Below are 62,527 nucleotides of genomic sequence, written 5' to 3' on the forward strand. Positions count from 1 at the left end.
TACAATTTCATTTTCTTTCAATTTTTAAAAGTAAAGTCATACAACTTGTCACTATGAAATCAAAGGAGAGTGGCTATTTCTAAGGGATGCTTCTGGGTTCCGGTGAGTACCAAAGGTTGTTACAAGAACATTTCTCTGCACTCTAGAGAAATGTAATATTTTGAAAAACTTACAGGGACTAATTTAACATTATGTTCTGTAACGCAGTTAGATATTCAGTTAGAATTTAAAACGAAGCTATTCAAATTCATTTAGATTTTGTATTATAGGTGGGTTTAGTTATATTAGAATGGAAAAGTATAGGTAAACAACGAAAATATTAAACAATGTAAATAATAGATATATCAGATGTTCATTTTATTAGTGTACGGATGGTTATTTTAATATTAAAATTTAGAGGGTTAATTTGGAAGTGTAGTGTGTTTTTATTTGATTGGTGGTTGTTCATATTGTTCAACAAAATCATTGTTCCCCTAGCATTCCCCTATTAGAATATCCAATATGAAGACTCTCCAGTCTCCAATGAAAAAAGTGGATGATGTGGACAATAGTTTATTCATTATACATATGTGAGAGTTCAGGAAAAACTATAGAAGAAACAAGTAAAGTGATAGCTTTTAATAATCATGTTTACAACCATGATTTATTTGAAACATTTGATCATCTAATATGTGAAAGCTTTGTTGGTGTTTTTTCTTTCATTCTTTATTTTATTTTATTGGGTGTGGGTCATTGGGGGATTGGATATTTATCTCTTTTTTTCTTTTATGTTGGAGTTTTTTATTGTGTCGTTGCTGAGGTGAAAATTTGTTGCAGTGAGTTGATGAGTATTCAAGTTAAGCACATAGATGAAGTTCTTGCTTTACTGCATTCAATGAAGAGGTTCCTTGATCTGTCGATGGTTCCTGGCTTGACAATAAAGAGGAAGAGTTGAACTTTGGCCTTTTGGAGAGACAAAAGAAAATGGAACTGTAAATACAAAAAGAAAGGAAAAGGAAAAGAGAATTAAGATGTGTGTTCATCATATGTCTCAAAAATTTGAGGAGGTTAATAATCCCAGCAATATAATAAAACTCATGTAGGAATTTGTCATACATTGTCAAATAATTAGGGTGCTGAAGCTCTTCATGACATGTTAATTAATATAAAACTTACTCATTTAACATATCTAATAGCAACATTATTTTTTCTCCTTATAGTATGTCAGATTTTTTTACTATGTTTTTTACAATCTATATTATGATGTTAAAGTGAGTTGTCTCTTAAATGCAGCTTAAAAAAGATGTAGATATGTTTTGCATTGACACCATTAGCAGAAAACAAAAAATACCTATTCTAATAAATTGTTAATTATGATTATGATGTAAAATTCTTTGTTTTATATTCTGCTACTACTACTTGATTTATCAAGCACATGAAGATGCAACAATGTAGACGACTCTAAATCGCACTTGATCTCGAGAGTTAGTTATTCTCATTTTGATTAAAAGTGTTATAAGATTTTTCATTTTTGCTAGATACATTTGAATGCTTTCTATGTTCCAACTGTTTATATAGATGTAAGATTGAGCAAGATAGATTAAGTATCTCCTGTGATTCGCATGGACAATGCATTCGAAACACATAAATTTAGAATAAATCAATGTAAGAATTCATGTAATTATATAAATTAACATTAAATTTAATATCATGTAATTATATAATATTTATAGCATTTTGAGGAAAATGAGATGTAAACGTTCAAAATTTATTGGTGTTTTTAATGTTTGTGGTTATATAAGTGTTTTTTTCTATTATTATCTATTGGTGTTAAACATGTATGATTTTTAAACTCAAAATTATTCAAATACAAATAAATTATGTAGTATCTTTTTTAGGTTCAATTTTTTAGTTATGGAACCCGTTAGTGTGCTTTCTCCGGATATGGAAATAGGGAGTGATAGACGAGAAGGTGGGACAACTTTATGTCATTTTTAGGTGAAAAAATTCGGAGGGTCCGAGTTATTTGTTAAGCAAAAATAAACAAACAAGTCGGAGGGTACGACTTGTTGATGCTGGAATTTGAATTTTAACAATGCAAAACGGACCGTGCATTTTTGTATATATATATATATATATATATATATATATATATATATATATATATATATATATATATATATATATATATATATATATATATATATATAAAGCTGAAAATGAAATCGTAGAGTCCAAGTTCCTTTATTAAATATTAATTTGAATCTGCCAATGGTAAACGGTAGATCCGATTTAGGATTATTGAAAATATAAAAGTGTGCAACTCGTTCAACAGTCTTAGGTCTCGTATTCGTATTCTTCTTCAAACTTGCTCGTCTTCTTCTTCTAGTTCTCTGCATTTATATTTTTGAATATATACCCATTTTAGTCAATTTTAAACTGGACACTTTAGTCCCCAACTAAAATTAATTACTCGATTGGTCCCTAACAATTAATTCTGTCAGTCACTTAAGTCCTTTACTCCGTTAATTCTAACAGAGGACAAAATAGTTCCTGACAATTCTAACAGGGGACAAAATGGTCCCTGATTTCTTCTGTTCGTAAACGACACTCTTCTCTCCCAATTTTCATCATATCTTGTATAACACTAATAGTCTAACACTATAACTTCAAACTACACAATGCACACTCTATAAATTTAATGTTCACAAGAAAAAAAATTATCAACTTATTCTCAACCAATTCATACTCACGAAACTAATGCCTATGTCTCTCAACTAGTTGTCGTCTTCGATGGATCCATGAATCTAGACAGTAAGCCTGATTTGTTAAGACTCGTCGTCGTCGTTGCCATTTCCCTCCTCCTCTGCCTTAACATCTCCATGACCACATTGTCCACTACTTCGATCGCTTTCTTCACCTTCTTCTCCGAACCAATGTTCAGTAATCGCTTCAGTTTCCATACGAGCGGCAATGGCGATATTGCTAGTTGTAATAGCTTAAATGCGAGGTCGAAGCTGTCTGCCAATTTGGACTCCGAAAAAGAAGAAATGAAGCATTCTATATCAATTTCAAATGAGAATTTGCATATGATGTGGAAGGAGAATCTTCTCTTGATATTCTAATGTCCAATAATCTATATTGCTTGCCGGAGAGTGGAGAAAGGCGTGCCCTTGGAGTAGTTGTGAAACTTAGTCTTGAGGATGTCGTGGACGTTGTCGGGGTTGGAGGTGATATTATCAAAGACGTGAAAGTAGATGGTTTTGGTGGGTGAAATGCAGAGGAGGTAGATGTACTAGTCACAAAGATTTAGAAAGTGTGTGGTCCATGACATATTGAGGTAGGTGCGACACGTGTGATAATTACACCATGGCTTAATCTTGGAGCTAAAGAGGAGGAAGGAAAAGATGGAAAAGAAGATTGTGAAGGTGAAGAAGGAGAGTATAAATGTTAGGATTATGTGAGATATGATAAAAATTGGGAAAGAATAGTGTCGTTTTTTGAATAAAGGGGTCAGAGATTATTTTGTCCCTTGTTAGAGTTGTCAGAGATCATTTTGTCCCATGTTAGAGTTTTCAGGGACCATTTTGTCTTCCGTTAGAGTTGACGGAGCTAAGGACCTAAGTGACTGACGGAATTAATTGTTAGGGACGAATCGAGTAATTAATTTTAGTTAGGGACTAAAATGTCTGGTTTGAAATTCTTTGAGGACCAAAATGGGTATATACTCTATATTTTTCTCCTTCATGGTATGTAACTCAAAAATTGTTAGTGTAGTTTCTGTTATTATTTAGTAGAGTGAGAGAAATTGATGATAGAGTACTTTTGAAAGTGTATTATTTTGGATGATAGAGTACAAAAATAATACACATTTCTATTCAGCTTCTAACAATAACAACAACAATAATAAACTTCTTAACAATAATAATTTTAATTATAAAATATTAAAAAATTTAAAAAAAAAAACATACATCCGGTAAAAATGATAATAATTGCTAAATTCAATTTCTAACCACAACAATAATAATTAACCACCTAACAATAATATCTAGAATTACGAAATATAAAAAAATTAAAAAATTTAAAAAAAACTTACATATTTTGGATGACTGAGATCATGTATAACATGAAGTTCAGGACGATTAACATCTCTATTTTTTTTTCTTTGACATCTTCAGCTTGCTATCACCATGCAAGTTTGGAGGGTGGAGAAAGGAGGAAGACGAACTGGTAATGGGTGTTGTTTGGTGAAAAGAGTAAAATGAAAACGGATGGTGAGTGTGGGAGATTAATGTTGGGTAGGACACCATTGAGGGGAGCCAGCTGAGCGTGACAAGTGGCAAGCGAAGCACAAGTCGGAGGGTTTGTTTTCTCACCTACAACACAGACCATCCGAATAACATCATACAAGACACACCGATTTGTGGTTTACCTGACACCACACTCAGCACCCCCTTTTTCCATAACAGAGTCTAACACATACTATACTTTCATATGAAAATTAAAAAACGTCTTTTTTACCTATCCATTTCTTTTATTTTTTAACTCATTGTGTTATTCAATCATATTAATGTAGCATTGTGTATTAGACATTCCAAACGTACCATGGGTTATTCTTTAGAAAATATATATAATGTTTAATAAATTATTTTTTTATATAAAAAAATATAATATTTGCTATAATGTATAATTAAAACTAAATAATTAATTACATTCAACTTGACTTATAAATTCTTTTTTTAGTATAATATGCTCATTGAATCATAAAGGAGGTTGTCAAAAAACAAGCAAGACTATTTAATTTTATTAGATTTATTAAGTAGTAAGATTTTAGACATATAATACTTTAATTATTTTTTTGTAAAATATGTATTGTGTAAATTTATAATATGCTATACTAATGGGGTATATATATATATATATATATATATATATATATATATATGAATGCAATTTATTTTTATTTAGGCACCTCGTGATCATATTATGTATTATATCATGTATTTTTTTACCTAATTTTTATCAGATGATTATGATATGATATTAACCATGTGATCATTCAAGTTTTTTTAATAGTTGTTAATGAATATTTAACAAGTTGGAGATGTTTGTATATTCAAAGTTATATTAACACATCCATTTAAGTTGAAGGTGGACATATTCAAGTATGTGTGAGTTTAGATGTTTTTTATTCATGTACTTTTTATCTAATTTTTTTCTTATATAATAAACATGAAAAATTCTTTTTTGTTATATAATATGACATAAAAAAATACTTTTTAACATTAGTAATTAACATATAAAAAATAATTTCAATTTTTCATTCAATGAAAAAAAATCTGCGTATGTTAATTTAATTTGATTAATGGTTGACATTATGTTATATGCATATATAATATATTTTTTTATTCCTGTACTGAATGTACAATTAATATATTTTTTGACCGTACTAAATATTTTCCATGCATCGCATAGGTCATTTACTAGTAAAATATTAAAATCTAGTTCGAATTTAATTAAATTAAAGTAATCCGATCTCATGTACGGCCCTTATTGGAAACCACAGTCCAAGGTAACGTGGGAACATAATAACAAACGAGTTTTGTTAGAATAGCAAAGAGGCAACTAATTAAAGAATTAATTTATTATAAAAAAACTTTTTTTTTAAAGTTAAAAGTCAAATTCGAATCCCAATTTTTAAGTGAGTATAAAAAGATTATATCATTTAAGTTATAGTTTGTTGACAAATTTTTTTTTATTATTTTAATTTTAAAATTTTAAAATTAAAAATTAAAACAAATTAGTTTAAATTGACTTATATTATAATTGACTCCCTTAACTTTTTCACAACGAACATAGAGTTGTGAAAAACTAAAAATTGCATCTCCAAAAGAAAGAAATAAAAAATAAATAAAAAATTGATCTGCCCTTCATCAGAAATTAATTTAAGAAAGGACAAAAAATAGTATTATTTAATAATATTATATTATGATATATTATACAAAAATATGAATCTACAAATAAATAAATCTGCAAAACGTAACCTGTGTTTCACAATAAAAAAACTGTAAAACACAATTTGTACTTGACATTTTTTTTTAAAAAAAGAAAAAACTAACTTCAAAACGCAACCTGCATTTTGACATGTGGGTGGTTACATGGCCAAAACGTGGCTCGTTTGACCAGAAAAAAAACAAATTGCAATGGCAGGTGCGAAAAATAACATGTAACCTGTATTTTGCAGGTGCATCACTCCACAAGTAAATGCATGTGCGACACCTGTTTTTGAGTTGAATGCTTTTCTCTTTGACTTGATTTTTATATTGTTCTCAAGCTGCATTTTGAAGTTAAACAAAAGAGAGAGTAAAGCTTCGTGAGTGAGAGGTTAAACAACCGTGTTTGTCAACTTTAATTACATTCATTTTTTTAATTTAGTTAAAATAATTCATAATTTTACATTAACTGCAGAGTATATTATTAAATACTTAGATAATCTTAAATATGTAAATTTTTTTTAATTTTTTATTAGTATATTGAGCTATATTTTGTTAATGTTATATCATTATTGTTATTATTAGGGATAAGTATGATTTTGGTCCCTAATGTAGAGGCCAAAAATTTATTTCGTCCCGTCCTTTTTTTCACTATAAAATGGTCTCCATGATTTCAGTTTGTTTTAAAACCGTCCTCTGGACCAAAATACCCTTATCCCTTTCCTTCTTTCCCAAAATCCCAAAAGCACAAGCAGAAACACCAGAAGCACAAGCAGAAGCACTAGCAGAAACAACAACAGTTATCAATTAAACAAAGCAGCAGCAGGACAACAACAACAACAACAACAACAACAACGAAACACCAATGAAACAACAATGGAATCAAGTAGAAACAGAAGAAGTAAGAGCAGAAATAGAACAACAACAACAACAAAAATAATGTAACAATATAATCAATCAAGCAACCAGAAACAACAATAATAAAAAATCAACAACATAGTTAAAGCAAAAGCAGAATGGAAGAAGAAGAAGAAGTGGCGGGCGGGCAGTGGGGGATCAGAGACGGCAGGACGGCGGTGCGGTGGTGCGGTGGTGCGCCGGTGCGGTGGTGAAGAAGAAGCGGTTGGGCAGTGACGGAATCACAGACGGTAGGGCGGTAATACGATGGTGCGGTGGTGCGGCGGTAAGAAGAAGAATAAGAAGCGGCGGGCGGCGGTGTGGCGGTGGGGGCGGCGGTAAGAAGAAAAAGAAGAAGAAGAAGAAGCGGTGCGGCGGTCGGGGCAGCGGTAAGAAAAAGAAGAAGAAGAAGAAGAAGAAGAACCGGCGGGCAGCGGCGGTGGGGCGGAGGGAAGAAGAAGAAGAAGAAGCGGCAGGTGGCGGTGCGGCGGCATGGCATCCCCCTTCTCTCCCCCCTCCACCCTCCCCTCCTTTCTCGGCCCCCCTCCCCCCTTTTTTTCTCTCCCCCCAGTCCCCACCCACCCCGCTTCTCTTATCCCTTTCTTTCTTTTTTTTTTATTTTATTTTATATTTATTTTATTTTAAAATTTTTTTAATAAGGGGTAATTTGGTAATAAAAGAAATAAAATTGGTAAAAAGGACGATTTTAAAACAAACTGAAACCTTAGGGACCATTTTATAGCAAAAAAAAGGTCAAGAATGAAATAAATTTTTGGCCTCTACGTTAGGGACCAAAATCATACTTATCCCTTATTATTATTATAATTATTATTATAATTGTTATTACTGGTGTTATTATTACTGGTCTTATTATTATATTATTATTATTCTTATTATTATTAGTCTGGATAGGATCTTCGAAAATGTGGAGACCCAGCGGTATTGACTGTCTCTTTTTTGCTAGAATGTCCACCACTGAATTTGCTTCGCGAAGAACGTGGTTCCAATGCATTTGCTGGATGCGATTTGATAAGATTCGGATTTCATCTAAAAGCGATGCACAAGGGTGAAGGGCAAAGCATCCATGATGAAGTTGATAGCAGCAAGAGAATCCGATTCTATGATAGCTTGGTTCCAGTTGTGAGTGATGGCTAGTAAGAGTCCTTTAATGACCCCCTGTAATTCTGCATACATAATAGAACAATTTTCAATGTTATATGTGAACGCCTTTAGAAACCAACCTAAATGATTTCGGACAATTTCACCACAAGTAGCATTGTTGTTGATGAAAGAGTAGAAACCATTAACATTAATCTTGATTATACTCTCAGGAGGGGGTACCAACGAACAAGACACGCTGTGGAATTAGTGACTTGCTTTGGTATGATGAGATTGTGTAAGGCTCCTTTAATCTCAGAGCTCCTCACTTTAATGGACTCTGCCATGGTTGCTAAGTGAGTGACAATTCCTTCAAAGATTAACTTATTGTGGAAGTACCATAAGGAGGAAATCGCAACCCCAAAGGTGCAAGGCCAATCATTCGTCTTAGAGAGATTGTGAATGAAACAATTGTGTCTGCCAAGATTGTAAAACTCTTTCACTTGGTCTTTGGGTTGAAGAGATTGCCATACAAGAGAGGCAAAGGAGCAGAGCACATATAGACTTGTTTCCTAATCTATGTGACATCTTGGACACTGATTAATGTGTGTTAAGTATCTTCTTTTTCTCTCTATGTTCGTCAAGATAGCAGCATACGCCACCAATCAGATGAAAGATTTAATCCTTTCAGGTCCCTTCCAACTCCTTGCAAGCTTGAATACTTGATCATGTGACGCCTGGTCATTTTGAAGGGTGTGGTAGGCTATTTTTAAGCTAAATGATCCGTCCGAAGAGGGAGTCCAGGCTACATAATCCGCCTCTCTCCAAGGGGATGGTGGAACAAGGCTCATTATCTTGCTAATCATATCATCCACAACCACTCCTTTACTCTAGTAACGTCCCAGCCTCCTGAAACCGAGAGGACATCAATTAGAAATATATTTAAATCGACTTCACTAATTACCTGTGATGTCTGTTGGCTCAATCTCCCGATATTTGGGACCCAGTTATGTGACCAGAACTTAATTTAAGAGCCATCACCAATTCTCCACACAATATTCTTTTTCATATCTTCCACAGCCACTACAAGAAAAACACCCATTCAAGTACACTTGAAAAGTGTAGCCAAAAGTGAAAAAATGATGCCTTAGGCTACGGCTACGCTTTCTGGGGTGATTCCTATTCGGCCGTTGCCTATTCTCAAAGGCTACGCTTTTCTGCACCAAGGGCTACGCTGTTGGCGTTTGGGAATAGGGTGCACTTTTCAAGTGATGCTGTCCAGGACCAAAGGCTACGCTTTTCAACTTCCATTTTTACCAGAATAGGCTACGCTTTTCAGTGCTACTGCATCACCTATAAAGCGTAGCCACATTGTATACCATAGCTACTCTATATAAGTGTAGCATTAGGTCCCTCATTTTTTTTATTTTCTGTATAACCATAGCTACTCTATATAAGTGTAGACTTAGGTTTCTCATTGTTTTTTTATTATATATATATATATATATATATATATATATATATATATATTTTCTAGTAATTTTTTGTACATAATATTTAGTAATATGATTACATATATAATTCTGTATTTTTAATTAAATGAGTTAAATATTATAAAATAAAAATAAATACATAATTATACTAAATAATTTCTTTAAATAATAAAAATTATCTGTAAATAAAATATATTTATAATAATTCAAAAGTATTAATATTCATACATCTCACACTAAATTAAACATAGCCATATCAAAATAGGCATGAGACCACTTAGAATTTACTACTAATACTCTACGGAAAACTAAAATATTATATTCTATATAAGTATCATCTAATAAAAGTAATTAGTCTACCATACATGTATCTATTCTCAACATTACTCCATCTTAACCCATAAACCACAATGATAAACAGCTTAATCTTCATTATCATCCTCAATATTATCCTGCATAATTATATAGAAAAGTAATTAGAAAAATATTTATAATGACATTCACAATTATAAAAATTAAAAAATCAAACTGAAAAATAATTAGAAATCAAATTGAAAATAGTTGTATAAATTATCAAAACTATGTCAACTTAAAAAATAAAGTTAGCACAATTCTTGGTGCTACTTCAGTTAGCACAAAACTAGAATTACAACAACCAGAATTGCACAAATAATTTTCAGCTATAACAATACAACTTCAAGTGTTAAAGTGTCAATAAAGCCAATAACATATGATTTTCAGCCATAGCAATTAACTTAACCATATGCAAATATAAGAGGTATAACATATTATACATATACCTAATATATTATACATATAAAAAAAGGGGCAAAAGAAATCCTAATATATTATTATTTATTTTAAATAGGAATACTAAAGTGTACTTTGGTTTTGGTTTTGCAACTGCATTCTAAGAATTTAATTTTATATGATTTTTTAAAAATCGGCTACTGATTTAGTACACTACTTCAGAAAAACAGCAAGCAATAACCAACTTAGAAAAATTATATAAAATCCATCTTTGGTTGGATTCTCCTAAAGTGTGGTGTGGTTGAACCAGACTTACCCGTCTTTCACCCAGTTTAAGTCCCAGAGCATTTTCACTTCTCTAGAAAAAGAAATGCCTCTCGAAATATGGTTTTGTTTGAGTAAAGTATTGTTTTTGTCCCCAACGTTTGGGGTAAGTCCTATAATTGTTCCTAACATTTCATTCATCCTATTTACATCCACAACGTTCTAAAATTGATTCAATATTACCCTCCCGTTAAATCCACTGACGGAACATTAACGGAGATGCCTACGTGGACCAGACACGTTGGTAAGCCCACTCGTGTGTAGTGACACGAGTTTTTTTTTTGCGCGTAATGTTTGCTTAACCTTACGAAACGCTTGCAAACAGAGGAGAGCAACAAAAAATATAACACTTCACATTCCACCCACACTCCATAAACCCTATCGAGTTTTGATCGCAGGTTCTTCGTCCTCGATTACTAAGGAAGAAGACGGATTGAAGCGGCTTGGTGTGGTCTATATTTCCTACAGAGAACAGCATTGCCCCGTGTTGGTGGTACCAAGAACTTGGAAACGGCACATAGTGAAAAGGTATGTTGAATCTATGTTTGATTTTCGTTTAATGGGAATAGTTCATGCAAGTAAAGATGAGTATGCATAGGGTTTCTATGATTGTTATGTTGTTGCTGTTAGGGTTTAGGGTTGTTGATGTAAGTGCAATATTTTGATTTAGACTTTCTGGCCTTGACATTGATCACCGTGGTTTTATGATGTTTGAAACTTGTAATAGGAAAAGTAGCAGAAGAGATCGAGTGACTTTAGTGTAAAAATTTATCACCAGGGGAGGTTTCGGCTTCAAGGAGGTGCTGTTAGGTATTTGGGTGGGGAGACATCCATTGTAGACTACTGTAACGAGGATGAATGAAGTTTGATTGAGGTGTATGAGATAGTGAGTAGACAGGGATATTTGAAGAAGGATATCGCTGCGATATGGTATAAAGCTGTGAATACTGGGTTAGAGGAAGGATTGAGCATGCTTAAAACTGATAAAGATGCCATGGATATGGCAAGAATTGGGGTGAAAGATGATATGGTTGAGGTTTATGTTGTTCATAAGACAAGTGAAGTGGGAGAAGATGTGCAACCTGGGCAAATTACTACTCCTGTCGTTGGAAGTGATGAGGCTGGGCCTGGCCCAATTGTTGTGTATGAAAGCCCTGGTGTTGGGCTTGGGTCAAAGCCAGCTACTGATGGGCCCACTGAAAAGGATGAGGTTGGGTCCATGAGTAACGGATCATGTGAGGATGGTAGGGGTTCTGATGCTGTTGAAGAAGAGGATGAGGGGAGTGAGACCTCTGATGATGATGACTATGTACCTAGGGGGAGTGAAAGTTCATGGAGCTCTGAGTCAATTGCTAGGAATGCATCAGATCACAGTCTTGATTTTGGTGACAGTGATGATGATAGGGAGGGAGCTGAAGGATTAGTTGATGTGAACATCACGGAAGAGGGGCAAAAAGAGTCTATACCTAGTCAGTCCCAGGGTCAATTTTCACAGCCAGTTGCACCAAATGTTGGTAAGAAAAAAATCGTAGGGAGATTTGGGGATGAGGATACAGGTTACAACAGTGAGGATTTTCTAGATATTCCGTTGAGTGAAGATGAAGAGGACATGGGAAAGAGGTTTCCGATTCACAGGCCCTTGAAGAACATGAGTGAATACAAGTGGGAAGTGGGAACCTTGTATATGTCAAGGGAGGAGTTCAAAGACTGTGCGACTGCATATGCTGTCAGTAGTGGAAGGGGTCTTAGATTCTCTAAGGTGGTCTGAGGAGGGTTAAAGTGGAGTGTGTGGAGGGTTGTGAGTGGTACGCATACTGTGGAAAATTGAAGCATGAGCGAAGTTGGCAGTTGAAGAGTTGCAATAACAAGCACAACTGCTCCAGGGAGTTGAAGATTGTTATCATGCACGCCAAATGGCTGAGTAAAGTTTTTCTGAATAAAATTGCTGAGAACCCGAAGATTAAGTTAACCACACTAATGAGGAAAGCATACACAAAGTGGAATGTGGAGTTGGCCAAATCTAAGGCTTCTAGGGTCAGACAGTTTGCTCTGGATGAGTTGTAGGGAATATACATAGAGCAGTATAGAAGGTTGTATGACTACTGCCATGAGTTGCTGAAGACTAACCCTGGGTTTTCAGTGCATTTGAAAGTCCAGAGGCCTCCGGAGTTTGCTTCTGAACAACCAGTGCCAGGGGTAGATTTAAGACCCAGATTCGAGAGGGTCTATGTGATGTTAGATTCCTGTAGGAGGAGTTTCATGGCTTGTAGGCCGATGATTGGGCTGGACGGATGCTTCCTGAAAACACCTATGGAGGCTGGCTCCTAACTGCAATGGGTTGGGACCCAAACGATCAAATCTTGTCGATAGCATACGCAGTTCTCGAAGCTAAAACCAAGGACTCATGGACATGGTTTCTCCAGCATCTGTATGATGACCTGGGAGTTGACAAGATTAGGACCTGCACCTTCATGTCTGACTAACAGAAGGTACTATTCTTTTCTCTACCCCTTACTATACAACTGTTGTAGTAAGCATTTGAATAATGCATACTCATTCTTTTTTTGTGGATGCAACAAGGTTTAGTGCCAACTTTTGAGGAGCTTCTGCCTGGTGTTGACCATAGATTTTGTGTTAGACACCTGTATGCAAATTTCAAGAAGAGATATCCAGGGATCCAGTTGAAGCTAATGATGTGGAATGCTGCCAAGGCTACTTATTATCAAGAATAGGAAAGGAGGATGAGTGAGATATAGAAGGTGGATCAAGGAGAATACAACTATCTAATGGAGATACCGACAAAGTACTGGTGTCGTCACAGGTTTGTGTGTAGACCTAGGTGTGACACTTTAGTTAACAATATGTGTGAAGTGTTTAATTCTGTTCTGGTTGAGGCTAGGGAGAAGCCAATAGTGACTATGCTAGAGGATATTCAGATTTATATAATGAAACGTTGTGCTGACAATAGGGATAGGATAATGCCTTACAATAGAGATGTGTTACCGCGAATTATAATTAAAGTAGAAAAACAGGCAGAACTAAGTGGGAATTGGGTGAGTGTGTATGCTGGACGTGATAGATATGAGGTGGTTAGCATTCAGGGGGGAAGAAAAAATTTGTGGTGGATCTTAGGAATCAAGAGTGCTCGTGTAGGAAGTTCCAACTGTCTGGCATTCCCTGTGCACATGCGATGACTTGTGTAAGGAAAATGTGCTTCAACGTTGATATCTATGTATCTGACTACTATAAGAAGGCTGCATACATCTCCTGCTACCAACATGTTGTGTTCCCTGTTAATGGACCAAACCTTTGGGACAGAACTCAATTCGAGGATATGTTGCCTCCCACTTATAGAAAATCCATTGGGAGGCCAAAGAAGAAGAGGACACGAGCTGCTGATGAGCAATCAAATAGGACTGGCCTGTCTCGTGAAGGACAGCAACAAAAGTGTTCTTATTGTTTATGCTCTGGTCATAACAAAAGGAGTTGTCCAAAGAAGCGCAAAGTCACTCCAAGTCCTGCTATAAGTATATGTCATTTATTATTTCTTGGTGTGCTTACTGGTGTCTTCATCATTTTGGTAACTCAATTATTTGTTGCTCTGTCTTGTGTATAGGTTGACAATGCTGGTAATTCTGCTTTAAAGGGGAGGTCACAGAGAGGGGTCAGAAAAAGTGTGAGACTCTCTGCCAAGACACCTTCTAGTAAGGCTACTGAAAGTGGAAATAGGAAGCAGAAGGGAAACAACAACAAATCACCCTCACACTCAAAGAGAAAGTCAGGTGTCAGCTCACAGCAATCACAAGCTGCAGCGAAAAGGGCTAAAGTTGATCATTCACAAACTGCTTCTGCACCAGCCCCAACAACTGCAAGGGTTCTGCCCACTCCAGTAAAGAGGGTCAGCCAGTCCAACCTTAGGTTCATGGCCAGGACTCCACCAAGAGCATGGAAGAATTTTGAGTGATTTACTGTCACTTGTGAATTTATATGACTAGTGATACCTTTTGTATTTTGCATTTTGTATTCTATTAGAAACTATGGTTGTTGGTTTCACTTTTTGTATCTGGAGGTGCTGCTACATCAAAAACAATGTTTAGCATCTAGGTTGACTTATATTTCTAGTTTTTGGATATCTACATGACATCTATGTTGGTTAACTTCTGAACTATCGCCTATATAGGCCTAATGTTGAGGTTAATCCTTTATGTTATTCCTGTGTCACTGACTCATTTAATCAAGGTTGCAAATAGTTACTTCAATGATGTTCCATGACAATGTAAACTGAACAGATAAAATTGGGTAACAATGAAGTTTCATTCAAAATCATTCAATCAACATCTTACATTTGATCCAACCCAATCCCTACAGCCACACTCCAGAATACAGACAACATATTGCCAACAAGCCTACACTAGCACCTATGTTCTGCAACCTTAATGCAGAAAAAACCTCCCATTTCTTGTCAGTGACAATTTTTCACACAATAAAATCATAGCACATGTCCTTCCAACCAGAGCTACTGCTACTGCCATTGTCAACATCCTCTCAAGTGTTGTCACTTTACCCTTCAAGCCTGTGATTTTCCTTTTCAATCGAGCAACTTCTTGCTCCTTTTCTGACTCTGCCCATACAAAGTACCCACACTCTTCTCCAATCTAGGCCAAAACCGAAAGAAAATTCAAATCAGATAACCAAGTAACAGCTAAACCCAACAATTATATTTTCTACTTACCCCATAGTTAACACAGCCCCAAAACCTCCTTCTGGGATTTTCTGCCATTGATGAAGTCACAAGCACTGGCCTCTCTCCATAGTAACAAGTTGTTCTCCGTCGTCTCCCTTGGCTGCTGTTTCGATACGAAGCACTGCAACTACGCTCCGCCTGGGAGGCCTGCGAAGCCATGGACTCACCCACGACTGCAACAGAGATGGCGATGGTGAGAAGAAGAAGGGACAAGAGGTGCATTCTCAAATTAGGGTTCACCCATTTAAATTATTATTTCTTTTTTTTTGTTTCTCAGTAACGGTCACTAGGAAAAACATTTGCCACAGTGGACAAAATTAGCCACGTAGGCATCTCCGTTAGTGTTCCATCAATGGATTTAATGGGAGGGTAACATTGAATCAGTTTTGGAACGTTGTGGATATAAATAGGACGAATGAAACGTTAGGGACAATTATAGGACTTACCCCAAACGTTGGGGACAAAAACAATACTTTACTCGGTTTTGTTTTAAGGAAAGGGTGCTGTCGCAGCAGTGAACAGCCCTGCTTCCAGAAGACACAACTTTCTCTATAAAATTCAAATTGTCCTTAAATTTGGACATAAAATACTAGACATCCTAATATTTTATTCCTCTTTAGTTTCACCTCCAAAGAGTTTCAGAGTATTGAGATATGTGGTTTTGAAGTTGCTGTTCCAGAATTCACACAGCATTGTTTCTGCAGAAAATGACCATTTTCTAAAAATCATATCCCCCAAACCACACATCAGAAAATTCTGAAATTTTAGGGGAATAATCTAAACATCTTAAGGTTTCATAGAAAAATAATTTCACTCATTTTGAGTGGCTAGATTGCTCCCAGTTTTGTTCACAAATTGCTGTCCGAAACTGCATATTCTGCAACATGTAACCTCGGGTTTTGAGAGGCCAAAAATTGATTCCTAGCTTTTCACTCACTCTAACGTTGCATTCTAACTTTCTTTTACCTATTGTAACTTGTTGGAAAGATTAAATCAGCCCCAAGTGCTCAGGATTAATAGCAGAGCGTTGATGGTGTATCATTGCATTGTGCATCAGCTATTTACCAAGTGGCGAATCCTTGAGAGCTACGATGAGACATGGTAGCTTAGGCTGTGTTTGGTTTATGTCTTAAAATTATGAAGACATAGACACAAATACATAAGAGTACATAGACACAAGAAGACATTAATTTTGTATTCTGTTTGATAATTAAGACATGGACAGAACACACCATTCACAATTTTATTAAAAAGTCAATTTTACCCCATTCATTCCAGTATCACCATCACCACTTCTGGCTTTTCATACCCCTTCAAAATCATCACAATTTACCATGGCATCATCATCTTCAAGACCAATACAGATTTTTTCTAATTTTTGGTAATTCTTCATCCAAAATAAAATCAACCTCGTAAACATAAAGAATTTACCCAAAATTGCTAAAAATTAGCATAACAAACACAAATCTCTATCAATCCAAATACAGAATAAGTTATCACCTCATCCATGGCAAAGAACACCACAAATAAAATTTAATCCGAAATTTAATATTCATAAAATAAACAAAAATGCTTCAATAACATTCTAATTGAATAATACAAACATTCAAATATTTTATTAAAAAAGTTTTAAAACAAATACAAATTGAATATGAGAGTAGAATAAGGTAACAGAGTAAATGAAAAAAAAGAAAGAAGTGGAGAAGAATGAAAAGAAGATGAAAATGAGGAAAGATGAAAGGACAGGACCAAAAAAGAAAGAAGTGGAGAAGAATGAAAAGAAGATGAAGAGAAGAAGAACAAAATACGAATGGGGGAGAGCATCTTCATTGTTACACAGTCGTTGTTGATGCTGATCGAAGGGTGAGGCAGAGAGACTTTCTTATTTGCGGTGACGCCACCTGCAAGGAGAAAACAGAAGACAAACAGTGCCGCCAAAGAGAGGATGGAAGCGACGCCATTGAAACCCAAATCGGGCAATAACAATGGAGGCTGAGAGAGGAAACGAAGAATGGTTGAAGAAAAAAAAATTAGGTTGAAGGGATAAAATGGTAAAAATTTTCCGTGTCTCAACTTAAAAATAAGTGTCTCAGCTAATTGAAAAGACACAAAATACATGTTTTTTGTGGGTATCTCTGTGTCACCGTGTCTTTTTTAATTTGTGTCTCACGTGCCAAACAAAGAACACGTCCCACCGTGTCTCTGTCTTTGGCATACACAGACATCAACCAAACGGTGCCTTAACTATATCAATTTTTCACATCTATTTTGAAGTTAATTTCCATGTTGTCTATAAGTCTCACTTTCCCAAACCATGCTACAACACACAAGACAACAGGGCTGCCATTGATAAATTCCACTTTCTCCAAATTCTCTTTATCAACAATCTGCAGAAAAGATGCATATATCTAGTTAGCATGCATCTAAGTCAATGTCTTTTCACTATTCTCTATATTTCTTGGGACAAAAGTGTCTTTTCAATGTTCTTAATTGATTGTTTGGAAGCCACAGTGTACACTACCCCCAAAGAAACTTTGGCATTACGATAGTGGTTGGGCAATGTATGGACAGAGACAGAGATAGTGAAGACCCCCAGAAAAAAACAATTTTTGTATCCTATTTAGTATTTGGTAGTAGTGAGGGACAGCGAAAGAAAACAAAAGAGACTTTTGCAACAGTGTCCAATGTCTCTATTTTAGAAGATACAGAAAATAATAGACTATTTTAAAACAGCAAGGCAAAATCCCAAAAGTTGAAATGTGATTACACCAACGGCATGACTCTAGAAAATTGATGATGGATCTTGCTGCTAACTGAAATAGGTGCATAAAAAACAGCATTTTGAGTTGCATAGGTATTCTTTCAGTTTGCGTTACTCCCTCTATATATGTGTACCGCAAAGACAATTTTGTTCCACTACATGCATATGAGAAATATATAATCCAAGTATGAAATGTCTCAAAAAGTTATTTATATTCAAAATTTGTCCAACATTGTTATTTATAATAATATTTATAACCATAATCATGTTAAATCGTCCAATGAACTCCCAGGACCACCCATAGAAAGAATAAGGACAACAGCAATAAAAGCAAATCCAATTTCCCTGACCAATTATACAACTTGGATATCTTTAGCAATAATCATATTGCACATCACTTGTAAATATCTAATAATATATTAACCGAGACTGAATGTTTTTGAAGTTGAATATGTAATTAAACTATAGAGAGATCTCATTAAATAATCCAAATTAATTGAACACAAGAACTCACCTCAGCATAATCAATCTGTCGACCAGCCTTAGTAAGTAATACATTGGACCACTAAGTTTCTCAACTTCTCACAATGCACCTGACCATCTGCTGCTGCTGATTTAGCTTTTAACAAAGATTTATTTATGGATAGTGCCTGCAACAGATGGAACGGGAAAAAAAGTTTTGTTAGTTTTAGTTATAAAGACTTTATAGGCTCAGCGTTACAATTATCATTACTATCATAACAAGTGCTTCATATTAAATACCATGACTACTATGAACTAATTAAAATATACATATCTGAATAAAATAAAATCATAGATTTTGCCTGTCTTTCGTAGAAAGGCGCACATTACGCGAACTCATTGCCAAGCCATCATTCTCACGTGTGATTTCAGAACCAACAATTTTAATGTTAAAATCATGTCCCTTGACCATTTCCTCATCACGTCCTTGTTAGAGATCACCAGTGGCTCTTTGGATGCCATTCAGATGGCTGTTTGGAATTGCTAATTATCTCAGTTAAGCGGAACTGCTCTGCTAGCTGGAACTCCAGCTCCCTAGTGGGCGTCACCACCAACGCGAACACACCGAACGGGTGCTCCGACAGGCGGTAGAGGATCGGGAGGGCGAAAGCGGCGGTCTTACCGCTGCCAGTTTCATCGATGCCGAGCACGTGGCGGCCCTCCAGCACTCGCGGGATGCAGCGAGACTGAACACGCGGGGACGCTTCAAACAGGACAAGAGAGCAAACATTGGTGAACAAGGGGATCGAGAGCCCTCGAGAACGACGAACCATGAAGCTAGCTGAGCATATCCCCTTTCAAAGGTTTGAATCATTGCGTCTTCTGTCAACTTGTGGAATAATGTCATTGCGACATTTGTATTTTGCTCTAGAACTCTTGTCCATAAGAAATTTTTGCTTTCAATAAGTTCCCAACCAACTTTCCTCATATACGCGTGGTTTAGGTCCTTTGCATGTCGTAGTCCTAGACTTCCCAACTATTTTGCTTTAGTTAAGGTGTTCCAATTCAGCAAATGCATTTTTTTTGTGTAGTCTGTCTCGCCGGGTCAATAGCATTACAAGTAGATATAGGTAATATAGCAGATTGCATAGTATATGTAGGAATAGAAGATAGAGTTGGTTTTACTAGAGTAGTTTTCCATGCGAGAGAAATGGAAGACGCTGTTGAGCCTTGCATTTAGCTTGCTTTCGATATCTTTGTATATATTTTTGGTGACCCTAAAATGTATGATAATAATGTGAAAACATAATAATGAACGAGTTTCGTTAGAATAGCAGAGAGCCAATTAATTAAAAATAGATTTATTATCAAAAAAATATTTTTTTAAAAAGTTAAATATAAAGAGACTATGTCATTTAAATTATTGGTTGTTAGTAAAAAATTTTTTTATAATTTTAATTTTTAAAATTTTAAAATTTAAAATTTAAAATTAAAAAAATTAGTTTAAATTAACTTATATTATAATTGATTTTCTAAACTTTTTCATAATGAACAAAAACTGAAAATTGCCTCTCCAAAAGAAAGAAATAAAAAATAAATAAAAAATTGATCCACCTTTCACCAAAAATTAATTTAAGAAAGGACAAAAAATGGTATTATTCAATAATATTGTATTATGATATATTATACAAAAATGTGAATCTACAAATAAACAAACCTACAAAATGTAACCTGTGTTTGATAATAAAAAACTGCAAAATGCAATTGTACTTGACATTTAAAAAAAAGAAAAAGAAAAAAATAGCTCCAAAATACAACCTACATTCTACATGTGGGTCGTTATATGGCCGAAACGTAGTCCGTTTGATAAAAAAAAAAAAAAACAAGTTATAATAGCAGATACGAAAAATAAAGTATAACCTGCATTTTGCATGTGCATACTCTACAAGTAAATGCATGTGTAACACGTGTTTCTGAGTTGAATGTTTGACTTGGTTTTTATATTGTGCTTGGTTTTTATATTGTGCCGGAGCTGCATTCTAAATATGTTAATGAGACATACATCACATCAATCTGTAAAATTTTTAATCCTATTGAAATTGATGCATCTATGATACCATTATAGAATAAAAAATAGGATAAATTATTAGTTATAATTGAGTAAAACTAAAATTAAAATAATTTCACTCATAAAAATATACATTAATTTAATATTTATTAAAATATTTAATTATTTTTTAAATTTTTATAATTTTATTAAATTTATAATTAAGTTATTATAATTTTTTAATTAAATTTTTATATTATTTTTAATTTTATAATTAAATTTTTGCTAATATAAAAATATTAGAATTATAATAGAATAATTTTTTAAAAAAGTAAAAATATCTATAATTAAAAATTTAATTATGTTTTTGAACACATATTTTAAAAAAAAATATTCTATTAATTTTTATATTTTTGACACAAAAATTATAAAAGAAATAATTAGTATTACATAAATTAATAAATCTTTCCTAAATAATATATTTTAATAAATAAAATATTTAATTTATTTATTTAAAAAAGTGTTCCAGAATTTGTATTATTATGATACACTATTATTTTAATTAAAAAATAAAATTCATTAAAAGTTATATTAATATAATAAAATTATTAAAATAATATAATAAATAATTTTTTATTAAAAACTTTCTGCATATAGACGTGATAGTTAGCTTTTTCTTAGACATATTTTAAAATTTGAGATTTCTTTGTTATAATTTCATATTTTTTTCGTTTAAAAATAATTGGTCTTAGATTAAAAATTTTACTGACTGACATGATGTATGTCTCACTGACTTGTTTAAAATATTTTTTAATTTAATTTTTTTATTATTTTTTATTTTAAAAAAAATTGTCTTCAATCTTTAGTGACTAACATGTAAGATCAGTATATCATGTTTGTTTTTAGGAAAAGTACCATAAAACTTTACTTTTGAAATTAAACAAGAGAGAGAAACTTCGTGAATAAGAGATTAAACAACCGTATTCATCAACTTTACCTATATTTATTTTTTGAGAAAATTTTACTCTCTTTACGAGATGCTAAAATGACACTCCTTTTTCTTTTATTTATAGAAAAAAAATTCTATGATACTTACACTCAAAATCATCATGTGATGCTGATAATACGTGGTACATTATAAGATTGTCATATGTGTGAAAATTGTGCTACTTCTAGTAAGCCGTTTATAGCGGCAATGTGATGAAAGGCCAGGAAATCCTGTTTTCGTTATTTTGATGGTAATTAATTAAGTATAATTAATTGTTGTCTAATAAAAGTGGATTGAGCTGTAAAAAATACCGTACGAATTGGGACTTGTTTTTTGATGGGAGATACATTAGATAATTTGCATAAAATTATAAGTTGGCCTTTGAATTACCATGATGACCAAGAAAAAAAACTTAACATAGTACTAATATAATGGGTAATAGATTCTCTAAAATCCTTTTTCTTTAATTCTTAATATATATGTTTAATTATTTCTTATTATGTGAGTATCCAACCGAAAACTATATAACAATAATATTAATATAGAGATTGTTATTATCATGGAAAGAGATCAAGTAACATAGTTACTAAGAAGACATGGTTACTAAATTTTTATTATGAGTTGACAAAAGTTAACCACAAAAATTTAACATTTTCACATTTGAACATTCTTAATGCATGGATATACTTATAAAAACTTTTTTTTGCAGTGAATGAAATAGTCGAACACTTTATTATTGCAACAGGTTGAAAAGGAAGTCAATGTGATTGGGGTCACACACCACAACATATGTTAACCTTAATGTTCGTAACTTTAAATCCCTGTTTTGTGTATAATCCATCATATTTTTTTTAGTTTTATGCATGGAGGATATTTATTTGTAGGATTATGTTAAGTGTATATTAAAATTAATCACCAATACAAAATATATATTATGGTATAAATACACGTTGAAAATAAATATGTCAAAATTAATATTTTTTCACATTGAAATTCAATTTTTGTAAGTCAAAATTAGTATAATTTAATTAAAAATTCATATTTTATGTTTTACATTTTTTACTTAATTAATAATTTATAAGTCAAAATTAATATAGTGTGAGTTAAATGTCAGTATTTTGTATTTTGCAATTTTACTAAGCCAAATTTGTCTCTCATACTCTCATCAATATGACAAAAATAAATGTTGCTTTGAATGTTCTTTCAATTAGATATGAAGACGAAGGTAGAATGTCCTTATTAAAAACAAATGGCCAATAAAGCTTATTCTACTTTGATGAAAACATTAAAAACTTCCAAGTTACAATTTTACATCGACTACCCAATATGCTACCACCAAAAAAGCCTCAATTTCTACAGCCTACTGTGCGACCCAATCTACTTCCATTAAACAATAATTTAATTATATCTAATTAATTACCATAAAAATAACGGAAGGGAGAATCCCTTGGCCCTCATCACAATGCTGCTATAAATGGCGTACCAGAGACAACACATTTTTACATGCGTGGCAGTTTTATAATGCACCACGTATTATCAGCATCACATGATGATTTTGAGTGTAAGCACCATAGAATTTCCCTTTATAAAATATACATTTCTCTTCCTATTAACTTTTAAAAAACTTTTTCAATCTATTTTAAATTTTTTGTGTTAACTAATGTTAACTTTATCTATTTTTTAAAAGGATTAATCTTAGCATACAAACAATTAGCATTTACAAGTCTTACAAGTGCGGAACTTACTAAAACCCTAAACGCGCTCCAATTCATACATACAAGTCACGTGCTATATAACAGAATTTAATTTCAATCAAAATCAATTAACACGCGAATATCTCTCTTTCAATCTTCAAAAGATTTCGTTGCCTTCTTCGAATCCCTTGCCAAGTTTCTTCGTTCTCCTCTCGCGTTCTCCCCTGGTCTTTTGGATCCTTCTTTCTTTTGTGTTCTCCTTCGTCATTCACCTGAGTTTTGCGAACTATAACACTAGTTTCGTTTTATTTCAATTTTCTGGTTTCTGAAATCAAATTTTGAAGTCCTTTTGAAGATAATGGATGATTCAACCTCAGATTGTCAGCTCAATCATGGTGAAGTGGATTCAATCTCAGATTGTCAGCTCAATCACGGTGAAGTGAATTTTGAATTTGAATCGAACGAAGTTCCTAAGGTTTGATTTAGTTTCAGTTAATTATGATTGTCTATCTGAATAATTCGTGAACCTAGACTGTGAAATTAATGCGTGAACATAATTTGTGGATTGAATCTAATGTATTAGTTTTGATTAATTATCAGCAATTTATAACAGACGCTCGGGTGTAGATCAAAACTTTTTGGGTGTATTTTTAGGGAAGTTTGGGTGTATTTTAGGGAAGTTTGGGAGTATTTACAGTTTATGGTTTTTCTTGTTATTTTTAATTGACTTGTTGTCGTTCGGGTGTATATCAGGAGTCCTTCGGTGTATGTTACTTTGATTGTTATTTTTTTTATGAGGTGTAGAAATTCTATATTATTTTCTTGTTTTTAACATGTTGTATTTTGCAGCCCCTCTCTGTTGTTGATGAGCAGCTTGTTCCCAAAGTTGGAATGACTTTTAAAAAGCTTGAAGATGCTGAAAAATTTTACAAGGACTATACCAAGGCTGCAGGTTTTTCTACAAGAGTTCGAAGCACAAATAAAAAGGGATATGAAATTAAGAATCAATTGATCACATGTAGCAGAGAGGGAAGATGGAAATCTAAAATATCTCCGACCGAGAAGACAAATCCCACAGTTGGTGTTAATTATCCTGCAAGAATTTATATACACACATTGAAGGATGTTGGTGCTTGGATCATTTCGAAGGTTGTGCTGCATTATTCACACCCCTGCTGTCCAACTCAAGCAGAGATGCTCAAACAACACAGGGAACTCAGCATGTCCGTTCGTCGTACAATAGAGAATAACGAGGAGGTCGGTATCAGACCAAGCAAAACATTTCAATCATTCGTTACCGCAGTCGGGGGTCACCACGAGTTAAATTTTATTGAAAAGGATGTGAGGAATTACATCACGAGAGAAGTGCGGAATGTTTCGAAACAAGAAGATGCAAAGGAATTCGGGAAATATTTATTGAGAATGAAAGAGAAGAATCAGAATTTCTTTTTCGAGCTCGAACTCAAGGACGATCAATCGATTAAGCTTGCTTTTTGGGCCGATGCAAGGAGCAGAGCTGCCTTTGAGTATTTCGGAGATGTTATTTCATTCGACACCACCTACAATACAAACAGGTAATATTCTGTTATTGTTTATGCTGCTACATTAATTTTGTTCTAGGACTCTGCTGCAGAGGTGTATATTGGATGTTACTTGGGTGTATAAATTCATTATATGGGTGTACATAATGATTTTCATTCTGCAATGTCGTAATTTCTGGAATAATTTTCTGCTGAATTTTGGTCTTGTGGACAACAAGTGGCTGTCAGATAATGTTGTTTAAAATCTGCAGCAGACGTGTAAATTGCATGTTTTGTCGGGTGTATTTATAGTCTGGCTTTGGGTGTATTATGCAGATCCTTATACAGACCGTCATATATGGGTTCCAATTTATCTGGATCACCACTTCTGGGCAGGGATGAAAAGCACACAAAGGAGCGAAAGCATGCATTCATTTTTTAACAAGCTTATCACCCCTAACAACTCGCTTATTCAATTTGTCAAACAATACAATAATTGCCTCGGAAGCAGGGAGCAAGCAGAGAGAGAATCAGATGCTGCATATTTTCATACGGTCATACCATGTGCAACCAAATCCTCCACTGAAGCTCAGTTTCAAGATGTGTATACTCATCAAAAGTTTAGGGAAGTCTAAGCACAATTCAGAGGAAAGGCAAATTACATCACTAGATTAACAAATTCCGCTCTAGACTATTCAGTATATGAAGTTGGAGAACAAGTTTTTAGCTCAATATTCAACAAGTTTATGGTTACTTACGACTTAGTAGTAGCCGAGGTAAAATGTCAATGTTTATTATTCGAGTCAATGGGATATTGTGCCGTCACGCACTAAGCGTGTTAAGCTTTGAACGAGTAAGCCAAGTGTCATCGAGATATATATTGGAACCATGGAGCAAGAAGGTAAAGAGGTGACACACACACATCAAGAGAAGTCACGACGAGCCAATGTTGGAGCTAAGAAGCAAGAGGTTTGACGAATTGGTTTTTTGTTCGCAAAATATTTGCGAATTTGCATCAAAATCGGACGAGTTGACTGCCATTTTGCACCGTGCGTATGATAACGTCATGGTTGAGATGGAATCATTGAAAGCTAAAAGGAAGGGCACATCTTCTTTATCTCACGAAGACGCCAACTTGGAATCCGTTAACGAGCTTCAAAGCCCTCCAAGGATTCGAACAAGAGGACGTCCAAAAAATAGGCTAGGTTCAAAGTTGGATAAACAGATAGCAAATGCCACAAAGAAGAAGAAAACAAAAGGTTTAAACAAGGTAAAAGTGATGTTCTTTAAATATGTCGTGATTGAATTTATTCTCGTTAATAGTTTAGCTAATATGTAAGTTTGTTATATTCAGTTAAACCTTTTTGATGCTGCATCAGTGGTGCATTCAAATTTCAGCCAATATCAAGGACGTGTTATGAATTATCAGTTCAGGGTACCAGCAACAGCGGATAACTTTTGGGTGTATAGTTACAGAATATGGGTGTAAAAATACTGTTCTTTTGGGTGTATTTCTGAATTTTCTTGTATTTCACATTTTACATATATATATTTCACATTTTACATATATATATATATATATATATATATATATATATATATATATATATATATATATACACTTCAGAATCTTGTTTTTATGTTATAAAATACTGTTTGTTTTTTTTTTACAACGGTTTGAGGGTTTTAGGTATTAGGGTTCAGGGTTTTAGGGTTTACGTTTTAGGTTTTAGGATTTACGGGTTAGGGGTAAGGGTTTAGGTTTTAAGTGTTTAGGGTTCAGGGTTTTAGGGATAAAGCATCAGAGGAGATAGATTTTTTGGTGTATATTCAACTTTCTTTGGATATAAAAAATGACAGGTTATGGGTGTATATTTGGTTTGATGTTTTCCTTCATATTATAGTACCTATAATTCATACATTTTGAATACAGCAGAGCGAGTTTAATTATTGAAAAAATTTTTACAATAATCTGGATTATAATTGGAAAATTTTTACAGCATGTGTTCAATTTGTTACAGGACTATATAACATTTACATTAATCAGTGTCAATATCCTTAGAATCTATCTGACAATATGGACTCAATAACAACGAGGATGGCTTGGATAGTCTTATTCCATTACTCTCCCTAATGGCTTCAGCTTTGTCTAGATTCATGTCATGGAATAGAATCCGGGAAGCATATTCCACTCTAAAGTGGTCCACCTCGTGCTACAGTTAAAAAGAACATTTTGTTTAATCAACCATGTTAATTGAGTAATGTAATACAAAGTTATTTATTTTTAAACATATTTACCTGGGTCCAATTATCCCACTCATACTTCCGCCTTTTAATGTTTGTGGGCTCAAATATCTCAAGCCACTTCATTACGTAGATAGTACAGTCATAGCTAAAAACAAAGAAAATAAATTACAAATTACATATAGAAAAATTTAATTTTCAGAGAGAAAGATTCATACCTTGTCTTTTTGCCCGAGATGTGAAGGTATAGTGGTTCAATTTCCTTGTCCTTGTCCCTTGATTTCAGAGGTGCCCCCAGCATATACTTTAATTCGTGAAATTACATATCCCTTAAAACACGAAACGAATCAGTAATACATGAAAAGGATACACCCAAAGGAGCACAAAGTTACACCTTATATTGAATAGAAATACACCCAACTATTAAAATACAGAACATAGAAAACAACTTACAATGAATGTGTTCAGGGTAGTTCTCTCATCGAACGGAGATTTTGTGTGATATGGGTCGACTATATAAAATTTTCGCTTTCTTGTATCAGCCAACCATAACCACCAATGTTGTGAATGGCAAACAGGTGCAAAAATCTGAAATATGTTCAGATTGAACACTGTTTTAGTTTATTTGGCACATAAGTAAAAAATGGTAATAAGAATTTTTAGAAATGAAAACTTACATAACGATGCGGTGCGAATTTTTTAAGGTCCAAGAAGGGTATAAACATTGGGTAGTCTTCCACCCTGAACGGATTATTGTTTTTAGGCTGTAAGAATACCCCATGTGGATGATTTGCAATGGCCATGTTCTACAAAAATTGTGAACCACCAAACGAATCTAAAAAATACACCCAAATGAATAAACAACTAACACCCAAATGAACACATTAAATACACCCAATATAAGATAGAAAATACATCTGAAGGAATGCAGAAAATACACCCAAAATTCGTTCAAGCAACCCTTACCACAATATCAGGGGGGAGACAATATACTTCTTCTTGAAACCTTTTAATCTTTTGTTGGTTTAGGATGAAGCACATGGTAGAGACAATCTAGAAAAAGATGTCGAAATCAATTTTACATTAATCAGGATTGTAGTTAATTTTGGTGAAAAAAACATTAATGTTGTTGTAATATTACCTCAGCTTCTATATGCATTTCAGGCGCGAGTGATGCAAGGTGGAGTTTTGACAGAGTGTATCTATCTTGGGCTTGGAGTCTGCAGACATTGTCAAACTCATTAGTTAGCCCATCTGCGTAGGTCTTCACTCGTATAGCCCAGAGGTAGCATTTCTCTTTCATGTCAGAACTATTTTCATTTGTCCTCGCAGGAGTTTCAAACTTCTCGAAACTCTCTGCCCCACTCTCCTTTGGAATCTGCGGACTTTTTTCTTTTGTTGTCACCCCACCACTTGTAATTTTTTGTACCAGATCCCCTAATTGTTCTAGCAGTTTTGGGGTTTCTGGAGTTTTTGCCCTGCCTCCATCTTGCGTTGACGCTCCCTCCTACGTTGCTGTTTCTTCTTGGCTTGAATCAATTAAGCCAAGGCTGAATGATGACATCGGATCTGTTTTAGGAACATACGATGCTGTCTGTGCCATCATCATTAGCGCAGTAGCGTCTTCTGAGACTGGATTACTGCGTGATCATGTATAACAAATTATAAGAATAAGAATATATGGATGATAACCAAACATTCATTTTACTCTGATTAACTTACATTTTAGATGGAGCTGGGGGAAGCGTGGGTGTGCTTTCTTCAAGTTGTTGGGGGGGGGTTCAGGAGTGCTGCACGGTACATAAAATTAATCATGATGTAAAAAAGCTAGTCACATATTAATCGTGAAAATATACACCCCAATAGGGACAATATTAAACTTTAACCAAATATACACCTAACAATATTTCTTATCTTTTTGTACTTCCTTCAATTTGTAGCAGAGGAGTTGGTTCATTTTCTATCTCAGGTGTTTATTCAATTTTCGGCATAGTGATTGTTTGGGACAGTGGTAGACAAACTTGAATTGGAACTCTAAACAAGAAGAAAAATAAAAGGTTAATAATGCCTTTGAAAATAAAAAGGTTATAAGGTTGAAATATTTTTGAAAAACTCACATTGCAAGCCCTTCGGACGGTGTCTCTTCCCTCACAACCATCATATTCTCTTCAACCGGCTCACTGACTGACTTTTCAACCAGACTCAACCTAAAATATACCCTAAGAAAGTCAAAAATACACCCGAACAATTAAAAAGAAAGACCGGCTTTATTTTTTGAGAACTTACATACTTGCAGTTTTTGCTTTTTTTCTGCCTTTTTTTTCTCGAATAAAACAATAAAAGGCTTTTTTTCTAAAAAAAATATATACAGAATTAGAAGTAAAAGGTAATAAAAGAATAAAAGCAACGGTTATTTGAAAGAGAAATTACATGCTCTCTACCGGTTTGTTTACGCTACTTTGTTCTGTGTGTCCTTGAGAGGAAGGATCATCACTTCCCAAGTTTACGTCTGGTATTCTAAACATAATAGAGTACATGTTATTCACAAAAAATACCATACTGTTAAATCATGATAACAAGATTTTACCAAATAAAGCGTCTTACATTTCAGATGAGACATAGTGACCTTCCGTCGATCGCAGGTCAGCTTCCTTCTCCCTGCGAAACAAGAAACAATTATTAGCAAAGAAAACACCCTAAAATCTGAAATATACACCCCAACAAGACATACCTCTCTGTAGCAGATTTTTTATTGTTTTTCCTTAAGAATTCATCTAAATCTTCAGTTCCAATTTCAGATCTGACAGTGCATGCATAAAAGAACATGTTAACAAATATAATTTTGATGATAGACGGTAATATAGCTTACAAAGTACTGTACCCATGATAGGATTGAGCTTGCTCAGTAGATGAATCCTCAACAACGATTTTTTTCTTTTTGGATTGTATCCTGGGGGAAAAAAATAAGTATGAATCAGAAATAAAAAATTAATTTGATCACAAAATACTATCCAAAGAAGTGCTTACTTTTTTTGTGTTCTCTGAGTTTTTTTCTTTGTTTTTTGTTTCTCCACTGGTGATGATTCTTCGCTTTTATAAGTTAATAAGAGACACTCTGTTAATACATGAAATCTTGATAATAAACCCAAAGGAAATGAGTAATAATTTCAGTACATTATTCATCAGTTGATTCATATTCTGAATCAAAATCCTCCTGAATCTTCTTTCTTTTTTTTTGGACTCCATTCTGGAAGCCAAACAATCATTATTTAAAAATATTTTAAAAGGGATAAAATACACCCAAATAAATGCACAAGATACATCCAAATAAATGCACAAAATACACCCAACTTGATAAACAAAATACACCCAAATGGAGAAACAAAATATACCCAAATGGAGAAACGAAATACACCCAAATGGACAAACAAAATACACCCAAGTATGTTACTTACTTTTTGACTTTTTGGCTGGATTGTTTTTTTGTTGAATCCTCTGAGTCTTCTTCAGTCTCAGACTCGGAGGTAGAATTGTCACTTTCAGGTCTTTCAGTATCAGATGATTATGTTGAACTTGCCTTTCTTTTTTTGTTTTTTGTTTTCTTCTTCTTTTTCTTTTTTCTTTATTTCTTTTATTTTGTCCTTTGTTTCAGCCATCTTTACAATCTCCTGAAACATTAGAAATTTTAGTTAGCAGCATTCAGGTAAATAAAATACACCCAAGATATTTTGTTCACTTACCATATGTTCCTCAATTTCTGCCCTCATTCTTTCGACCAACTGCTCCTTTGTCCAGTTGGCAATCCAGGATTCTGGAGGTTTTTCTGCCCTCTTCTTGTCTTTATTTTTTGATAGATGAAAGTAAATTATCATCAGGACAAAGAGGCAGCTATCAATTGCCTTTTTCTTTTTGAGCTTGTAATCTATTACGCCCTTAATGATAAAACTCAAAACATGTCCTCCCCAGTTCCACTCTGTTATTGTGTCCATCTCAAAAATTGGGGCCAGGTGCACAGGTGAGATTTTGTTTATTGTCGTTGGTAACAAGAACGCCATCTGTATATAGAGGATGAAAATCCTCTTGAACATGAGGTGATACTGTTCATTATCAACGGCAATAGCCATCATCTCATCTGTCAGATTTTTGAGGATCTTACCCTGGAATCTTCTAAAAAATTCTTTGTCATCTTCAGAAAGATCCTTATAATTGACTTTCTGAGGAAATAGATCTTCTACAAAAAGGAAAATAAGAAAGTATGAAAATCAGTTCAAATACACCCAAGCATCAATTGAAATACACCTGAATATGGGTCATATACACCTATAATTTTTAGCAAGTTACCTGACGCGTTGATGCCAAGCGCAACCTCTATTGTTTTTGGTCTTACTTTAAACGAACCGTAGCCGGTTTCCAGTCTGTTTTCCCCTAATTTGAAGGAGTTAGCCAACTCCCTTAATATTTGGTGATGCACCATTAACGGTGGGATGTGCATCAAGCCACCAAATCCCAAATCTCTAACAATTATTTTCTTCTCCTCGCTCATGTTTCTGAATTTCTCACTTAACAAATGTGTTGCACACTTAAGATTTTTGGTTTGCTGTAAACAAAGCAAAATTATAGTCAGATATATTTCTATTATATAAAACTGATTTCATCTAAGACATATATTTGTTCTTACATTTTTTTCAGCTTGGTTTCTGCCTGCCATTTTTTTTGAAATGAAAAATACACCCATAGATTTCAGTAAGATACACCCATAGATTTCAGTCAGATACATCCATAGATATGAGTGAGATACACACATAGATATCAGTCAGATATCACTCAAACATGCATTAATATACAAGGTCAAACAACATTACAAGGTCAAGCAATATACACCCATAGATATCAGTAAGATACACCCATAGATTTCAGTCAGATACACCCATAGATATGAGTCAGATACACCCATAGATATCAGTCAGATATCACTCAAACATGCATTAATATACAAGGTCAAGCAATATACACCCATGGACAAACAAATATTAGAACAGTTGCAACTATTGACTATATTACAGTATATCAGCTTAGAAATATACACCCAACAAATTATGCCATATACACCCAACAAATTACTCCATATACACCCACCAAATTACGCAATATACTTCCAAAAATCAGTTACCAGAAGAATTAGAATAACAAGAACAATAACACCTAGAACAACTAAGAAGAACATTATAACCTAGAACCAAGAATAACAGTAAAACCTAGAACAAGTAGAACATTAAAAACTGTAAAATGAGACCTAGAACAAGAAGAACAGTAAAACCTAGAAGAACATAGAAGAACAGTAAAACCTAGTTCTTCGATTTCAAAATGTAAAAAATATACAAGATGAGTAAAATAGTAACGTAATGTACCTTCAGTATTATAACTTCATTTTTTCTGGAGATTGTTGATGGAGAGTTCTATGTTGTGTTGATGGAGAGTTCTAATCTTCGCAACGAGTTGTATCTCTGCAGTTTGCAATGTTGCTCGAAAATGGACGGTTTGTGTTTTCTTCGAATGGCTTGGAGAAGTGGAAGAGTGCACCATTAAGGAGCGCTTTTTGCGAAGCGCAACTGTTGAGTGGAGCGCATGAATTTTACGCTCCATTCAAAGTAATTGAGTGCGCGTGTGAAAGAAGTATGGGTTGGGAACTTGTATAATTTGTAGGGCCTTTTTGCTTGTATGTGTAGCAGGCCCCTTTTCAAAAAAAAATATTTTTTACAAAAATACTCTTTAGCAAAAATTTTATTTTTTTATCATTAAATTTTGCTTACTAAAATACCATTTAATAAATTATTTTTTATTTATTAAATTGTATTTTTACCAAAATATTTTTTTAAAAATTTAATAATTAAATTATTTTTTCTAAGATACCCTTCAATAATTTTTTAATTATTAAATTATGATTTTACTAAAATTTTTGTTAATAATTTTTTATGTTTTACTATTAATTTTTTGATATCAATGTATATTATTTTAACATTAAATAAAAAAGTCTTACCATTGTTAATATGTATAACAATTAATATATATTGATATTGAAAAATAATCTTATTAGAATTTTTTTAATATTAAAATAATATATATTGATATTGTAAAATTAATAGTAAAATATAAAAAAGCTGTTAACAAAAATTTTGGTAAAATTATAATTAATAATTAAAAATTATTGAAAGATATCTTTAAAAAATAATTTAATTATTAAATTTTTTTAAAAATATTTTGATAAAAATATAATTTAATCAATAAAAAATAATTTATTAAAGGATATTTTAGTAAGTAAAATTAATGACAAAAAATAAAATTTTTGTTAAAGGATATTTTTGTAAAAAAATAATTTATTTTTTCTTGAAAAATGGATAAAGTGAAAATTAGCTAACACAAAAAAATTAAAATGAATTAAAGAAGAGGTTTTTTTAAAAGTTATAAGGGAGGAAAATATACATTTTATAAATAAAGAGGAGGAGATTGTCATTTTAACATCTCGTAGGGGAGGGAAGTAGAATTTTCTCTTATTTTTTTTTAATTTAGTTAAAATAATTTATAATTTTATATTAACTATAAAGCATATTATTAAGTATTTGAATAATCTTAAATATATAAGTTTTTTTTTTAATTTCTTATTAGTATATCAAGCTATATTTTGTTAATGTTATTATCATTATTGTTATTATTATTATAATTATTATTATTATAAGGAAAATTATAATGTACAGGATTGTTTATACAGATTAATGGATTATGTGACCCATTGTCGGACTTGCAAGGAGAGCCACGGCTTAGAGGAGAATAACCAACTGCTTGCAAAGGAGGTGATCCATTGTTTTAATATTTGGTCATGAACCGTTTTTTTAGTTATAGAATTTCTTTTTTTTTGTTTTATTTTTTTTTTACTTTTTTGGTCAATGTAGTGGGTACTGAATTAAATAGGCTTTTTTCTTGATTTTTTTTATTTGGTTAGATTGAACTTTATTTTAAAAAAAATATTATATTAAATATGTATTTAATTTTTCGTTATTTTTTATGAAATTCTAAGAATGCATATAAATATTTAAAATAAAATGATAACAAATTATTTTATTTTAAATTAAGAATGCTAAGTTTAAGAAATTAAAGAGGCTTTAACGAATTCTCTTTATTTATATATATATATATATATATATATATATATATATATATATATATTGTTAAGAAACAAAAAATAATAAGATAGTAAAATTATATTTTTAGAAGAGCATAAATGAAAGAGTAATAAATTATTTTAGAAAAAATAATACAATTAAACTCTGATGTCGTCTCATTCAAAGGAATAAATGTAATCGAATAACTGTATTATACTGTTAGTATATCGAAATTAAACTATAATTTGTATTTTAAAAAATATAAGATAAAAATACATATTAAACCAAATTTAATAAAAAAAATTTTGAAACATTATTATAAAATAATGAACTTATTTAGTTGAAGTTTATATGAATGAGTTTTTTTGCTCAAATTTATTATTATTATTATGCTTTCTTTAATTATAGTTTGAGGTATAAATTATCATCGTCGTCTTTCTCCGTATCGGAAGAAGTGTAACTACAGATCTTTTTTGAACTCTTTGAACTAGATTTCTCCTTTCCACCGCTAATCAAAACTAAAGTCCATTTTCAATAATACAGCAACTCAGTCACCTGCCACGGTACAAAGAAAGCAAATCAATATGATACACCACTAAATGAACCTAACTGCAAGCACGATTCCAAAATTCAGATTACAGCATCAACAATGACACACCAGATTACAGTACATCATACCACAAGCGACCACACCTACTCAACATTATCCTTTTGTTATCATTCTTTATACATGTATAACTATTATTATCTCACAATCAGTTCGTCATTATTATGTTGCCTTGTTTTATTTCCTTTCCTTGTTTTTTTTATCTATTCTCCTTAATTGTAATTAATTATCACCATACTATTATTATTCTTTTAGACTTTTTAATTTTTATTTTTATTATTTTTTTTTCTTACTATACTCTATATACATATCTATCATTGTCTCACCACCATTGTTATATTGACTTGTTCTTTCTTCCTTTCTCCTTTTCTTATTCATTTTCCACTTTCTCTTTTTCGATCCCAACTAATTGCCACTATGTATTAGTTTATAATTATTACATTAAAAAATGAATACTACTTTAAAAATAAATTAAAAATATCATAACTCTTATATAAATCATCTACGCTCCTATAAATATAATGAAAGAGTAAATTTAATTTCTTCTACTATGAGTATTTTTTTTACATTTATCTTTATATTTATACAAATGGAGAGCTCTTATACTAATCGTGGTGTTCATACATTGAGTTTTGGACTTTATTTCATTAGGTGTTGTCATCAGAAATTTTTAGAATTTTATTTATAAATTATAAATTATTGTTTACTTAGGTGATTATTTTTTAAATTTTAAATTATATTTTTTTAGGTTGTTAGGTATTTAGTTTTTAATATTGTTGAACTAATTATTTGCTTAGGTGTTATCACTAGAAATTTTTAAAAATTATAAATTTTATTTGCTTAAGTTGCTATTTTCAAAATTTTGAAGTTATTTGCTTAGGTTAGGTTGTTACTTTTTAATTTTAATTTATTTGCATATTACTCTTTTGAATTTTTAAAATTTTATTTATAAATTATAAATTATTATTTGTTTAGATTGTTACTTTTTAAATGTAAGTTATTTGCTTAGGTTGTTATTTTTTAAATTTTAAGTTGTTTTACTTAGGTGGTTATTATTTCAATCATTATCACATGTACGACTTTATTTGCCAAAATCAGTGTTCACCTATGGATAACTTTATGTTGTTTTGTCAAGAGTTAAGAGTCGTAGTGGTCTCAAGGTTCTAACTCTGGACGAAGACGACAAATTAAAATATAAGTCTACATCGCACGGATTTAACGCTAGTAATAATACAAATAAAAAATTCTTTTGGTGACATAGCGCTCATATATTGAGTTTAGGGATTATTTTCTTAGGTGTCGTCGTTAGAAATTTTTGAAACTTTATTTACAAATTAATAAACAATAAATTATTTGGTTAGGTTGTTAGATATTAACAAGGATTTAATTTTTGAATTTATTAACAAAGTTGTTAAAAATTTAATTTTTATTTTTAATATTATTGAATTAATTTAAAATGCTGACATGACGCTCATATATTGAGTTTGGAAATTATTTACTTAAGTTTTATCATTATAATTTTTTAAAATTTATTTATGAATTAATAAATTATTTGGTTAGATTAATAGATATTAACAAGAATTTAATTTTTGAATTTACTCGCAAGGTAGTTAAATTTTTTATTTTTAATATTATCAAACTAATTAAAAAAATTATTAATAAATTATTAATAAATTAGTACCATTAGTGAACCTTAAAGTATTGATTAATAAAAATAATTTTTAATACGTTTAATTTAATAAATCATTGTGTGTATTTCTTCTATAACAATATAAATTAAAATCTTCTATGTTTTAGCAAAAGTTTAAAATTAATTGAACTAATTTAAAAAAAATTATTTAATTGAATTGGAATACCTTTCTATAAAAATGGATTTAATTTTTTTTTGTTCATATTATCAAAATTAAAATCACTTCAAGTTCATTTTTGTTATTTTGGATATCCAATTCGGTGATCTATTGCTGCTAAAGTCTATTTTACAAGTTTAATAGCTACTATTTCTATTCATTAGACTTGGCTTAGCCACATCTATTATTCAAGCCCTGCCAAAACCTATATCTACCAATATCATGTGTTGATATGCTATTGAAGAAGATGGAATATCTGTAAATCTGTATCAAATAACATCTGTACTATAGTGCGACCTTTATTATAATTGTTATTACTGGTGTTATTATTACATGTATTATAATTATTATTATATTATTATTGTTATTGTTATTGTTATTACTGCTGTTAGTATTATTATTAATAGGTAAAATATAAGGTACAGATCAAAGTTTAAAGATATGTTTACGTGGCAAAATATAAACTATACATTCTAAAGCCACACTTTTCACTTAAAACCGTAACTCTTCACAAAGAAAAGCGTCACCTAATGGAAAAAAGTAAATTAGAAGATTTAAGAGAAGAAATAATTAAATTATCAAAATTAATATATCAAAAATTAATGATTTTAACCAATGTTAATTGTAATGACACCGAATTCTTAAAATCAATACAAAATGATTTTTCTCAAAATCTTTATTTTACTATAAGTTTTATTGAAGGACTTCAAAAACCTGAAAAAACTTATTTTTCACACGGAATTTCTAAAAAATGCTACTATAGAAATGATTCCCCACATCTTTATCATACTTTTAACCCACAATTAAATTCTATAGTAGATATGCTTGAAGAAATATTAGTATCCATAAAATTTCAATGAAATAAGGAAAAAGAGAATCCCAAAGAAGAAAAATTTCAAAATATAATCAACATAACAGACTTAAAAGTAAAACCACCATTGAAATTATGAATATTGAAGAAAAATTAGAAGAAGTTACAATGCTTTTTAAACAATTAAAAATGGCTCAAGAAAATAATATTATGGAACATGGTTTTCAAATAGAAGAAGAATTAGTAAATTCTGAAAATATAGAAAATGAAGAACACATTCTAGATTATTCAAGAGACGAAGAATCAGCAATTCCAATACAAGTAAAAAATGAAGCTGGAACATCTAAGGATAATCAATCTCAATTTAAATGGGAAACAGGTTTTGATAATTATGCTTTTAAAAAAGGGTTTATAAATAAAGATTCAAAATATACAAAAATACCATCAAAATACGTTCCTAAAATCCAGGAAATGGAAGGAGAAAGAATGCTTGACTTAGACGGTAAAAAGAATGAAAAAGAAATTTTCAAAAATTGGTTAAATTCCTTTCTATTAGAAGCTTTTACTAATCCAAAGTTTAGTGATTTGTCTGGAAGAGATATTTGGAATTACATAGGGTTTCATACTAAAGGAACTATAAGAGATTATATGACATCAATAGAAAACCAAATAATAGAAGATTTAGCAACAAAAACAACAGCTTATGATAAGATATTATATATAATGATGATTCTATATAAAGAATTTTTTGGAAAAAATATTATAGATCATAGACAAGAAGTCTATAATAAAGAATATCAAGAAGCAAAAAACCATTTAGCTAATATTCAGATATATGATCTATGTAATGTGGAATCTTATATATGCGAATATAAAATACATTATTACAAATTAAAAGAAGAAGATAAAAATCATTATCTTAGTATGTATATAACAAAACTTCCATATCCTGCTAATGAATTTATAATGGGAAGATTTATAAGAGAAATAAATAGAGGGACAATTAAAAATAATTTTGGTGGAGCAACCTCTGCAATAAGAGAGGAAATAAAAGAACGTTGTATGCAAGAAGCGACTCAAAAAAGATTTGCAAATATAATTAGAATTTGCTGTCAGGATAATGAAGAAATACCCCAAAAATATGGTTTTAATAAAAATTTTCAAAGAAAAAGAAAATATCAATTTAGAAAAAGAAAATACTATCCAAACTAGAGAAAAAAGAGGTACTTTAGAATAAGAAATAACAATAAAAACAAAAGACAAAAAAATGACTATTGTCCAAATAAAAAAGAAAATTGCAAGTATTGGTATTGCCGAGAAGAAGGATACTATGCAAATGAATGTCCCAAAAAGAAGGATAAAAAAGATTTTACTAAGCAAATAGAAATTGCTAAGTCTTGTTTCATGGAACTATTAGAGAAATCTGATGATAACTTAGACTATATTTTTGAATATGTCTCAGAAACAGACTCAGAGATTGAGTAATAATGTTACATTTATTACTATAAAAATAACAGAAAAGTTTATAAATGCTTTCATAGATTCTGGAGCAACACAATGCTTTGCTAGTTCAAATATAAAACTTGATTGGAAAAAATTAAAGAAACCATTAAGAGTTAGAATAGCTGACAAATCAATACATAAAATTGACCAAAAAGCAGAGATGGCTGAAATTTTTATTCAAAATTATAGGTTCATTATTCCATCTATATATATGTTAGATTCTGGAATGGATTTTATTATAGGAAATAACTTTTTAAAGCTATATCATCCATTCATTCAAGAATTAACATATATAGTTTTAAAAGCTCCACACGATTCTTCAATAAATCAAAAATCAAAACGTATAAAAATACCAACTACTACTATAGATAAGATCTTAAAATTTAAAATATTTTCTATATTAGAGACATGTTATTTAAATTTATACTTTCAGATAAATATCCCAAAAAATAATCTTGAAATAAAGATAGAAGAACTTTTGGATGAAATTTGTGCTGAAAATCCTTTAGATATTAAAAATACAAATAACGAATTAGTAAGTATTAAATTAAAAGATCCTACAAAAGAGATAAATGTTCCAAATAAAATTTTTTATTCCGCAAGAGATAGAGAAGAGTTTTCATTAGAGTGTAGAGATCTTTTGAAAAAGGAATTATAAGATTAAGTAAAAGTCCTCATGCGGCTCCAGCCTTTTATGTCGAAAACAATAATGAAATTAAAAGGGGAAAATGAAGAATGGTTATTAACTATAAGAAGATGAATGAAGCAACTATTAGTGATGCTCATAAACTTCCAAGAAAAGATTCTATTCTAGAAAAAATCAAAGGAGCAACTTGGTTTTCATCTCTTGATGCAAAATCAGGATATTGGCAACTTTGTTTAGACGAAGAAACAAAGAAATTAACTGCTTTTACTTGCCCAACAAAAGAATCAACAAGTGTATTGCTCTATGAATGGAATGTATTACCATTCGGATTAAAACAAGCCCCAGGTATTTATCAAAGATTTATGGAAGAAAATCTAAAAGAGTTAAATGAATTTGTTTTAGTGTACATTGATGATATACTAATTTTTACAAAACAGGATAAAGAAGATCATCTTCAAAAATTATTAATAGCTTTAGAAAGATGTAAAGAAAAAGGATTAGTTCTTAGCAAAAAGAAAGCAAGAATAGCAAAACAAGAAATAGAGTTTCTTGGATTAATTCTATCCACTCAAGGAAAGCTAAAACTTCAGCCAAATGTCCTAGAAAAGGTAAATTTATTTCCTAATAAAATAGAAGATAGAAAACAATTACAAAGATTTTTAGGGTGTATAAATTATATTTCTGATCAAGAATTTTTAAAGAATATAACAGAATACACTAAAAGCTTATTTCCAAAAATAAGTACTAAAAAAGAATGGAAATGGGATGAAAAAGACAGTATGCAAATTCAAAGGATTAAAGAATTATGTGAAAAACTTCCAGAAGTTTATATTCCAAAAGAAAATGACTACTTAATAGTAGAAACAGATGCTTCAGACATAACCTGGTCAGGATGTCTAAAAGCTAAGAAAGCTATAAAAAGTTTGGAACAAGAAAAAGAATCACTAGATTCTAAATATTCCCCAAAGGAATTACTTTGCAGGTATATTTCAGGGACTTTTACTCCAATAGAACAGAGATATACCACTCATGAAAAGGAAACTCTAGCAGCAATTAAATCTCTTAAGAAATGGAAAATTGATTTACTACCCAGAGAATTTACATTAAGGACAGTTTCAAGTTACCTAATAGGTTTCATACGATATAATTTAAAAGTTGATTATAATCATGGACGACTGGTAAGATGGCAATTATTTTTGTTACAATATCCAATAAAAATTGAATATATTAAGGGTGACAAAAATGTTATTGCAGATACATTAACAAGAGAATGGAGTTCGTCTACAACGCATTAGATCAAGAAATTCAAAAATATGAGCAGGAACTCGAAAAATGCAAGCATTGCCAGCAAATAAGGACACAGATCCAATCTCTCAAGAAGGCCATTGAAGCAATGAAATCAACACAACAAGCAAAACCATCAGAGTTCAGCCAGCTAAGCATGGTGGACAAATCAGGTGAAAAAAAATTTTCGAAAAATAAAACAATTGCTAAAATCATTAAAAAATCCATCCAAGATAAAAAAATATTATGTAATTTATAATGGCCCCATGAAAGGAGTATATGATGCCTGGGAAAAAGCAGCACCATTCACACACCAGTCAAGGATAATTTATAAAGGAGGATTTTCAACACTAGAAGAGGCAAAGGAATCCTTCAGGGAATATGAAGCTCTTCATCCAGAACAAACTCTAAAAAGAGCAGATAAAGCTCCGATTCAAGCCCAGAGAACAGGAATAATGAGAAATATTCCTACAAGAGCTGAAATCAAGGAAAAGAAAAGGGTCTGTAGATCAAATCTCAGAGAAACCCTTAACATAGTCCTAAATTAGACTGAAGAAAAAAGGGCAATTTTGGGATATTATCCTATTGCCAAAGAACAGCTAACAAAGCTGGTTATATTTCCAGATGCTTCCCCATCGGACACATATCAGTTTTTCCAGTATGGATTAATTGATACAATTCTAATTTTTAATGATCTAAAAATTATTAGTGAGTTTCCTGCAGGATTCGTTGATGCAGTAAAGAGATTTAAAAATATGATTGACAATGTAAATCCAAGGGATATATCCCTAAAATTTACGAATAGTCAACCTATTTTTAATGAAGAAGAAGAATGCTTGGTTCCAGCACATCAAGTAATATTCATGTCCGTCTTCCCAGAAAATTTTCAACCAATTGATCAAGTTCAAGATTTAACAATCTACAGTCATGAAGGTAGACTAGCCAGCACACTAGCAAGGGTCTTCGAAAGAACTCAAAAGATAACAAGAGAATCTCACACAAGAATCAATTATAAAAGCAGAAATACTCTGCTTGTGTCCAGTAAAAGAAATGAAATTGAAGAAAGAGAGATGAGACTCTTGGTAGAGTTTGAATCTGCATTCTACAATCTATCCGGACTCTTAGAAAAACTCCCTGAAGGGATAAAAAGGAATCTCTGCTATTTGATAAAAAAACAGAGAAGACCACAAGTGCCAGCTGTGTGTCTCAGAAATATCTGAAGAAAGCAATAATGAAATGGGATCCACCCACATAAAAGAAGAGGACAGCGCATCTGAAGCATCTCTTGACATTATTGCATAATGACGTAAGCGCTTAGGTCATAGAGCACCAACAATGTAGCTGGTGCAAGATAATAAACAATGACGTAAGCAATGACGTCATAAGAAGGGTAAGGATGTGAATTGTCGATCAGACCCAACCATTATAAATAGATTGCTTAGGCAATTGTAGAAGTATCAGACAATAGAAAGCAGGAGGCTAAGAGTACTCATATGCTAGGAGAGCAAGGAGGAAGCTGCCGAGGCGATTCTGTAGTCTGACAAAAGAATTCCCTTAGGAAAAATAGTTTTAAACTCCCCTCTGGAGTTAATATCTATCATCTCCCCTCTGGAGATAAAAACATCTTATGTAAAATATACTAAATAAAGGAAGTTTTTCTCTAAAAAAGTACGCCTTTATCCTAATCTCTTAGTTATGAATTATTTAGAAAGTTTAGAATTAACAGAAGAATCTGATTATTATAGATTATCTGCCTTATTAGATAATGAAAAACAGGCTGTTCTAAAAACAGAATTAAATCTCAAATCAAATGAAAATTTTAATAAACAAAATCTTTTAAAAGAAGTTTTTAATAGAAAAAATATAATATACTATGGAAAAATTCAACTTGAAGCTCCTACAAAGATAAAATCCGCCAATGGAGAACTTGAAATAGCTTTGATAAATGATGAAAAATTGAGTAAACAGATTGAGAAAATTAAGGATCAACAAAAAAGATCTAAAATTGGATGGATTCATATTAATACTATACAAGTCTTAATCAAATCTACATATATGAAAGGAATTAATTCACCAATAAGCTTAGCAATCTGTGATAAAAGAATTACTGATGACCCAATAGATCAAATAATTGGAATTGTTCATGAAAACTTGGCAAACGTAAATGTTAAATTCAATGCCCATCTTGGATACGCTATACCTTTATCAACTGAAAATCTTGGAAGATATATAAGCTTAGCTTATAAATTTCACATAAAGAATCTAATGGAACAAGATGATGAACCATTTTCAATTACATATGCAATAAATTATGCTTTAACAAATAGCCATCATAGTATAATATTTAAAAACAGAGAAAGAATTTATGTTGATGAATTATTTCAGAAAATTGTAAAAACAGAAATACCAAAATATAAAGCTATTGAAAACCCAGTTCTATTATTAAAAGAACCATCAGGAAAATTAGTTTCATCGAATTTTCAAATAAGAGAATCTAAAATTAATAGCCCTTTAAGTTTATCTAAGTTAAAAATTAAAGAAGAAAATTCTGAAATAAAAGAACTAACAAAAAAGGTCGAAAAATTAAATGAAACCCTAAACACTAAATTATGACAATAAATAAAGAAGAAATATATGTAACTTATCAAGACAAGAAACAAGAGCTATTTGAAAGAAAAAATCGTTTGAATTATTTACAGTTTTCTGAAATAAATCAAAGAGCATTTGAAGCCCTAACAATAATCTATGACAAGTTGAAAAGAGAAGTTGAAGAGCTAGAGAAATTAATAGAATCTCTAGAAAATAGTGATGAATCAATGATAGAGTTTGCAGAAATTTTAAAATAAATAATGAAGCATAAAAAGATTGAAAAACCAGAAAATAAAATAAAAAGAAATAGGACGAAAAAATTAAAAGGTAAAATAAAAGAGTATAAAAGGGAATTAAACAATTTTCAAATTGAAATTGATAATCTTATAATAAAAAGGATAGAAATAAGAATAAATATAAACAAGTTGGAATTAAACTTAAAAAATTTATAAATGCCTGGAAAACCATATTATGACTTAAAAGAATTAAAGCTGCCGAAAGAAAAAATAGAGAATGAAATTGAAAAATTAAACAGATATTTAGAAACAGGAGAAAATGTAGAAATAAAAGAAGTTATTGAGGATTTGAGAAATTATATTAAAGAAAAAGACAAACAGATAAAAGATTTTATATACAATAATTCATGTAAAAAAGAATATTATAAACTAAAACAAGATTGAAAAGTTATAAATCAAAACATCAAAGACTAGTAATAAATGCAAGAGAAATAGTAGAAATGATCAATACTTTTTATCAAAATCCTTTAAATAAAGCACCTATACGAATTATAAACTTATTCAAAGTAAAATATGAAGAGTTAATAGAAATTTCGAAAAAGAAATTAAAAGAAAAGTCGAAGTTAAAAAATTGGTATCAGAGCCAAGTTAACGATTAAGGGTAACACTTTCTCTTTAAGCAACATTTTTAGTAATACGCTTTTAAATTAATAAACAACCATAAAAAACAAAAATTTGTATATCTACATCTATGCACTAGATGTACCTTATTAATATGGTTAGCACCGCGCGTTTGTTATTTATTTATTTATTTATTTATTTATTAATTATTATTATTATTCAAAACCATACTGACAGCAATATTTTTTTCATATGAAAAACAAACAGCTGTCCTTCACACTAACTTTGTATTATGAATTGTTCACCACTTTCACACTACTTTCAATATTTTATTTTATTTTTCTGTAAGACTTCAAAGTCTCCAATGTATCATTAACCATATAATTAAAGAACGCCAACCAATGTGCGCTGGCAGCTGATATGAATATTCAGAATAAAAACAGTAGTGGGAGATTAAAGAGAGAAAAAAAAAAGAAGAAAGAAAGTAGAGATTTTAACTTAATTTATTTCTAATTTTTTATACTATAAATTTAATTTATCTCTATAAGGATTAATTTATTAAAGCTTTTAATGTTCACACAAGAAAAACTAAATAATATATAATAAATGAGGAAAATAAATATAGTCATTATTTATTTGATAATATTATTTCTAAATTATCTTTATAAAACTTTTTTTCTACTATCATGAAAATAAAATAAAAATTTTATTAACAAGTGTCTTAATATCCTAAAAGACACTTTTGAATAAAGAAATAAAAAATATTAAAAATTAAAATTTTTTATAATTTTAATATACTTTTAATATATTAAATACATAAAGATATTGTTATTTTTAGCGCTTTTAATAAGTGCTTTTATTATATAAAATAATAAAGATGAAATATAATTTGAAAAATTATACGAAAATAAAGTGATAAAATCAATCTATTATGTGATAATATCACATCTTATAAATAATTTAGATTGGGTTGTGCTGAATAAACTATTATTAGTATTACAATTTGATCGAATGATTTAATTTAGATTCTAAAAAATATGAGTATATTTTAATGAACATATTCATAAAAATAATTTTTTAACAATTATATTTAAATACAATAATATAAATTTATTTATTTATTGGGGTAAATCACAATAATAAACTAAGGGGATCAAAATTTTACACAAATCCGCGAAATCAAAATCTGCTTCGTGAATCCACCAATGCACATTTATATATAATTCGAACTAACTTGATTTGAACTCCATTTTTACATAATTCGAACCAAATAGGATCGAATTATACACAAACACATGCACACACTAATTCGAACCAAATAGGTTCGAATTATACACAAGACATACGCACACACTAATTCGAACCAGCTTGGTTCGGATTACACACATAGTAATTTCTATGCTGTTAAAAAATTAATAATTATTAAAAAAATTTATGAAAAAATTAATAATTTAAAAATTAAAAAAATATATATTTTATTTCATACATTAAAAAAAGCTAACAAAATATTTAATTACGAGACTTCTTTAAAATATTTGTGATCTATCAATTCGAATTTCATACAATACTCTTTTGTCCATTTTTAATAGCTCATGAATATTTTTTAATAAACTTATTTAAATTATACTACAAAAAATATTTTATCCTATGCAAAATAATTTAAAAAAATGGCTTAAAAAATATTATGACTACTATACAAATTTGTAATGTTCTAATAACTTAGGCAAATACATCAATGTACTCAAATTTTAAATAAAATACTCTACATAGTCAATAATAATTTAGAAATGAAAGAAAATATTTTATTTCATACAAAACAATTAAAAATATATTTTATTCTAATACAAAAAATTTTTTAAAAAATGGCTTAAAAAATGTTATGAGTACTATAAAAGTTTGTAATATTCTAGTGATTTAGGTAAATACATGATAAAAATATTTTTTTTAAGATCTAAATTATTATTGACTATGTAGAGTATTTCTATAATGATCTAAGTCAACCATATATTACAAATTTTTATAGTACTCCTAATTATACGGTGATTCGAATCACCTTATATTACAAATTCGTAAAAATTTGTAATATCCTAATGACTTAGGACATTAAAGAAATACTCTACATAGTCAATAATAATTTAGATCTTAAAGAAAAAATATTTTTATCATGTATTTACCTAAATCACTAGAATATTACAAACTTTTATAGTACTCATAATATTTTTTAAGCCATTTTTTAAAAAATTTTTGTATTAGAATAAAATATATTTTTTAATTATTTTGTATGGAATAAAATATTTTCTTTCATTTCTAAATTATTATTGACTATATAGAGTATTTTATTTAAAATTTGAGTACATGGATGTATTTGCCTAAGTTATTAGAACATTACAAATTTGTATAGTAGTCCTAACATTTTTTAAGCCATTTTTTTAAATTGTTTTGCATAGGATAAAATATTTTTTGTAGTATAATTTAAATAAATTTATTAAAAAATATCCATGAGCTATTAAAAATGGACAAAAGAGTATTGTATGGAATTCGAATTGATAGATCACAAATATTTTAAAGAAGTCTCGTAATTAAATATTTTGTTAGCTTTTTTTAATGTATGAAATAAAATATATATTTTTTTAATTTTTAAATTATTAATTTTTTCATAAATGTTTTTAATAAATTATTAATTTTTTAACAGCATAGAAATTACTATGTGTGTAATTCGAACCAAGCTGGTTCGAATTAGTGTGTGCGTATGTGTTGTGTATAATTGGAACCTATTTGGTTCGAATTAGTGTGTGCATGTGTTTGTGTATAATTCGAACCTATTTGGTTCGAATCATGTAGAAATGGAGTTCAAATCAAGTTGGTTCGAACTACATATAAATGTGCATTGGTGGATTCACGAAACAGATTTTGATTAGATGGATTTGTGTAAAATTTTGATCCCCTTGGTTTATTATTGTGATTTACCCTATTTATTGATTATGTTAATTAAAAAAAAAACAAATATTTTTTGAAAAGATAAAAATTATGACTTCTAAAAAGGTTTTTTTTTTGTATTTTTAGTTTTACTTAAAAAACTTATCAAAAATACTAAAATTTTAAAAAGATTTTTTTATTAATTTTTTTTTTCATTTAGTGGCATCTAAACACAAACTATGTGTAAATTTATAAAGACAGAGTCAACTTATTTTAAGCAAGGACAATGGCAATTGAACAATGAACAGTGGAATGCGAAATGAGTGTAAATTTGCAGGTTTCCTGTTAGAAGCAGATGTATACAAACTTCATTCACTATATTATTCAAACTGATCATCCCTGTTTGAATAATGCATACAATGCATTACGAAGGACTTCACTCTCCCACGTGGTAATTAAGGTGAGCTAGCTGTCCAATGCCCATAAATCAATTTCAATTTCTATGCTTCTTTAACTACATATTTTTGCCATTGTTGATTATGTCGTTTAATATTTTCCAATACTTTTCAAAACCTACCAAAGAGATCTAAACATAAAGAGATCTAAACTCCCCATCCAATATTTTTGACAGCTATAGGACTTGTAACTTGTAAGTGTGTAACGATGGAGTCAACTTATTTTAAGCAAAGGAAGTTGAGTAGTGTAACGCGAAATCAAGTATAAATTTGATCCTCCCTGACTCTCTCAATCTCACTCAAGGAGAGTCTCTGACTGTCAGTCTCACTCTCAAGCACCGCCACCGCCACTGCCGGGCTACTCTGCTTCGTCTCGTGACTCTCGCGTCCGCCCCTGTGGGTCTCCTTCACTGGCTTGTCGCCTCCTCTGCGTGACTGCTTCCCCGTGCTCGGTCTCCTTCTTTCTCAGGTATGTTTTTTTAATTTTTTTTATTTATTCAGTTAGTCTTGTTGGGTTATAATTTGATTAACTGAGAAACTGATTAATGATAATGATTAACTGAATCTGTTAATTCTTGATTGTTAACTGGGTTATAATCTATTAATCTGTTAATTGAGGAACGAATTTGGCTGATTATAATCAGTTGATTCAGGGGGATTATTCAATTGTAGGATAAAAAAAAATATAAGTAGACAATAAAAATATTAAATAATATAAATAATGGATATATTGGATGTTCATTTCACTAAATTTGTAAATAGTTATTTTAATATTAAAATTTAGGTGAATAATTTAAAAGTGTAATGTATTTTTATTTTATTAGTGATTATTCATATTATTCAAAAAAATTATTAATTACTTATGGACAATCTGTTCATTTAAGATGACTTCATTAAATACAGCATTAAAAACACCATCCTCTCCCGAGAACAGAGATCTACTCCTGATGTAACAATTAAAACCCAAATTTTAAAATTACTCAGACTTTGAATTATTCATTGAATATAATTTATAAACTGTTATTTTTATTGTGTTAAATAAAAATATTATTATATTAATATTAATATTATTGATTAATTTATGTTTATTTTTATATTAATTATTTTTAGAATTTAAAATTTAAATTTTATTAAAATATTAGTGATGATATCTATTTTAAATTTTAAATTTAAGTGATTAATTATTTTATATTTTTTATTAATGTAAAGTTGAGTTAACCAGTTTAATTAATAATCCATTTATTGAAATAGTAATTTAGTAATTTAATAAGACAAAGTATAGGGAATCAGCAATTTTTGTGTTTTGTGGTTAGTATTTAACTATCAAAAAAAAAAGTGAGTAATCTCTTGTCATTGAATATAATCTCACTCTATTAAAAATATTATTGATAGCTAATTGATAATTATAATACATAAAAATTACTAATCCCTAACACTCTTCATTTAATAATTTAACTGGTTTAATTCTAACAACTATAAAAAAGACAGACCTGGCAAAATTAAATGGTAAATGTTAAGAAGGTTAGTAATGAATAGTGGAATGCAAAACGAGAATAAATTTGGTTTCATTAGAAGCAGATGTATACAAACTTCATTCGCTATTCTCCTACTGATAATCAGAATCCCTTTAGTTTCTTTTTTCTTTTGTTTTTGGGCAGGTTGGTTTGCATGAAGGACGTCACTCTCCCTCGTGATAATTAAGGTCAGCTAGCTACCCATACATCAACTTCAACTAATCCTTATATGCTTCTTTAATTACATACTTTTGGGATTAAAGTTGGTTAATTATATTAAAACTTTTGATTAATGTTGCTTAATTGCAAAAAACCATATATATACCTATTATGAATTAAGACTGAGTTTGAAAAGAAGATTGAGATTGAGAGTTTTATATTTTGTTTAATGTAAAATATATTAAATTGAGTTATATCTTAATATTATGTTTGGTTTAAAATAAATATAAAAATTAAAAATAGATTTAAAATTTAAAAAATTAAATAAAAATATTTTTAAAATAAAATATTATTAAAATTTTAATTTTTATCTCTAAAAATTTCAGTCTTTTATATCATTATTTTCTAAAAGTATTAAAAATTAAAGACTAAAATTTTATGTTCTCCTTACTAAACACAATACTCAATTCTAATTCCACAATTTCAATCTAGTAGTCATAAAAATCAAACGAAGCCTAAGTATTTTAATACTCTCTTGTGCTAAGTAAGATGGTAGACGACCATTAAATGATTCCATAACAAAATATATTTTTTAAGTTTTTTAATAATTATTAAATAATTTTTATTTAATTTTAATTATAAATTAATTATTTATATATTATTTAATTATAAAATATATTTTTTATTTTATAAATTTTTATATTATCGTTCATCTATCATATTTATTAATAATCAAAAACAAAAATAATAACTAGATATTCCATTAATCGTGACAAATATTTTAACAATTTTAATCAATTAGAATTTTATCTTTGATTCGTTACATTTGTATAAGTCTGTAAAATCATATTTGTTAAAAAATTAATTGTTTAAATGTACAAAACAATCGATTGAATATCTAATTTTTTTAAAATTCAATCGATTGGAATTGCTACACAATCGATTGATCGTGTTACCAGATTGAAGTCATAAAAAAAAATATGGATTTTCACAAGTCAATAATAACAATAATAAGGAACTCATCGTTGAGACCCACTACTGATCTTCGTTCTTACGAGCTAGAAAGAACAAGTTTCAAACACGAAAAATATATAATTGATCACACTATGTGACACTAAAGTTTGCTTGTTAACACATAATACAGTTTAGGTTAGTAATGTCAAATCAGATTTAGTAAGGGAAAGAAAGTGCTTTACTTCTAGAGATTAGGAATGGGTAACAATCAACGTGGCTAGTTCTAAATAACTGCGATTATGACAATCAGGATCACTTATAATCTATTTTAGATGTATTTTGATTTGGTATACATCAACACGTTCACAATGATATATACAGTTTCATCTTCAAAAATTCAATTACAAAATCAAAATCCCTAATTTTTTCGCAAAACTAAAAGCGGAAGGGATCTCTAAGGAAAGCATGATTTCATCCTTCTGCGTGGATTGTATGGACACGACGTGCTGTTGTTAGAGGGATTGCTGTTAGATGGTTGTGGAACTGTCTTTCTATCGGGGTCACCATCACCTTGAACTTCAAATAGAGAATTTGGAGAAGACAATTGTGAAAACAAGGGGTTAGGGCATCAATTGAGAATTTTGATTTTCATAGTGTTTTTAATTTTTATAGATGTGATAATTAAGAGACAAACAAAAATTCGTTGATTCACATTATGAAAGTATTTATGAAAATTACAATTAATGAAAGATTTATTTTGTTGATCTTTTTAATTGTTAATGAATAATAAAATAATAATTTATAAGATAAAAAATAAATTTTATAATTAAATGATATATAAATAATTAATTTATAATTAAAATTAAATAAAATTTTTTTACCAATTATTAAAAAATTTAAAATATATATTTGATTGTGGAACTATTTAATAGTCTAAACATTTTGAACTATTAAATTCTATGCCAAATAAGATATATGATAACACCCGAAAATAAAATGTTTCTAGCATGTATTGTCCTATACAAACTTATATTAAGATGTGTACATAAAGTTGCAACAAAACGTTGAAACCAACTTATTATTTATTAATATTTTTAGCTGCCATCCTCACCAGTAAAGTAGTGGAGTAGCAGGAAGATTAATTAAAATGAAAGATGTACACATTATTAATTTTCTTTTGTATAACGAAATATTGCATGAAAAAATATTAAATTTAAATCTAATTAAAAATCTGAAGTCAATAATTATGATATTGAAGTACTTTGGTAGGTTGTGATGCTAATATTTGTGTGTTTGTATAAATAAAGGGTATTTTCATATTTGTAAATTAACAAAAAAGGTTATCTTGTTTTTTCCTTTTTTAAAATAAAAGTCAAATTTCTAATACAACTAAACAAACTGAAATTTTTGTAAATAAAATCTATATTTCAAACAATAATACGATTAAACAACCTAAATTTTAAAAAGGTAATTCAATCTTTTAAAAATTAACTATAAAGTTATTTTATTTTAGTCTTTCTAAAATCAAATTCAAATTTTTAATACAATTAAACAACTTTAATCCTAAAACGGTATTAGTCCTTCTAAAATCTTATTCTAATTTTTATTTTCTACTACAATCAAATAACCTTTATTAAGATATAAGGATCTTTTAGTTTTACAAATTAAACTTAGAAAGTTATTTTAGTCTTTTAAAAAATAATTATAAGGGTATTTTAGTTTTCAAAAATTAATTCTAAAAAAAAAATTTAGTCTCTAAAATGATCTTTGTGTATTTGAGTCTTTTTTAAAATAAATTTCAAATGTCTAATGTCTCATGAAATCAAACAATATCAATTAATAATATAAGGTTAATTTAGTCTTATAAAAATTAACCTTGAGAGGTGGTTGTGTTCTTTTAAAAATTAACTATAACAATATTTTAGTTATTTTAATATAAAATTAAAATTTATATTTTTAAATATAATCAAGTAATCTTTATTAATTAGATAGGGTTATTTTAATAATTTTAAAATTAACATTAAAATGGTACTTTTCTATCTATTTTTAGTCTTTTAAAAATGTAACACAGATATTTTAATCTTTTTCAAATTATACTAAAATTTATTTTAGTTTTTTCTATAATGAATTTTGTAAATATTTTATTTTTAAAAATAACCTTAAAGGTTGCATGTTAAAAAAAATAATAAAATCCTAATTGCAACTTGCGTTTTGCATTAATATTATAGCAGTGTAAATACTTTGTATATATCTATTTTATTATGTATCTAAAAATTGGATTGATGATCGAACCGTTTTCGTTATTGATTCACTTATTTAATGGTTTAACCGATTTAATTGTGGTTTAACCGTAAAAATCGTTTTATAATAAAATAATATATAAAATTATAAATAAACACAAAAAATACAGATACTAATATTTAACTTATATTCTTATTATATTAATTAGTGTGTTAAATTATGTTAATGTTGTATTATAACTATAATTATTTGATTGAAATTTTTTGACAGTTTATAATTTTTTAATTCATAATAAATTTATTAAAAATTTAAATCATTTTTTGAAGTTATTTTTTCAATTAAATACAATATAATTTTTAGCATATATTTATTTTAAATTATAATATCATAATTTATCTATATTAATATTTTAAATACATGTGTTTCTTGTGAGAAAAATAGAAAATAAATTAAATTAAAATATTAAATAGATAAATTGGTGCATATTTTGGATGGAAATGTAAACTAGGATCTCTTTTGTTTTTTTGTTTTTTTTTTCGTTCCTCACTTCTTGGATTTTTGGTTTTTACTTTCTTTTATTAGTTTACCAAAAAAACAAATTAGAAGGAAAAAGTCCAATGACTAACCTATCTCCAAGTGACATTGACCCTGCAGCATAATTGATTCTAATTAGTATCTTTCTCTCCTTCTTTTGTTATGTTGCATTTGAAGCATACTAGCAGCAATTTATCACTAACATTGAAAAGAGAATAGGAAGATAGGAGAGAGAAAAGAAGGTTTAAAGTCAATGTCACTGCGTACGTTGTTGTGTTTAAAGTCATTGTCATTCTACCGTCGCTGTTCTAGATTTGGCATCTCAGCGTCGTTCCAGAATCTAGATTTGCTATTTTTGGGCGTCATTCCAAATCTGCTTCTCCCTTATTCTGATGACTTCTTCCTCTTCTTTCTCATGTTTGATGATTTCTTCTTTTTCTGGTCATTACAATTTTTGTTGTTGAAAATATGAAAGAACTTTGGAAAAGGAGAAGCTGCGTGAGGGATTATATTTTGATTTTATTTTTTAATGAAAACCCAAAACGATGTCGCTCTTCTATAAAAAGTGGTCTCTCATCTCTACCTAACTTCTTTGAAGAAGTCGGACACTGACAAAAGAGCCCACTTTTCACTAATCCAATGTGGCAGGTTACTGCTTCTAGAAGCAGTAACTAAATATCATCTCCTCCAGGGGTGGAGCTAGTGAGCTACATTGTAGCAAAAGGGGTTAATGACTCTCTAATTTTATTTTTTTACATGTAAATTATATATAAATTTTAGTTTAGTCTCTCCTCAAAATTTTATTTTAGTCTTATTTTATTATATAAATATTTTTGACCCTCCTCTAATCTTTTATCTAGCTCCGCCCCTGATCTCCTCCCAAAAGATAGATTTTCAACAAACTCTCAAGATATAAGATAAGATAAGATGGAACCAGTGACGGATCCAAAAAATTTTGCTGGTGGGGGCAAATCATACACAATAAAAACAATAATTTTTAGGGTAAAGCGTATTTTTTGTTCTTAATATTTGCAATTTTTTTTAAATACACCTAACGTTAGTTGCATTCAATTTTGTTCCTAATATTTTTAATTTATGTCAAAATTATCCCTAAACGTCAACTTATATACAATGTTAGGAATAAATTGAAAGCTTATAGGGATAGTTTTGATACAAATTAAAAACGTGTAAGAACAAAATTGAATGAATAAAAAATGTTAGAAAAAAATTAAATAAAATTAAACATTAGAAATATTTAAAAAAACCTAAGTATTAGGGAAAAAATAATTTACCCTAATTTTTATAATTTCACAAAAAATTAAAATTATAATATGAATATAAAAACTCAGCAAACCAATCATAGAAAAATTTACTAATAAAATTTTATTATGCAATAACCATTAATCAAAAAATAAAAATATTACACAAGAGTATAATTATAAAATAAATGTAATATAATTTAATAAAAGAAAAATTACAAAAAGATAAAAATAAAATTTTAATTAAATCAAAAGAAATTAAAAAATAAAATAGAGAAAATAGAAAAATAGAAAACTGGAAGAAAGTAAAAAAATATAATAGCAAAAAAGTTGATTTTGAGAATAATTAAGGTTAGGATTATTTATTTTGGCTTCTCATTTTTTTATTATTTATTTAATTAATCTTTTATTAAATATTTAAAATTAAATTTTATATATTTATAAAATTAAATTTAATTAAATATCTTTCAATAATATTAAATTGTGAAGAGTGGGGTTAAAATTATTTATATAGTGGGAGCAAATGAAATTTAATACTACATACTATTTAAGAATTTTATAAAACTCAACGGGGGCACTTGCCCCCACAAGCTATCATGTAAATCCGTCCCTGGATAGAATTATCGCTACCAAAGAGGTTATCAAACTCTACTATAAATATACTGACACCCCCAAATATAACTCACGTTCTAAACTTCTAATCGAATAAAAACCTATCTAAAACACATGCTAACTTACAGTGATGGACCCAGAAAAATTTAACCGTAAAGGCAAAAATATAATAAAATTTAGGTATATATCTATTTTTTTTTTTTTTTTTGCTTTCCATGATACCTAACAAGTTAAAGACTAATCTATTGAGAATATGAGTTTCATTTAAGGGGGCTGATGAATTGCTACACATACGAGACGAAATTCGAACTCATAATACTTACTTAAGCGGATGACTAAACTAATTATTCGACCAACCCAAATTTGTTTAGATATATTTAAAATTCTAAATTTAGAACTATTTATACATTTTGATAAGAACTGAAAATATACACACAATCACTTATTATAATATTTAAATAAATAAAAAGATAATTTCACATACAATATAATATTCAAAATCATAAAAAAATAATTTATAATGACTTTTTTATTTTTAACATAATTAAATATTATTTTTTCATATATGTTCTTAAATAATTATTTTATTTTTTATTATCTCATTTAATTATAAAATCTACTTATTATAGTCTTTATCGTATAAATAAAATTTTTAATCAAAATAATTACTATAATCAAAACTATTTTAATAATAAATATTAATAGAGTATATTAATATATAGATAATATGTTTTTTATCTTAAATATTTTTTTAAAAAAAATCACTAATAATTTAAGTTATATTTAATTAAAAAATTAAATCTTAATTTAATTATCAACTAATTAACTAATATAATAAAATTAATTATCACTTTTTTGAGTTTATTTATTTATTTAATTTTTTTATTTTATACTAAATCAAATTTAACAATATAATTATTATTAAATGTTAAGTTTAACAAAATAATTTTTCACATAAAACACACAAAAAATATTTATATTTTTTATATATATATAAGTATTAGTTTTTTCTTTTAAATTTTGTGGGGTAAATACCCCCTCTTTAATGAATATATATATATATATATATATATATATATATATATATATATATATAAGTATTAGTTTTTTATTTTAAATTTTGTGGGACAAATACCTCCTCTTTAATGAATATAGGTTTGTCCCTGCTAATTTAAGTATTGGAGTTTTTTTGTAGGTACCACCCCCACTTTCTCATGAAGAATTCGGACAGGCAGCACTTCGGTATTATCAATTCGAATGCTGTCACACAAAAGAATCTGGACCTCACGTTCAAGTCGAAATCAATATTTCAGGTAACCCTCGGAACTAGATTGAAAATTAAAATTTTTTATAGTTTTAATATACTTTTAATATATTAAATACATAAAGATATTGCTATTTTTAGTGCTTTTAATAAGTGCTTTTATTATAGAAAATAATAAAGATGAAATATAATTTGAGAAACTATACAAAAATAAAGTGACAAAATCAATCTGTTATGTGATAATATCACATCCTATAAATAAATTATTTTAAATTTGGATTAGGTGTGCTGGACAAATTATTATTAGTATTATAATTTGAACGAGTGATTCAATTTAGACCTAAAAAATGTGAGTATATTTTAATGAACATATTCATAAAAATATTTTTTTAATAATTATATTTTATATACAATAATATAAACTTATTTATTTATTGATTATGTTAATTTTAAAAAAAAACAAATATTTTTTGAAAAGATAAAAATTATGACTTTTAAAGAAGATTTTTTTTATATATTTTTAGTTTTACTTAAAAAACTTATCAAAAATACTAAAATTTTAAAAAGATATTTTTATTATTTTTTTTCATTTAATGGCATCTAAACATAAACTATGTGTAAATTTATAAAGACCGAGTCAACTTATTTTAAGCAAGGGCAGTGGCAATTGAATAATGAATAGTGGAATGCGAAATGAGTATAAATAATTTCAACTTCAACTTCTATGCTTCTTTAACTACATATTTTTGCCATTGTTGATTATGCCGTTTAATATTTTCCAATATTTTTGAAAACCGACCCAAAGTGTTCTAAAAATAAATTTAAACTCCCCATCATTACTCTTCTCTTTAAACGTAAAATATTAACACTAAAAAGAGACTACCCTTTATTGTATAGATAACTTAGTTATAAGACTCAAGTGTAACGATGGAGTCAAGTAGTCAACTTATTTTAAACGTAAAATAGTTATATACACTAAAGTAAGACCACCTTTTATATATTGTTTAGATAGCTATAAGCCTTGTAAGTATGTAACAATGGAATCAACTTATTTTAAGCAAAGGAAGTTGACGAGTAGTGTACCGCGAAATCAAGTATACATTTGTAGGGGTTCCCGTTAGTAAGGGGGAGAGAGAGATGGGAAATGGTTCCAAATGATGAAATGGATACTTCTAAATTCTTCATAAAATGTTATTTTTATTTGAGTTTTTAAAAGGGTATTTTAGTCATTTGAAATAAACTAGAAAGGTATTTTAGTCTTTCTAAATTAAATTTGACTATGAAATTTATAATACAATCAAACAATTGAATTAGTTCTATAATGATATTTTAGTCCTTTTTTTTAAATTAACTTTAAGAGTTTGTTTTGTTCTTTTAAAAATTAGTTATAAGAGTATTTTAGTCGTTTTAAAAGTTTAAATTTATATTTCTAATACAATTAAATAAATTTTATTCTAAAAGGTCACTTTAGTGTTTTTAAGATTAACCCTAAAAATTATTTTGATATTTTAAAAATTAAGTAGAGGATATTTTAGTCTTTTTAATATTAAATTAGAATTTTTAATTGTTAAAAATTTTTATATTTTAATTAATTCTATAAAGTTATTTTAGTGATTTTAATATTATTGCTTAAAGGATATTTAATTTTTTGAAATTAATGCTAAAAGAATATTTTTAAAATAAACTATGTGGATATTTTAGTATTTTAAAATAAAATTCAAATTTTAAGTTGTAATATAATTAAATAACTTTAAGCATAAAAGAACATTTTAATTTTTTAATATTCATACTAAAATATTTTTCTAGAATATTTAAAAATGTATTCAATTCTCTATTTCAAAAAGTTAATTAAAAAAGATAACCTAATATTAATATAATTAATTCAAAAAAATATATAATATCTATCTATGATGTATGGACACTGACACGGACACGACACGACACGACACGGGACACGCTGACACACGAATTTTAAAATCTTATAAGACACGAGGACACGTATAAATATAAAATGGAAAAAATCTAGGGGGCCAACAACTTTGTTAAATTCTGGCCAGCATGTAACCAGCAAAGAAAAGTGAACCATTAGATGAAATCTCACATCAATCTCACACCATTAAAACCATCATTGATGGTTATTTGATGGCCATAAATCACAAAGTTGCTGGTCCCCTAGCATTCCTCATATAAAATATAAAATATTTTTTAGATAAATCATAATGATATTTTGATATTTATTGATATTAAAATATATTTTTTAATTATTTTTAACGTCTAATTTTAATTATATCAAGTATTTAAAATATTTTTTGTTTTAATAAATAATAATATATATTGTATCTAAATTTATTTCAAGAATAAGATTGGACACGCTGACACGTCATGATATTTAGGTGTGTCCAAACATGTCCAGAGAAAAATTTTTTATTTTTTATTAAGACGCAATTGGACATAACAGACACGCATGTCGAACAAATATTGGAGAGTATTCTGTCCAAAATGTGTTTGACACGCAAATACGACAACTCAGCTAAATGTCTTAGCTTCATAGATATCTATGCATGTGGAATATATTTCACGTATCAATTTTTTATTAAATTATGTATTTATTATACTAACATATATTTATTTGCATTGGACAATGGAGCAGGCATCGGATTCGAACGCAGAGAATATAATGGAACTGCCTCAGCCTCAGCCTAAGAAGACGGAATTGAATGCCCGGCTTGATAGGTTGCTTAAGTTACAGCCAGAGCCACATCATCCTCCACAACCCAGGATTCAAGAAATTCCTCGTTTTCTGCTTTATAAAAATCCCAGCTTGAAGAAGTACCGTTCACCACAGATGATATCGTTTGGTCCTATTCATTATCATGAGTTTCTTTCCAGTCTAGGACAACAACTCAAAACTACTTGGGCACGCTGGTATGTTGACATATTAAGGACAAAAAATCAAGAACAATATGAAAATGCAAATGATCGAATAGTGTCTCTGTACGAAACTATAACAAGAAAGATTCCGGAATTGAAGAATTTGTTTAGTAACGACATTATTCAACAATATAATAATAATGATGGGCAACTGGCTGACATGTTGTTTGTGGATGGATGTGCTTTGTTGTTTTTCATGGATGCTGTTGATGAACGACATCCAGAAAAGGTGGGCCTAGGGAAGCTTGACCAGTTGACGTATATATGGAGAGATGCCATTTTGTTGGAAAATCAACTTCCAATTCAGTTACTGGAGCTTCTAAGCTATGACAAAAAGAGTCAGTTGTACAACTCATTTTACAATTTTCTATTCATGGGATTACCAAGGAGAAATCGAGAAGATTCAATATTCACTTGGTCAGATGAAAGTAAACCAGCTCATCTTCTGGACTATATTCGCTTGTTTTACACGTCATCACCACCTGAGGTAAGGCCTTCTCTGCTTGATCCCTGTATTGGCTTCTGTACTAGACTATTCAAAAAAGAGAAAACTCTACCTCTTACTGAAAGAGATACTTGGCATCGATATAAGAACATACGGGATCTTAGAAATGTAGGAATTCAGGTGAAAGCAAACACTTCTGAATGGAAATGGAGTAACATATCTTTTACCTCCAACTTGTTTAGCGGACAACTGATGCTTCCAGGGATTGTAGTTGATGATGTCACACCTTCTCTGTATTACAACATGATTGCATATGAGATGCTTCCTGATTCTCAGAACAGCTTCCAGTGCTGCTCCTACTTCTTTCTAATGGATTCCCTGATTGATGATGCCGAGGATGTGAAGGAGCTCAGATTAGCTGGTGTCTTTCAGAATTTTCTCGGAAGTGATGAAGAAGTGGCCAAACTCTTCAATCAATTAGGGGGTTTATTGCCCGCTAAAATGTTCAATTGCACCACAAGAACAGGTGCACTGGCCTATAACGATAAATATATTGAAATCAAGCAACAGATTGATAAGCATTATAGAAATAGATGGAAGACATGGCGGGCTCAATTACACACCACTTACTTCAATAACCCGTGGTCTATCATTGCGTTTCTTGCCGCTGTGTTAGCATTGGTTCTCACTTCTCTCCAGACATGGTATACTATACATCCCAAATAAGGTCAGAGATAAAGTGATAACAAAGTAGTAATGTTCAATTTGCACTACCTGTAGTAGAAAAAGAATAAGAAATTTTGTTATGCTGTGATGTAAATCCCTCCCTCCCTTTTTTTTTTCCTTTTTTTTTATGATTTTGCATGAGAGGTGTAATGTTATGGTCTCTAAATTTTCACCTTATAATCGTTTTGCTGCTTGAATTTTAAACATACTCAATCGGTAGTTACTAAATTTTATAAATGAAATCAAGTATATTATGCTATCCATAATCTAATTGATAGAATGCTTACTTTGTTCACTGGAAAATGGTCTCGAGAAACCAATTAAATGAAAGGCTGGAAAAGACCAGGCCTCGCCGGATGGGCCATGGGTCATCCAAGCTCGAGCTTTTAGAGAGTGGTAGGCTGCTAGATCGTATCGTAAAAGACAGAATAAATAATGCTCGTGTGAGTATCTAGATAGAGTAAATAAATGTTGTTGTGTTGGGGATGTATCAAATATGGTGAAAATTTACATTCACTTATTTTTATGAAAATTTGAATTGAAAATTGTTAAATAATAATTTAATTAATTTATTAAATTATTTAACAATTTTCAAATATTAACTTTAAATAAACATAAAGTGAGAGTTTCCACCATCAAATATACTAGAATAATGGTCAGGATTCTTTGTCGAGGTCAGACTTCCTAGTTTAATCTAATCTTGTGTATTGTCATAAGAATATGAATATGATTATGTCCTCAAGCAACAAGCATTAACCTCCTAATAACTTGAACCCGTAAATGGGGATTTTGGCCTCTCAAAAATTGAAAAAATAGTTTCAGAATTAATAAAGAATAAATTTGTGGATTTTAAAATTTAAGAAATTGACAGTTACACCACCGGATTAATAAAATGTGTTGACCGTCATCTATCTATTCATCACCTTAAATGGCATTGTCAACATAGCATGTTATGTGTCTGCCAATATTTTGACACAAATTTTTGTAAATTCTAACTAACTAAAATTTATATTGACTCTCAAATTTACAAAGCTCTTACCTATATGATTTGTACGGGAGATTAAATTCTCAATTCATTTTCTTTTGTTATTTATTTGATTAAAATATATAAAATAGTAAAATACTAAAAAGACAAACAAAACTAGTATTTATCCAATAATTTTACGGAATCAGTTTTTAATTTGTATGAAAATGTAAAAATTATGGAGTAAAAGTTGCACTTTATCTTGTTTAGTATTTATGATGAAATAAAAAAAGCCCTTGCATGAAATTAATTAAAGTTTTAATAATGCTTTGTGCACGTTGCAAAATCATTATTCCATCAACAAAATTATTTTTACATCTTTTTCTTTTCTCACCAGCTCCCAAACAATATAATTTAGATTATATATAGATTTGGCCTAAATTAGTCATAGATCCATCTCAATTCTCTCCAAATTTACTTTTTCTCTTAATACAGACAGATTCAAAAATATTATTATAAGAGATTAATAATATATAATATTAATAAATTATACAAAAAATTATATAATATAAGATGTATTAAAAAATATATTTTAAAATACAAAAAATATGTGTGTATTTTTTATTAATAAAGTAGTCAATTTTTTGTATTATAAAATTCATTAATAATAGAATTTGTGTCAAATTTTTCAGTAATTTTCTTTTCAATATAATTAAAAGATAATTAGCAAAAAATTTATCTTTCATTTTTTTTAAGTTACTTTTCATAATATTCATAACTGAAAAAGATATTTCAGTTATAGCAGTTAAAACAGAGAGAATTAATATTAAATAAATCAAAAATGCCGATTACAAGAAGAAAAAGAATCTACTTATAAGATTTGAAAAAATTTATTTAATTAAAAAATATTAGTGATAATATATTTTTCAGATCTTTTTAATATTGTTACTTACTTTTTAAATATTAAAAATCATTAATATTTAATTAGATTAAACTTTTATTTATACTAAATTAAATACTAAATAAATTTTTAAAAAAATTAAATCATACTTAATAATATATTACTATTAATTTAAAAAATAAAAAATAAAAAAGACCCGTATGTCCATTCCTTCGAATGTTATAAATAAAGGTAAAATATTTATCGAATAATATTACACATTTAAGTCTTTTTGTTAATCAAATCTAATTAAGTTAGTCTAACATAACAAAAATTAGTTATAGTTAATATTATTTCAAATTTTATTATTTAACTTGA

General features: G+C 29.6%; 1 protein-coding gene across 1 annotated transcript; it reads left to right on the top strand.

Moving 5' to 3' along the window:
• The first annotated feature begins 47,490 nt into the window (after positions 1 to 47,490).
• Positions 47,491 to 60,562, top strand: LOC112737817 (uncharacterized). The gene is made up of 5 exons (XM_025787939.3): positions 47,491 to 47,671; positions 47,843 to 48,135; positions 49,325 to 49,368; positions 56,135 to 56,252; positions 58,854 to 60,562. Exons 4-5 carry the CDS (start codon positions 56,154 to 56,156, stop codon positions 60,303 to 60,305), a joined length of 1,551 nt encoding a protein of 516 aa, XP_025643724.1. The 5' UTR covers positions 47,491 to 47,671; positions 47,843 to 48,135; positions 49,325 to 49,368; positions 56,135 to 56,153; the 3' UTR covers positions 60,306 to 60,562.
• The last annotated feature ends 1,965 nt before the right edge of the window (positions 60,563 to 62,527 follow it).

Source organism: Arachis hypogaea, chromosome 2, assembly GCF_003086295.3.
Source record: "Arachis hypogaea cultivar Tifrunner chromosome 2, arahy.Tifrunner.gnm2.J5K5, whole genome shotgun sequence".
Classification (NCBI taxonomy): Eukaryota; Viridiplantae; Streptophyta; class Magnoliopsida; order Fabales; family Fabaceae; genus Arachis; species Arachis hypogaea.

What these genes read in the sequence shown, in the direction of transcription:
- LOC112737817 (XM_025787939.3), top strand. Translation starts at nt 56,154, where the DNA reads ATGAAGAATTCGGACAGGCAGCACTTCGGTATTATCAATTCGAATGCT. An exon ending in AGTCGAAATCAATATTTCAG is followed by an intron (nt 56,253 to 58,853) that starts GTAACCCTCGGA and finishes ACAATGGAGCAG; the next exon opens with GCATCGGATTCGAACGCAGA.